Below are 54564 nucleotides of genomic sequence, written 5' to 3' on the forward strand. Positions count from 1 at the left end.
CTTGTCAGGCCATCAAATGCTAATTAGGTAGCCAATTGAAACATCCACAGCTACCTCCAACAGATAAGAGTTCTTTCTCCCACCCTGGACATCATTCCACAGATGTATAAACCCAATTTTCCTAGTTTCCAACAGACCTCACAACCTCTGAGGATGACTGCCACAGATGGAGGCAAACAGTCAGGAGAGAATGCTTCTAGAACATGGCCATACAGTTCGAAAAACCTACAACAACCCAAAGATTCCAGCCATGAAAGCCTTTGACAATAAATTATTCAATATTAATTTCACTGTATTTCTTTGCAATGTAAAGACCTGTATGGTCCAGCCCAAGTTGTTCTGTTTCCCATAAGCATTATTCACATCTTTTGTTAGTTCTCTGGGCCCTTTCACACAATCCTATATCCCAGAATATCAAGGCAGAAAATCACACATTATCTGCTTTGAATTGGAATATATGGTAGTGTGGACTCAATGACTCCGGCCATTAAAGCCTTCGACAACCCTAACCCATGGCTGGTTTATATCAATTCCATAAAGTTTGGTGGATCTGATCCTCAGTTTTCTGCTTTAAACCGGATTATATGAGTCCCCACTTCCAGATAATCTGGGATAAACAGAAGGCCTGGGATCCGATCCTGAGATATTGGGCCTATCTGGAAGGGCCCTAAGTTGTTAGTGGTGTTTACTTTTTTGTGGGAACACTATATATGTATGTGTGTGTTTGTAAAATGCTGTATTCTCCTTTCCTGGTGTGTCTATTTCCCTCAGAGGCCCCTCAGTTTCCCCTCTTCCCTTCCAGCTTCGCCCCTTGTGTGGATTCCTGAAGAGGAAACCCTCACAAAATGGCGGCGCCTCTTCCCTTCTTTCCCGCCAAAAGCAAAACAAAACAAGGCGTCGTTCCTGCCTTCCTTCCTTCGCGCGCTCGCGTCCCCGCCCCTCGCTCCTGCCGCCCAGCAAGCCCCGCCCCTTTTCTCTTCGCCCCGCCCCTCGCGCCGTTCGGGAAAAGGGAGGTTGCGCGCGGCCGTTGGGGGCGGCTGTGGGCGTGGCCTCTTTTTGAGCTGCTCCTGCTCAAAAGCCAGAGCGAGAGGGAGGTCTCTCTGCGCAGGCGCGGGTCGACCGGTACAGCAGTGGCCTCCTTGCTAGTATTTTGCTTTCTCTTGGGAGCCTGGAGGAGAGAGAGGCCTTCTTCCCCTTTGAGGTCTCACCCACCTTTCTGGTTTATTCCCACCTAATTATTATTATCAACAGGCAATTCTTCCCCCTTCCTGTAACATATTTGTTATCTCCCCTCCTTAGTATATATTTAAATCTCCTCCTTTCCAGCTTTTGCAACTACAGCCTCCATGATTTCTCCTCCCATTGCTGCCATTTCTTGGCCTCTTTTTCCTAACCTATGGCTGTTTATGACGGTTTAGAACTCCACCATTTCCTCCCTGTCCCCAATGACATGCAGCAAAAGCCACTTTCTATTCTTTCTATCCATGATCTCTTTCTTTTTCCTGTTTTACTAATAGGGGACAAGTCTTTCAAGGATTTATGTGCAACTGAATTTACTTTATCCTCATTGCATCTCCTTCTCAATATAAAGCCCTTCAGAAAAATCATAGAATCAAAGAGTTAGAAGAGACCTCATGGGCCATCCAGTCCAACCCCATTCTGCCAAGAAGCAGGAATATTGCATTCAAATCACCCCTGACAGATGGCCATCCAGCCTCTGCTTAAAAGCCTCCAAAGAAGGAGCCTCCACCACACTCCGGGGCAGAGAGTTCCACTGCTGAACGGCTCTCACAGTCAGGAAGGTCTTCCTCATGTTCAGATGGAATCTCCTCTCTTGTAGTTTGAAGCCATTGTTCCGTGTCCTAGTCTCCAAGGAAGCAGAAAACAAGCTTACTCCCTCCTCCCTGTGGCTTCCTCTCACATATTTATACATGGCTGTCATATCTCCTCTTAACCTTCTCTTCTTCAGGCTAAACATGCCCAGCACCTTAAGCCACTCCTCATAGGGCTTGTTCTCCAGACCCTTGATCATTTTAGTTGCTCTCCTCTGGACACATTCCAGCTTGTCAATATCTCTCTTGAATTGTGGTGCCCAGAATTGGACACAATATTCCAGGTGTGGTCTAACAAAAGCAGAATAGAGGGGTAGCATGACTTCCCTAGATCTGACCAGTAACCGGCCACTTGCAGTGCCTCTGGGGTCAATGTAAGGAGGACCTCCATTGTGCATTTGGCAGGGCTCAGACTGTATTATAGTAGGTGGTCTGTGGTTTGCTCTTTGCACTCGCATGTCATGGATTCCACTTTGTAGCCCCATTTCTTAAGGTTGGCTCTGCATCTCATGGTGTCAGAGCGCAGTCTGTTCAGCGCCTTTCAAGTCACCCAGTTTTCTGTGTGCCAGGGGAGAGTCTCTCATTTGATATCAGCCATTGATTGAGGTTCTGGGTTTTAGCCTGCCACTTTTGGACTCTCGCTTGCTGAGGTGTTCTTGCAAGTATCTCTGAAAACTATTTCTTGATTTAAGTCATTGGTGTGCTGGCTGAGATCCGAATAGGGGTGGGCCGGAGATGTTAATGCCTTGGTCCATTCACTATTGGTTGCTACTTCCCGACACATGTCAGGTGGTGCAATGCCGGCTTGACAGTGTAATTTCTCCAGTGGTGTAGGGCACAGACATGCTGTGATAATGTGGCATGTCTCATTAGAGCCACATAATAATAATAATAATAATAATAATATTTATACCCCGCTGCCATCTCCCCAAGGGGGACTCGGAACAGCTTACATGATGCCACGCTCATCAATACAGTCAGCATTAGTTAAACATGTGAAAAATCAAATTTGTTATATCTTATTATACCTTAACATTTCTTATCCCTCTAACCCCACACCCGTGAACCCAACCCCTATGATCTCCCGACACCCCTCAGTACAGATCACATAACTAACCCACAACTACTCATATGTCTTCTTTCACTAAATCCCCTTTATGGCAATCTTCAAATCTATCTTTGTCTTCTTTTCCAGATACTCAAGTGATTTTGTGAATTCTTCATTATTTTCTCCTCTGCTGCGATTTGTCAGCTTGGCCAGGGTGAGCGAAAGTTGGATAAGCAAGTCTCTAGTTTTTGGAGTTTTGTTTGTTTGTTTGTTTATTCATTTAGTCGCTTCCGACTTCGTGAGCTCCTGGACCAGCCCACGCCAGTGCTCCCTGTCGGCTGTCACCACCCTCAGCTCCTTCAAGGTCAAGCCAGTCACTTCAAGGATACCATCCATGTATCTTGCCCTTGGTCGGCCCCTCTTCCTTTTTCCTTCCATTTTCCCCAGCATCATTCACTCCATCAAGCTTTCCTGTTTTCTCTTTATGTGTCCAAAATACTTCATCTTTGCCTCTCATATTATTCCTTCCATTGAGCGGCTGGGTTTTATTTCCATGGCTTCTTCTTTTCACTCTTTTCCTCCCAGTTTAGTTTTGTCTCATGGTAAATAATTTATTTTTGCTATAATTTGAACACAGAATTTAAGATTCTTGACAAGTTTAATCATTATGTATATAGCATCCTCGTGAATGGTAACTTGATTGTTTCCAGCTAAAAGTAATGCGCTACTTGGTAAACACATTGAAATGATTTTGCTAATTAAAATATAAATGGTGTATTTTGACTGTGTGTGTGCACTGTGTTCTTTTTATGCTTTTAGGGCTCATCTTGGAGTTCCTTCCAAATCTGCATACTACTATCGAAGTGCGTTGGACTGTAGTATTTAGGACCACTGACACTTCTTTCATTATTGTGAAGACAAGAAGTGCTGATAAACTTTGCTTTATTCCCGGTGAAGCAGCATTGAGGAACAGAGCAGAATTTTAGACTGAATTTTAGATATTTATGAAATAACTACTGGTAAGTCTTAGTCTCCAAATGACCTGAATGTCCATGCATAATATTAATATTTTCTTGGTGTGTCTCCCCCTCCTCCAAATTTAGGATAACATTAAAATGATATTTTTTGTATTTCGTACAAGAAAATACATTTTTTAAAATGGTTTCCAGTTTACCTTCTCAGATTTCTTTTTCATGATAGTAGTCCATGCTTTAGTCACATCCCGTTTGGATTACTGCAATGCTCTCTACGTGGGGTTGCCTTTAAAGATATTTTGGAAGCTTCAATTGATTTAATATTTTCATTTTTATTTTTAGTGAGTTTTAACAGGATTTTGGTATTTTGTGATGCTTTTAGTTGTTATTTTGTTCATTAAGTTGAAATTAGGTTGTGGGATATTGTTGAATGTGTTTATTTTGATGTAATTGTATGTATGGTTTTTTTTTCAGGCAGTTGAATGTTTGCCTTACATGTGGGAAACCTCCCTGAGTCCCTTTGGGGAGATAGAGCAGTATACAAATAAAGTTTTATTATTATACTAGCTGTAACCGCCATGCATTGCTGTGGCCAACCTTCCCTCCCTCTTTCTCTCTGCCTTTCTTTCTTTCTTTCTTTCTTTCTTTCTTTCTTTCTTTCTCTCCTTCCTTCCTTCCTTCCTTCCCTCCTTCCCTTTCTTTCCTTCTCTCCTTCCTTCTCTTCCTCTTCCTCTTCCTCATCTCTTCCTTCCTCCCTTTTCTTTTCCTTCCCCTTTCTCCCCTTTCTTCCTTCTCTACCTATTCTTGGACTGCAACTTCCAACAGTCCTCCTAATCGATCTGTCTACCTACCTACCTACCTCCATCTAATCTAACTATCTGGAGGATTGCTGGGAGTTACAGTCCAAAAATAGGAAATATGCAGGGATTGAGATGCTCTCAAAGAAATCCAAGGACAAGCAAGCTTGCATATTGGAAGCAATGCATTTGGATCATCCTCCTTCTCCTAAAGGGCCTGCTCTAGGGGATACTGGGAGCTGTCATCTGGATATGCCATTGTGTGATTTGTTTGCTGGGGGAGTCATTTTTGCACATGCGCTGTAGCATCTTTGTGCTTTATTGGATTTTTAAGCCCCTTCCACTGTGTTTTTCAGTGTTTTTATGAGTGATGGTCACTCGTTGGGCTGTTAGGAGTGTAGTGTCCAAATCTCATGTCAATTCGTCCAGTGGTTTTTCAGTTATGTTAATCCCACAAACGAACATTACATTTTTATTTATATAGATTATTATTATTATTCCGAGATTGGCAGCCATGTTACTTATGAGAGCCATACAGGGAGCGAACAACTCCCATGTTACGTCAGCTTTGCGGTTGCCAATCTGCTTCCAGGCTAAATACAAAGTGCTGCATCCCTGTTTACAAACCTGTTCGGACTTTGTGATCATCGGAGGGGGCCCTCCTCTCGGTCCCACCCTTGTCTCAAGCGCAACTGGTGGGAACAAGAGAGGGAGCCTTCTCTGTGGTTGCCCCTTCCCTCTGGAACTCCTTCCCCAAAGAAATTAGAACAGCCCTACACTCCTCTCCTTTAAGAAAGAGCTAAAAACCCACCTTTGCTTGCTTGCATACAAAGAGGAGGATGAGTAACATCATTGACTTTCAATGGAAGAAGCTGACGATGACTATTTTATTGTAATTTATTGAAGAGCTATATTTTTATATCTTATACAGTTTAAATTGTTTGACCATATGCTCTATGATGCTTGACAGTTTAATTTCTATTACCACCCAATGTATTTTAATTTGTTTTAATGTATAAGTGTCTTAATGTTGAGTTGATGGCATTTAATGTTTGCCAATTTTAAGTTTTATATCTGGAAGCTGTCCTGAGGGAAGAGAGGGTGGGTTAAAAATTAACTATTATTATTAGTAGTATTAGTATTGTGATGAGATGAGTTGTGAGATTGATTAGTTAATGTTCTCAAGCATAATGGTGACTTTATATATCTTTCCTAATATAATAATTGGGCTTCAGCTTCCTGTATATCATAAAGATTTACAATAGTTTTAGCAATTTTTAAAGAATGTTTATGTTTTCTCCTCAGTCGAAACACTCCACAAGAGAGTGTAGTATGCATTTTTATTTTGTATTATTACTTTAAGAACATATTTTCAGTTTATCCTGTGGAAGACACTTGATGTTTCATAAATAATGGGAATTTGAAGAAATGTATAACTTTTTTTCAAATACTTCATTTTGTGATAAGCAAAAAGATCTGATGCAGAGGGAGAAGTCTATAGTTGACTCTAGATTTGATTATTCACAGATTTGATTAATAATAATAATAATAGTAATAATAACTTTATTTGTATTCCGCTCTATCTCGTTGAAGGGACTCCGGACGGATTCCAACAGATCAAAGGCAAACATTCAATGCCTTGATAAAACCATAAATACAAATACAATAAAACAAATAAACTAATATCTAAAACCAAAGCAGTTCAATACATGGTAACGTTAGGTAATAATTGCTGTATTTGCAAATTTAGCACCAAAACATCACAATGTATTGAAACAGCTGTGGATCCGGACGGGCGGCAGGCTGCGTTCTATAATACAGAATGTTGGATGAGCGAAGGTTGGATAAGTGAGACTACTGTAATGGGAATTTGAAGAAATGTATAACTTGCTTCAAATTTTGTGATAAACAAAAAGATCTGTCGCAGAGGGAAAAGGCTATAGTTGGCACTCCACATTTGCAGATTGGATTATTCACAGATTTGATTAATAATAATAATAAACTTTATTTGTATTCCGCCCTATCTCCCCGAAGGGACTCAGGGCAGATTCCAGCAGATAAAAGGCAAACATTCAGTGCCTTGATAAAACCATAAATACAAATACAATAAAACAAATAAACTAATATCTAAAAACTATTTATGTATTTATTTATTTACTGTATTTGTATACCGTCTTTCTCAGCCCATAGGCGACTCAAGGCAGTTAAAAAGATAAAATTCAATACTTAAAATATTATAAATACAATTAAAAACAACATATAATAAAAGCTAAACAAATCAATAAAATATAAATTCATAGTGTCTCCTTGTTAAAAACGTTGTCCGGTCTCATTGTCGTCATTCCATTTTCCTACGTCAGTTACTCTGCATTTGGAAACGCTTGTTCAAAAAACCACGTTGTTGTGGCTCAATCTGAGCCTGAGCCTGAGTCTGAACTGTTTGGGCCTTATGCTGGGCCTGCACGGCCTTCTGAGCCTGAGTTTCTGCAGGATGATGAGGAAGCTGATGGGTTAAAGATTTCTGTACATGTTCCAGACGGGGCTGATAGTGTGGCTTCTGAGGAAGAAACAGCAAGTCTGTTCCCCGGAGAAAGGAATGTGCCTTTAAATAAGTGGTTCTCAACCTGGGGTCCCCAGATGTTTTGGGCCTTCAACTCCCAGAAATCCTTGCACCTGATAAACTGGCTGGGATTTCTGGGAGTTGTAGGCCAAAAACATCTGGAGACCCCAGGTTGAGAACCACTGCTTTAGATAAAGATAGTGAAACTCCACAACTGCAGGTGGAGACTCCTTTTGGTTCCCAGGGCGATCAGGCCCAGCTGGGCTGAGATAATGAGTTGTCTAGCCTTGAAGATAATAGTGAATTAATGAGTAGACAGGATTGTTTACAATTAATTCGCAGAAGCACATGCCTTGCTAGCAAGCGTGAAAGCCAAAGGTCAACGTAATGCTTTCATGTCAGGTAAACTTATTTAATGATGTAACCGATAGGCATTTTCTGTCAGTCCAATGTTGCTCTTTCCTTGGTTAACTTCTGTGGAATTACCTTGGCTTTTACGGAACGGTTCTGGCTTCTTTGAGACTTGGATTTTGATCTTGATGTTACCTGTCTACCATGGATTCTTGTTTGACCATTGCTAAGGGATTATGCTTCATGTTATTTGCCTTTGGATCTTGGGGAACTTTGCCTTTGCATTTAAGGCTCTGTTTTGCCTATTGAACTTTTGCATCTTTATTTCTCTGTTTTGATTTTGCTTTTTCTCAATAAACTACAAAACCTACAGCCTTGGTTTGTGATGGTGTCTTGAGCAAGGTGAAAACTACCCTGAGTTGCGACACATGTCGACTTTTTTCTGGAATGTTAAAAGGGAGGTAGCCGATCTAATATCTATTGGGATGGCATTTCATAGCCAAGGGGCCACCACCGAGAAGTCTCTGTCTCTTGTCTCCGACAAACGTACTTGTGACAAAGGCAGTAACGAGAGCAGGGCCTTCCCAGATGATCTTAAGGTCCTAGATGGTTCATAAGGGGAGATGCGTTTGGACATGAAAGTTGAGCCAGAACCGTTTAGGGCTTTATAGGTAAAGCCAGCACTTTGAATTGTGTCCGGTATCAGACTGGCAGCCAATGGAGCTGGCACAACAGAGGAGTTGTACGCTCCCTCGGCGCCGCTCCTGTTAGCAATCTGGCTGCCGTTCGTTGCACCATTTGAAGCTTCTGGACAGTTTTCAAAGGCAACCCCACGAAGCTGACCGGATCTCCTCCTATGAACCTACATGAGCCCCAAGGTCATCAGGAGAGGCCCTTCTCTCAGTCCTACCATCGTCCCAAGTGTGATTGGTGAGAACTGTGCTCTCTCTAAGTCCTCATCACACTAGAGAAAAAATACACTTAAAATCCGGTTTCTGCAGAATTCTGGTGTTTGTAGTTTAGGGGGAAGCCTTTAACAGCCCCACTAAACTACTAACCCCAGATTTCTGCAGGAGGCAGAAACTGGATTTTAAGTGGATTTTTCTCTAGTGTGAGGAATCTCTAGGTGTCTTAGGCTTTTGCACTCTCTTCACTGCTCACATTTCTTCTCCATCTTTTGTTTATCAGACTTAAACCTGACTTGGAAACTCGGAAGGTGGGCAGACATGGAGCAGTATCCATGTGATGAAAACCCCCTCCAATCTGAGATGCAGCTTCCTGAGTTTTCGGGGAATCCAGTGTTGGACTGCAATGACACTTTCAGCCATGACTTATGCCCAGATATGAGGGACATGATTTATTCAGGCCTCAACAACGTGGATGTGGATCCTAGCCTTTCGGCTACAAGTGTCAATAATGACTCTCTGGAGGACAACCTGGACACGTTGTCTTTATATACCGTGAAGGACTGTGATTCGTCTAAACTCCTTGATGACTGTGACACAGACTCACGGCCTCTTTTGCCTGGTGAGTGGCCTTCAGTAGCTTATTTAATTATTGCATTGCATAAATAAATAAGTTTAAAACTGATAAAATAAAGGGATCACAAGCAGCTAAATACTGCATATTCTCGAGTATAAGCCTAGTTTTTCAGCCCCCTTTTTAGGCTGAAAAATCTCCCCTCGGCTTATACTCGAATAAAGGTTATTTACTATTTTACTCTGTTATTGGTATTATTTTTATTGCATTTATTATTTTACTCTTTATTATTACATTTATTATTTTACCCTATTTGTTTTTATTACATTTATTATTTTTCTCTATTATTGTTATTGCATTTCCAATATTTTACTCTAATATTATTTTTATTATATATATTATTTTGCTCCCTTTATTGGAAGGATATGTAAGCACATTTACATTGAAAAAGGTTACAATACTGGTTTAATCAGAGTTAGACAGTCTTATCTTAAATTACAGTTTTATGTATATATATATATATATATATATATATATAAACTATTTTTATACCCCACCTGCTCTCAACCCAAAGGGGCCTCAGAGCAGCTTACAAGTTATACGTATATACAATATATTATATTATTAACATAGAATAATATTATATATTATATTGTACTATATAACTATAAGGAAGAGGGGTCGACCAAGGGCAAGATGGATGGATGGCATCCTTGAAGTGACTGGACTGACCTTGAAGGAGCTGGGGGTGGTGACGGCCGACAGGGAGCTCTGGCGTGGGCTGGTCCATGAGGTCACAAAGAGTCGGAAACGACTGAACGAATGAACAACAACATATAACTATAATGCAATATTATTAGCAAGAAGCACTACAGTTGGCCAGATACTGGTTAAAGGACATTTAATCAACTACCAAGCTTGCAAACTTTGTGCTTTGTCTGTTTGTTTGTTTGTTTTGTTCTGTTAGAAATATTATATAATTGTCTGGTTGCCCCTGACACGATAAATAAATAAATTAGCAATACTACATGTAATGTATAACATGCAATTATTATTATATTGTATTATTATTAGTATTATATTGTATTACATTAAAATATTATGATTAATATTATATGTACATACATTATATCATTAGCATAGCACAATATTCGTATTATATATTACTATATTATACTATACCACTATACTGCAATATTATTGGTAATATTACATGTCATATATAATATACAATTATTATATTGTATTATTATTAAATTGTATTACGTTATAATATTATCAATATGATATGTATGTTAAAAATTCAAAAACATTTAACCTACTGATGCCTCAATTAATGTAATTTTATTGGTATCTATTTCTATTTTGAAACTTACCAGTAGCTGCTGCATTTCCCACCCTCGGCTTATATTCGAGTCAATACATTTTCCCAGTTTTGTGTGGTAAAATTAGGTGCCTCGGCTTATATTCGGGTCGGCTTATACACGAGTATATACGTTAATTGAAACTGAAGGATGGATCAGGGTTCAAGGCATCATAAAATTCCATTCCAATTGGAAAGGTATTGTTACTGATACGATTATGTTCTGTGGAAAGGAAATGCAAGCACTAAAACTACTAAATCGTCAGAAGGAATCCTGGGAATGAGAGGGTAATTCGCATTAAACTACAGCTATGTCAGTAAAGTAGTTTTCATCCATTTAAGAACTAGGGCTTCCCGCTCCTTCCGCACCAAAAGAAGTGGAGCAAGGAGGACGATCCAGTTCTGGCAGTGGAAAGAAAGGGAAGATCCACCAAAACTCCCCACAAGCGTCTTTCCTGGATTGCAGCGTCTGTGGGAAGGCTTTCAGTAGCACCAGCTCACTCAGCAAGCATTATCTGACTCACAGCCAGGAGCGGAAGCACGTCTGTAAGATCTGCAGCAAAGCATTTAAGCGGCAGGACCACCTGTAGGTATCTGCCAATAAAACTGATTTAAGTGCGTGAAGATAATTTTTGCTGTAGTGGAAATATGGCTCGTTTCAATTTGCAATTGTGTCTGGCAAATAACCAAATGTAGTTAATATTCCTTAGTCATCATATATGATATAATCTGCCTCCAATTTAAGTAAATTGCAAAAATCGAGCTGCTTTGCAATGATACTCTGAGCGCACGGAGTAGTACATAGAACTAGTCTAGGGAGAATCCCAGCGATGAATAGGAAGCTAGCGTTTTGGAAACACTGGCTTTCTAATATTTCTTTGCCATATGTGAAATAATGTAAGGCCCCCAGATAATTGGCGGGGTGGGTGGGGAGAGTGTTGAGGAATTCTCTGAAGGGATATTTTTTTTATAATGTTAATATTGATTTAGGATTGTTTGCGCATCCTCATCTTTCTCTGAAAACCCCTATCCTAGTTTATCCTACCTTGCTCATGCCCAACATTTTAAATTTTAATTATTACATTTGGCCCGGCCATAGATTTTAAATGCTGTATGTTATTGTTATTGTTTATTGCTTATTGTGTATTTTTGTTTTTGAGTTTATTTTAACTGTTTTGTATTGACTATTCGTTATCGCCTTTGTTTATTGATGTGCTGTGGGCTTGGCCTCATGTAAGCCGCACCGAGTCCCTTGTAACGGGGTACAAATAAAGTATTATTATTATTATTAGTGAGGTTTTCAGAATATACATAAAAAATAGAAAGAAGGAGAAATAACAAAATATATATATAGTGATTACATCGAAAGTGGGAGAACATTTTATGGATAGGAAAGTAGTAGGAAAAAAAGAAAAACAAGGGGAAGGAGAAGAAAGAATAAAAAGGTAAAAAAAAAAGATTTAAAAAATAAAAAGTGTCCAAAAACAGGGGGAAAAAGAAAAAATGTGTTGACTTCAATCTGATCTTTCTTGGTCTTTTGTGTTTTTATCCATATTTATCAGAAGGGATATTGATGTAACGATTTTATACAAAAATTTTCTTCAACTAAAATGAAATGGAAGTATTATGGGGAGTTATTCAGCCTTTTTTTTTTGGAAAAAAATATCTGACGTTCTGCTACCGTTTGTAGCTTTCCAATAGTTATATTATCTTGTTATTGTAATGGGAAAGCAGATACCGTATATATTTGAGTATAAACTGAGTTTTTCAGCCTTTTATTAGGCTGAAAAGGCCCCCCTCGACTTATATTCGAGTCAGGTTTATTTATTATTTTACTCTGTTATTACTATTATTTTATTACATTTATTATTTTACTTTATTTATTACTATTTTATTACATTTATTATTTTTCTCTATTTATTATTGTTATTATTACATTTATTTTACTCTACTGTTATTATTATATTTATTGTTTTTCTCAATTTATTATTGTTATTACATTTATTATTTTGCTCCTATATTACTACAGTTATTATTTTAATAATAATAGTAATAATAATAATAATAATAATAATAATAATAATCTTTATTTATACCCTGCCACCATCTCCCTGAAGGGGACTCGGGGCGGCTAACACGAGGCCAAGCCCAAAGATACAATACAGATAACAATAAAATACAAAATGCAGACAACAAAAATTGCATCAGAATAAAATACATATGGTAGCAAAATAAAATAAATAAAGCAAATTGACATAATGTATTTTACTCTATTTATTGTTATTATTTTACTTTTTTACTTATTTATTTTACTTATTTATTATTTTACTTATTTATTATTTTACTTTTATTTATTATTATTACATGAAGTCACGAGTCAGAAACGACTGAACGAATGAACAACAACAATTATTATTACATTTATCGTTTTACCCTATTGTTATAACATTTATTATTTTACTCTCCTATTATTACATTTATTATTTTTCTCTATTTATTATTGTTATTATTACATTTATTGTTTTACTCAATTTATTATTGTTATAACATATTATTATTATTATTATTATTATTATTATTATTATAACTTTATTTGTACCCCACTAGCATCTCCCGAAGGACTCGATGCGGCTTACACAGGCCAAGGCCTCAAAACACAATACAACAATACAATACATAAATACATTTATTATTTTACTCTCCTATTATCACATTTATTATTTTTCTCTATTTATTATGGTTATTATTACATTTATTATACTCTACTGTTATTATTACATTTATTGTTTTACTCAATTTATTATTGTTATAACATTTATTATTTTGCTTTTATTTTTATTATTATAGTTATAATTTTACTCTATTTTTATTATTATTATTACATTTATTATTTTACTCTATTTTTATTTTTACTTTTATCCAAATCTTTAGGAGTGGTCACATGCTAACGCACCAAAAAACAAAGCCATTTGTTTGCACAGAACAAGGTTGCAATAAGAGTTACTCCGACCACCGGTCTCTCCGTCGGCATTATGAAATGCACCATGGTTTGAAGTTGTTAAAGGATGATGAGATTATCGAAGGCTCCCCTTCTCCACGTGAACCACGTGCCCAGGTGGGGCCCAGCGGCATGAGAAGTGCAGAGAAGCAGTCTGTTGTCCACCCCGAACCTCAAGCCCCGAATGAGTTCCTCTTGGCCAACAGAGACCTCCTCAAGTGTATTGTCAGTAACTTTGTGGGCCAGAAGTTTCCACCTGCAGCTTCACCCTCGGTGGGACAGAACGAACCAAGTCCCAGAAGTTCCTTGCAACCTTGCACCTCTCTTTGTGGCCAGATTTCTTGTGTCCCCACAAGTTCTGAAACCGTTGGAGATAAAGACATGAAGGAGCTTTATTCTTCTCAAAAGAATACAGCTTCTTCCAGTGTATACACCATCATAAATCCTGCAAGTTTATCCGTACTTGGACCGACCGAGAACATAACAAATGTACAAGATGGACAAACACCTCCAGAACCTCACTTACCTTTAGAAACCACTCCTGCGGAGTATTGGTCAAACAGTGGCATCCCTGGTTTCTCGTTACTCCGAGGCCAAAAGATCCCTGCTACTCCTCTCCAGCCAAGTGGCAGCTTCCAGTTGGTTAGAAGTGTGCCGCCAGCGTCCACCAAAAGCAAAGGAAGTGGTGTCTATGTCACCCAGGTGTCACCCACTTCAAGTCAAGATGTTTTACAAGGAGTTGGGGGTCCTTCCCCTGCTTTGGATTCTTCGTCTCATAACGTTGATCATTCTGGTGTTTTGTCGTTCACGCCCCTCTTAAATACGCAAGAGGAAGTACCCAGAGAGCCCAAATTCAGTGGCTTTGAAGAGACTTTCACGCCGGTAACAAGGCTTCCCGATGCTCTGCAGCGCAACATCCTGCAGAAGAGCGAAACAGGACCAGTCTTTAGGCAGCTATTTGTCAAATCCCAAGGATCTTCTGCGAACCAGGACCAGATACAAGTCCAGAGCCACCTCTTCCAGAGGATCACCAAATCTCAGCACATTGTGTCTCACGCCCAGATTTCCGCTTCCTCGCAACTAATAGCTGGGGAGCCGGAGCCGGTTGCGGCGAAACCGCTGCAAAGCATGTTTCAGCAGCAGGCTGGTATGCTTAACCCGATTCCAGAACCGACAAAAAGGGAGATGTCTCCTTTATGTGTGAAGAAGGCCCCAGGGCCATTTCAGAAGGACCTCTCCTCTGAAAATGGAAAAGAAGGGCCTCGGTCTGCAACTCTTCTGCAGCCCTTTCAGTCATTCCCTGTACCTTCTCTGAGTTCAGATGCTATTCCTCATGTAACGCAAGCCAGAACCTTGAAAACAGGATGCTTGGGATTCAAAGATTTCTCCAGCTCCGGCCAATCGGTCATGTATGAAACCGCCCCAGGAAACCACACTTATGGGAAGCTGAGCCACCTAGAGAATAGCTCTCCCGGAGCAAAGAAGAAAGAGAAGAGCAAGGCTGGCTCCAAACAATCAGGTGGCAAAGGGCCTTCTCGAGGGGGCCGACCCCGTCGGAAAGAGAAGCCAAAGCTTGATCTGTCTTCCATCGTGTCTCCTAGTGAAGTGGCCATGGCGTCTTTTTCCATGCCCAGCACCTCATTCGATGGTTTGGCCAGAGAGAAGTCAAAGCTGCCCATTTTCAACAGAATTCAGGTACATACAAATAATTATTTTTATTTTTATTGCATTTATTATTTTACTCTATTATTATTGGAAGGATGTCCAATATATTTTTATTTATATAGATTTACATTATTTTACTCTATTATTATTTTATTACATTTATTATTTTACTCTATTATTAAGGGATTTATTATTTTTCCCTATTGTTATTACATTTATTATATTACTATATTATTAAATGTAATAACAATGGGGAAAAATAATAAATCCCTTAATAATAGAGTAAAATAATGTAAATAATAATAATAATGTAAATAATAATAATAATGTATTACATTTATTATATTACTATATTATTAGGAGCCCCCGGTGGTGCAGTGGGTTGAACCCTTGTGCCGGCAGGACTGAAGACCGACAGGTCACAGGTTCGAATCCGGGGAGAGGCGGATGAGCTCCCTCTATCAGCTCCAGCTCCTCATGTGGGGAAATGAGAGAAGCCTCCCACAAGGATGATAAAAACATCAAAATCATCCAGGCGTCCCCTGGGCAACGTCCTTGCAGACGGCCAATTCTCTCACACCAGAAGCGACTTGCAGTTTCTCAAGTCACTCCTGACACTACAAAAAAACCCGACTATATTATTATTATTATTATTAAATTTACATTATTTTATTCTATTATTATTTTATTACATTTATTATTTTACTCTATTTTTATGAGATTTATTATTTTTCCCTATTGTTATTACATTTATTATACTACTCTATTATTATTATTATTATTATTATTACATTTACATTATTTGCTCTATTATTATTTTATTTCATTTATTATTTTACTCTATTATTATGAAATTTATTATTTTTCCCTATTGTTATTACATTTATTATAGTACTCTATTATTATTGATATTATTATTATTACATTTACATTATTTTACTCTATTATTATTTTATTACATTTATTATTTTACTCTATTATTATGAGATTTATTATTTTCCTCTATTGTTGTTATTACAATTATTATATTACTCTATTATTATTATTATTATTATTATTATTACATTTACATTATCTTACTCTATTTAATTATTTTATTACATTTATTATTTTACTCTATTATTATGAGAATTATTATTTTTCCCTATTGTTGTTATATTACTCTATTATTATTATTATTACATTTACAGTATGCCACTCTATTATTTTTATTGCATTTATTATTTTACTCTATTGAAAGGATATCAAAGCACATTTACATTGAAGAAGGTTAGAGTAATGGTTTAATCAGAGTGGACGGTCCTATCTAAAATTACAGTTTTATGTAAATATTCAGAAACATTGAACCTACCGATGCCACAATTAATGTAATTTTATTGGTATCTATTTTTATTTTGAAATTCACCAGTAGCTGCTGCATTTCCCACCCTCGGCTTATACTCGAGTCAATACGTTTTCCCAGTTTTTTGAGGTAAAATTAAGTGTCTCGGCTTATATTCTGGTCAGTTTATACTCAGTAATTCATCAGCTATAGAAATCACCTGTCTGGAAAAGTATGAAAGGCTCATGCCATTTGTCGAGGTTTTTGTGGGCTTCCGAAGAATTCAGAGCTTATTTTGGAGAAGAATAAAAGTTTTATTTTGTGAAAAATTAAGTGCATGTACCTTTTTTCCCTTCCAACACAGGGTGGAAATATCTACAGTTTTACTAATTCAGTAAGGGAAGAACACATTTCCCCTGGATGGTAAGTGAGTAAGGAATTGTTGTTTTTTTAACAGTACTTAAAATAGATGGAGCATGCATTTTTATTTGCTAGGAATCCATTTACGTAGTGGCAACGAGAGTCAAGAGTTGTATACATTTCGAGTTTATGTTTCTTCATTTGGTTAGGCGTTTGCTAGGATCGATGCTCGTCACTGGAATAATTGGTGCAGTAAAAGGCATTGCCTTGTTTATATTGCTGTGCTATTTGGCACAAAATATGGAGATTGTTGTGTTTAGATTTGGGATCAAAATGATAATTTTTAACACACTTCCCCTCGCCCTCCAAACCCTGACAATCCCTAGCATTTCCTTGATAAAACTGAAAGATTGTAACAAGGCAGCTGTTTGTCCCTCCAAATTGCACCTTTTAGTCCTCCAGACATTATAGATATCTCAAATTCCCGAGTTAGTTTTTTTTATTTTAATGGTAAGTGCCACTTGTATGTAATACTCTGGAGCATTTAGGTGAAATAAGGACATTAAGATCTTCTGGGGAAGCCCTGCTCTCGCTCCCGCCTTCTTCGCAGATGTGTCTGGCGGGGTCGAGAGACAGGGCCTTCTCCTCGGTGGCCCCTCGACTGTGGTACACCCTTGCCTAGAGATATAAGATTGGCTCCCTCCCTCCTTACTTTTCGAATAAAGGTGAAAACCTGGCTTTTTGAGCAGGCCTTCCCAAATACGGCATAGCTAAACGGAATTATGGAACTACTTGATGACGCAATGGAATAACGATTTGACATGGAGATGCTCACGATAATGTTTTAAGGCTGTGTACGGTTTTTATATATTTTTATATCATATGCTATTGTTTTTAACAGAATTTCTTGATTGTTTTTACTTGTTATAATTGCTGAGGCATTGAATTGTTGCCAATTTGTGAACCGCTCTGAGTCGCCTCTGAGCTAGCTAACAAAGGACCCACCCCCCCCCAAGCAGCAAGCAGCCAGACTTTGAAGCTGCAAGGCTAATCAAGGTGGCCAATTGCAACATTTATACCTGCCTCCAACAGACAAGAGTTCTTTCTCCCACCCTGGATATGATTCCACCGATACATAAACTTCACTTGCCTAGTTTCCAACAGACCCCTCAAACCCTGAGGATGCTTGCCATAGAAGCAGGCAAAATGTCAGGAGGGAATGCTTCTAGAACATGGTCATATAGCCCGAAAAACCTACAACCCAGTGATTCCAGCCATGGAAAGCCTTTGTCAACTCATATGAGGTTGTGTTTGCAAATACTAACAAAAGCTGAGTTGGAGAACTATCCCTCCGCCTTTAATAATACATATACAGAGAGAGCTTTAGCGCTGTCAGGGAAAGAAGGCAAAGCAACATATTTAGAGAGTGTCAAAAGTGGTTTGTGATATGGTACTCGGCTGAAGCTGTTCGAATAATGTAAGTACAAGTGTTCAATTAGGCTGACGGGTGCCCCCGAGTCACACTTTGGCTTCCAGCCATGGCCTCTTCTATGAGGCTTCCCTTTGGGCTTTTCTTCTGTAGTTAAAACAGTTTGCAGGTAAATGAACTGCAGAAATTCATTTCCAGAGAGATACAGAAATGCACCCTCCAGCTGAAAATATAAATGCGCATAGAATAAGGCTGAGTGTATAGTACAAAACAGAAATTCAGATATTCATAATATAATGTTCAACTTTTGCCATCAGTAGTAAGACTGCAGACAGGAGTGAGCACGGAAACAGCTTTGTTTGCAAGACCTGCAACCAGCTTTTTTATACAGAGAGAGGCCTGAGCAGTCATATGTGTTTCTATAGTGACCAATGGCAGTCTCCATCAGGGAAGCGAAAACAGCAGGTAAAATAGAAATCAGACTCTGGTAAATGAACATATATTATTTCAATGTTTATTAATGTATAGTTTGTACAACAAGGGAATGTGATTGCATAATACAACGGAGTGCCATGTCCAGTTGGTCTTGATAAGGGAAACCTGGTTTGCATCTGCTGCAAGGCACATTCCCAGGATGACCAAATTGAGGCTGTTGTACTTTGGCTATATCATGAGATGAGATGATTTCCTGGAAAAGGTGATAATGATTGGTGAGAAACTGCAAGTCACTTCTGGTGTGAGAGAATTGGTCGTCTGCAAGACGTTGCCCAGAGGACGCCCTGATGTTTTGATGTTGTACCGACCTTATGGGAGGCTTCTCTCATGTCTCCGCATGGGGAATTAGAGCTGAGGGAGCTCATCCGTGCTCTCCCCAGATTCATACCTCAGACCTGTCGACCTTCAATCCTGCCGGCACAAGGGTTTAACCCATTGCACCACCATACAGAGGTCCTATTTCTCACTTATGAACCTATTTAGCTGGATGTTTTGATATTTTACCATCCTTGGGGGAGGCTTCTCTCATGTCCCCGCATGGGGAGCTGGAGCTGACAGAGGGAGCTCATCCGCGCTCTCTCCGGATTCAAACCTCTGACCTGTTGATCTTCAATCCTGCCAGCACAAGGGTTTAACCCATTGCACTACCATACAGAGGTCTTATTTCTCACTTATGAACCTATTTAGGTTTTTTTGGCATCCTTAGGGTCACCATAAATTGAAGCTGGATTGATGTCAAATAATAAGTTGGTTTAGCCCTCCTTATAAAGAAACAGCGCAGATTGTGCCCTGGCTTTCTCTTACCTATGATAAAGACAACTGCCATGTGTGCTTTCCTCCAGTTCACACAGATTGTACACCTAACTACACTTAATTCACTCTAACTGTATATACTTGAGTATAAGCTGAGTTTTTCAGCCCTTTTTTTAGGCTGAAAAAGCCCCTCTCGGCTTATACTTGAATCAAAGTTATTTATTATTTTACTCTGTTATTATTGTTGTATTTATTCTTTTACTCTATTATTATTACATTTTTTACTCTATTTATTATTATTACACTTATTTTTACTTTATTATTCTTACAGTTATTATTTTACTATTTATTATTGTTCTTATTACATTTATTTTATTCTATTTGTTATTATTACATTTATTATTTTACTCTATTTATTATTGTTGTTATTACATCTATTATTTTACTTTATTATTATTACATTTATTATTTTACTCTATTGTTATTATTACATTGTTTTTTACTCTATTATTGCATTTATTATTTTACTCTTTATTATTGTTACTATTACATTTCTTATTTTACTCTTTAATATTATTACATTTATTATTTTACTCGTGTTATTACATTTATTATTTTACTCTATTATTGGATGTATTATTTCACTCTATTATTACATTTATTTTATTCTATTTGTTGTTATTACACTTATTATTTTACTCTTTTATTGTTATTATTACATTTATTAATGTACTCTATTTTTATTATTACATTTATTATTTTACTCTATTATTGGATGTATTATTTTACTCTATTTATTATTATTACACTTATAATAATTTATTTATTATTTTTCTTACCATTATTATTTTACTATTTATTGTTATTATTACATTTATTTTCTTCTATTTGTTGTTATTATTACATTTATTATTTTACTCTATTATTATTATTATTATTATTACATTTCTTATTTCAGTCTATTATTACATTTACTATTTTGCTCTATTATTATTACATTTATTATTTCACTCTATTGTTATTATTACATTTATTATTTTGCTCCCTTTATTATTATTGGTAGGATACATAAACACATTTACATTGAAGAAAGTTAGAATAATGGTTAATCAGAATTGGACAGTCTTATTTTAAATTACAGTTTTATGTAAATTTTCAAAAACTTTTAACCTATGGTTGCCTCAATTAATGTAATTTTATTGGTATCTATTTTTATTCTGAAATTTATCAGTAGCTGCTGCATTTCCCAAACTCAACTTATACTTGAGTCAATACATTTTCCCAGTTTTTGCATTATCTTTTCATTTAAGGTACTGTAAATACATAATTAAATACGTAAATACGTAATAGGTTCCTGTCCCTACTCTGTATTATACTTATTATAATTAATTTAAGATACTGTAAATACGTAATTAAATACGTAATAAATAAAAAATATTTAAAAACCCTACCCCACATAATTCTTGAGGTTCCTGTCCCTACTCTGTATTATACTTATTATAATTAATTATAATTAATTAGGTACTTATTATACCTGTCCTGTGTCTAGGTTTCATGTTTTGGTTTGTGGTGGAGAGGCACACTTTTTCATTCGATACTATTTTTGAAAAAAATCATAAATTGGTATTATTTGTCCCAAGCACTTTGGAAGAGGCAGAGTTCAACATTAGATAGGATAAAATAATTAGTGTCAGTATAGTATAATTGTCAGAATGCACAATTTTACAGCTATGCATATTTTTTCCTCCTTTAAGGCATCAGAGGCAGAAAATACTCAAGCTCAAAAACTGTCCTTGGAGGTAGCAAGGGATGGAGACACTCCTCCAGAAATCAAGAGGCCTTCAGAGGATGTAGGGATCACACCTTTTGTCCTTCCAGTCTCCGTTCCTGTCACAACAGCCAATCAGCAGCAAGAGGGCAAAGTGGGTGGCAATTTCTGTTATTATTATACTCCAGATGTATAGGAAGATATATTAAATGCTCTGAATATTGGGAGTTCATATTTAGCTGTATAGTGTGAATCTGTGCAAGTTGTACAAGTGCCTTTATTGTCCTTGTTTGTTTCACATGTATATAGTGATTGTAAAACCTTTAAAACAGTGTTTCTCAACCTTCCCAATATCGCGACCCCTTAATACAGTTCCTTATGTTGTGGTGACCCCCAACCATAACATTATTTTTGTTGTTACTTCATAACTAATTTTGCTACTGTTATGAATCATAATGTAAATATCTGATATGCAGGATGTATTTTCGTTCACTGGACCAAATTTGGCACAAATACCCGATACGCCCAAATTTGAAAAATAGTGGGATTGTGGGGGGAGGAATTGATTTTGTCATTTGGGAGTTGAGTTGTTGGGATGTATAGTTCACCTATAATCCAAGCTCATTCTGCTCCACCAACGATGGAATTGAATCAAACTTGGTACACAGAACTCCCATCACCAACAAGAAATACTGGAAGGGTTTGGTGGGCATTGACCTTGAGTTTTAGAGTTGTAGTTCACTTACATCCAGAGAGCACAATGACGGATCTGGACCAAACTTGGCATGAATGCTCCATATGACTAAATTTGAACCCTAATGGAATTTCAGGAAAATAGACCTTGACATTTGGGAGTTGTTGCTGCTGGGAATCATCGTTCACCTACAATCAAAGAGCATTCTGAACTCCACCAAAGATGGAATTGAACCAAACTTAGCACACAGAACTCCCACGACCAAAAGAAGAAAAAAAACTGAAAGGGTTTGACCTTGAGTTTTGGAGTTGTAGTTCACCTACATCCAGAGAGCACTATTTATTTATTTATTTATTTACATTATTTCTATCCGCCCATATCAGCCCGAAGGGTTGTGGGGGGGGGGGGTGATTTTGTCATTTGGGACTTGTAGTTGCTGGGATTTATAGTTCACCTATAAACCAAGAGCATTCTGAACTCCACCAAAGATGGAATTGAACCAAACTTGGCACACAGAACTCCCATGACCAACAGAAAATGCTGGAAGGGTTTGGTGGGCATTGACCTTGAGTTTTGGAGTTGTAGTTCACCTATATCCAGAGAGCACTGTGGACTCACATAATGATGGATCTGGACCAAACTTGGCACAAATCCTCAATATTCCCAAATGTGAACACTTGTGGAGTTTGGGGAAAATAGACCTTGACATTTGGGAGTTGTAGTTGCTGGGATTTATAGTTCACCTACAATCAAAGAGCACTCTGAACCCCACCAATGATAGAATTGGGCCAAACTTCCCACACAGAACCCCTATGACCAACAGAAATTTCTGATGGTCTTTGGCAACCCCTCTGACACCCCCTCACAACCGCCCCAGGGGTCCCGACCCCCAAGTTGAGAAACATTGCTCTAAAGCCATGACTTTATTGTAAATCAGAGTGAAAGCCATACAGCCCTCCAGATAATGCTGAACTGCAGGGCAGTGATGTCATAATCCTGTCAGCCTGATGGGTCGTAGGGAGGGAGAAAACCCAAGTCCTCTGAGGTACAGCTGAAAGAACTTGGGTATGTTTAGTCTGAAGAAGAGAGAGGGATATGTAATATCTACTTTTCAAAAACCTGAAGGGCCATCAAATAGAAAGATGGAGCAGGCGAACAGTAGTTGTAGAACAATAGGTGGACATTTCAAGGAATGGAGTTTCACATCAACATTAGGAGAAACTTCTGAAGATGGGATCTGTTCCGCAAGGGCCTTGCAGGAACTAAAACTCCAAAACCAAAGGACACTGCCCACCAAACCCTTCCAGTATTTTCTGTTGTTCATGGGAGAACTGTGTGCCAAGTTGGTTCAATTCCATCATTGGTGGTGTTCAGAATGCTCTTTGATTGTATGTGAACTATAAATCCCAGCAACTACAACTTCTAAATAACAAAATCAATGTTTTTGAGTGAAGGACATACATTGGGTTGTTAGGTGTCTTGTGTCCACATTTAGTGTCAATTCGTCTAGTGGTTTTTGAGTTATGTTAATCCCACAAACGAACATTACATTTTTATTCATATAGATTAGTGTTTCAGTGGGAAATGTGGATCTGCTTTTGGGTGATGAGATAAGATTCTTGTTGTTGTTGTGTGCTTTCAAGTTGTTTCAGGCTTAGGTTGACCCTGAGCGAGGGCTGGGTAAATGACCTTGGAGGGCCATATCCGGCCCTCGGGCCTTAGTTTGAGGTCCCCTGCTGTAGTTGCAAGATCTCTGCACTGTGGAAGGTGTTGAAGTAGTGTCCCAGCTCTGTCATACTTGGTAGACTCTCAGGTGAGAACCATCCTTGAGGATTGGACACACCAGGCAGGCCACACTGATTTTCATTTTCCCAGCTTAGAAGTTTTAAGGCCCCACAAGCTGTGTCTGTCTTCTCAGGTTGGCGAGAAGGAAAGCCAGGATGAGAGGGATCTCCAGGAAGGCATGCCTCCAAAGAAGAAGAAGAGACGGACCTGTCCAAAGTCACTTTTCATCCCTCCACCACCACCGCCGCCACCGCCTCCACCACCACCTCCAGTCTGCAATGACAATCAGCCTGGCCCTAGCGGATTCTACCAGAGTAATCTTCGCTCCCCTGTCTTCCTCATGGATTACTTTCTGCAGGGCTTAATCCAGTGCTCACCGTATACACCTCCACCAATGCTCAGCCCAATCCGAGAGGGTTCAGGGCTGTATTTCAACACTCTTTGGTCTGCCTCGGCAAACACTGCCCCGCCCAAGTTGTACTGTCCAGCTTTTGGTAAGTAAAATAACCACCTTATGCGAAACCGTCTTTGTTTTGAGCTAGGTTATGAATCCATTTGGTTTAATGGTCTATTCTGACTTGCAGTGCCTCTTCTAGGATTTGTGAAGACAGAGATATTTCCAGTTTCACCATTCTATGGCTTTTTTGTTATATATATTTTTATTAAGGGTAAGGGAAAAGGGAGGAAAAAGAATAGTATTTTGTTTTTACATTTAAAGTGGTGGAACAATAATATGAGGAGAAAGTAGGAAGTAATAGAAGAGAAAAATATTTTAAAAAAGAGTAAAAAAATAAAGAAAAAAAAGGTCCTGGTGACTTCCATCTAAACCAGCCAGTTTCTTCCAACCTAGCATTTTGAAAACATACAAATGTGAGTAGAGCAATAGGTACCGTTCCATTGGGAAGGTAATGGTGCTCCATGCAGTCATGCTGGCCACATTAACTTGGAAGTGTCTACGGTCAAAGCCGGCTCTTCAGCTTAGATATGGAGATGAGCACCAACCCCCAGAGTCGTACATGATTAGGCTTAATATCAGAGGAAAACCTTTACCTTTACTTCCCGGGGGGTTCTGCATATTTGTGATGTTGTGTTGACTGTTTATTGTCTATATTTTGTTTTGTACTTGTTGTATTTTGCATTCACCACCTTCAGTGACCTGTGAGCCGTCCCGAGTCCCCCTGGGAGATAGTGGTGGGATAGAAATAAATTATTATTATTATTATTATTATTATTATTATTATTATTATTATTATTAGAAGCACAACAAGATGAGTCCACAGCAGACTTTCTGCTGGCTGTTATATTGGATCACACGTCAGACACTTCCCAAGTGTCTAGGACTTTGTGATGTATCGGCGAATAATGCGTGCAGATGCCAGCAGGGTGGCCTTCTGCAGCTGGCAGATGGTAATTTTGTCAACGCCGATTGTGTTTAAGTGCAGGCCAAGGTCTTTAGGCACTGCACCCAGTGGGCGGATCACCACTGGGACCACCTTGACTGGCTTGTGCCAGAGTCTTTGCAGTTTGATCTTTAAATCCTCATATCGTGTCAGCTTTTCCAGTTGTTTTTCTTCAATCCTGCTGTCACCTGGAATTGCAACATCGACAATCCATACTTTGGGTTGTTGTAGGTTTTTTCGGGCTATATGGCCATGGTCTAGAGGGAATCCATACTTCGTTACACGATCATGAGGTCAGGAGTCTTGTGCTCCAAAACTCTGTCTGTCTGAATCCGGAAGTCCCAGAATAGTTTGATGTGTTCATTCTCTGTAACTTTTTCAGGTGGTATTTGTGGCATAAGTTCCAATGAATCATCTGAGCAATGGTGTTGTGCCTCTGCTTGTAGTCTGTGCGCACGATCTTCTTGCAGCAGCTGAGGATATGATCTATTGTTTCATCTGCTTCCTTGCAGAATCTATATTTGGGATCTGTCATCGACTTTTCAATTCTGGCTTTGATGGCATTTGTTCTAATGGCTTGTTCTTTGGCTGCCAGAATCAGCCCCTCCTTTGTCTCCTTTGTGAGCCACAGCCATGTTTTTTCTTTGTCAATTTGGCTCTAATTTTTCCCCAGGAACTGTCCATGGAGAGAGAGCCTTCTTTTGCCAGTTTTCTCTTCTGCTCTGGATTGTGTTTTTACAGTATTCCCTCTTTGTCTTTTGCACTTTAAGCAGTTTACTACTATTGACTTCCCTCAATGTTGGTTCTTGATTTATTATTATTATTATTATTATTATTATTAATTATTATTATTTATTACAGCTATATTGAGTACAATATACTGTAGCTGTCATACTTATTAATAGTATTGAAAAGATAGTGGAAGCCAAAATGCTCCCATAGTGCTGACCTTTTGCGTGCAGACGGTCAGGAGGAAGAATGGACGAAGGAGGATGTCTTCATTGCATTTCTCTCTTTTGTTTTCGAATCTAGATGGAAGAGATGGCATTTTGTTTGCCTATGTGAACGACCCCACCAAAATCGCCGTAAAACCGTAAGTAAGGGGATGAGAATACTGATTTATTTATCGTGTCAGAAGCGAATTGAGAGTACAGTTAAAATGTATTTAAAACACAAACAAAGTTAAAAAGTTGGCATTATACTAACTGTCCTTTGACCAGAAGCTGTCCACTTGAATTGCCTCTGGTGTCACTGAGAGAAGGTCTTCCATTTTCACGCTGCATTGTAATAGGTAGTCTGTGCTTTGCTTTTCTCCACACTTGCATGTTATGGACTCCACTTTGTGACGGCATTTCTTAAGGTTGGCTCTGCATCTTGTAGTGCCGGAGCGCAGTCTGTTCAGCGCCTTCGAAGTCACCCAGGAGGGAATGCTGGTCATAACATTTCTGCTCATTTATCACTTTTTCACCTCTGTCCTGGATGTCTAGACTGAAGAAAGATACTGTCTCTTTTGTCCCTCATTTGTAGGTATTCTATCATTTAAAATGTCTTACATCCAAAAGGCCAGAATAAGTAAACAGTTGTTTTAATTCAGGCATCATGCGAAATTTTGGAACACCTGGAGACCTTGCTTTTAAATTTTGTTCTTTGTTTGATGTACGAGGGTTGAATGAAAAGTAATGCCTCCACCTTCGTAACTCCTCAACAGATGGCAGTACTGGTATGCGGCAGGTACTGGCTTGTTCAGTAGACTTTCCTCTACAGTTCCATTTTGGCAGAAAACCTTAGCATTGAACAGTTGTGTTGTTGAAGTATGGAACCCTACACAGATGGTCGGTCAATGTGACTTAAGCAATGTGCAGTCATTTAATTCTTGATAGCAGAAGGTGTCACCCCAAATAAATAATAATAATAATAATAATAATAATAATAATAATAAACTTTATTTATACCCCGCCACCATTTCCCCAATGGGGACTCGGAGTGGCTTACATGGGGCCAGGCCCGAACAACAATTACAATAAAGAAAATCAAAACACAACCGAAAATGCAAACAATAAACAACATCATAATTACATAAAAGATATGAATACATAACAATATAAGAATTACATTAGACACAGGCACAGAGATTCATCAGAGAATGCAAGCTGTTTATGGTGATTGTGTTGATGTGAGTACTGTGTGTCGTTGGGCGAGTAACTTTAAAGATGTTGAGGTGGGAACATCTGACTTGCTTGACAAACAAAGAGTTGGACGTCCTGTGACAGCAACCACGGAGTTTCACAAGCAAAAGGTTGACAGATTGATTCAGGGCGATCGACGTATCACTCAGAGAGAAATTTCAAGCATAATTGGCATTTCAGAAGAACGTGTGGGTTACATTATTGCTTTGCTTGGCTATCAGAAGATCTGTGCATGGTGGGTACCCAGGATGCTGATGCCTGAAATGAAAGTGCACAGACTTTAAACTTCAGAGACTGGATTTCACCACCGTACGACATCCTCCATACAGTCCAGATTTAGCACTGTCTGACTTCTATCTGTTTCCGATAATGAAAGAATATCTGCGGGGACATCATTATGCTTCTGATGAAGACGTTGAGAGAACTGTGAGACACTGGTTGCGGAAACAGAGTGTCGACTTCTTCCGTGACAGCTTCAGGAAACTTGTTCATCGTTGGCAGAAATGTATCCAATTGTCTGGTGATTATGTGGAAAAGTGAATAGTGATAGCTAAAGAGCACATTCTCCATTTGATTTATTAAAATATTCCCATCCAAACCCAAGTAACGAAGGTGGAGGCATGACTTTTCATTCAACCCTCGTAATTTTAAACCTGTCCCCTGGTTCACAGAGTTTATCCTTGACTTCTTCTGTCATTCCAGCCACATTAATATTGGAAGTCGGTTTCAGGCAGAAATCCCTGAGCTCCGGGATCGGTCATCAATGGAAAACTATGAGCACCCTGCTTCACTAATGTGGAAACCGTGGGGTGATATCACAACTAACACGGAAACACAGAACAAAGGTGGGGTGGTCATTTCCCCCCCTCCAAAACCAAAATTTCCCCCCATAATCCTCAAACTCAGAATGTAATAATTGAAACAATGTTTTGCAGTGGCAGACCTATTGAAATTGGCCTGCTCCAGCGCAATGCCAGGAGGAGGGACCAACACAGAGCTAGCTATCCATTGTCTGCATGAAACCCAAGGAAACATTTTGGTGAGATGATGTACATTCACTGTGTCATTGAGAATGTCAGGTCATTGGGTTGTAAAGTGTTGCACTTCAGAACAGGAGTAGCCCTCTGATTTTAAAACACCACACATTGAGTAGGAAAAACTAGCCATCCCCTGCCACACATTGCTGTGTCCCACTCTGGTGGTCATGGGGGTTCTGTGTGGGAGGTTTGGCCCAATTCTATCTTTGGTGGGGTTCAGAATGCTCTGATTGTAGGTGAACTATAAATCCCAGCAACTACAACTCCCAAATATTCTCAGAGGCTTGAAGAGCCATGTCTTCAAATCCCTACGAAAGTAGGACAGTGTGGGGGCCTTCCTGATCTCCCTGGGGAGTGTTCCAGAGGCGGGGGGCCACCACTGAGAAGGCCCTCTTCCTCGTCCCCACCAACTGCGGTTGTGACAGTGTCGGGACCGAGAGGAGGGCCTCCCTGGCAGATCTTAGAGCCCGCGTCGGTTCATGGGGGGGGGGGGGATGTAGTCACAAAGATTACTGTTTGGTGAAAGTTTCTGAGTTTCTTTCCAACAATTCCCAGGAAGCACTGAAGATGCTGTTACTCAAAGGACCACAGAAGCCACCTTCTCACCCTCTTGCCAACTATCATTACTCAGGTAAAAAGGATTTGCCTAAATTTGATCAAGGCTTAGCCATAGCATTCCTAAAACCCATAGAACAGTGTTTCTCAACCTGGGGGTTGGGACTCCTGGGGAGGTCACGAGGGGGTTTCAGAGGGGTCACCAAAGACCATCAGAAAACATCAGAACCCCCTTGGCTGAGAAGGCTGAAGATCTCTCTTGCCTGCAATTCACTTCAAAGCATAGGGGTTCTGTGTGGGAAATTTGCCCAATTCTATCATTGATGGAGTTCAGAATGCTCTGATTGTAGGTGAACTATAAATCCAAGCAACTACAACTCCCAAATGTCAAGGTCTATTTTTCCCCAAACTCCACCACATTTGGTATTTTGAGTATTTGTGTCAAATTTGGTCTAATCCATCATTATTTGAGCCCATGGTGCTCTCTGGATGTAGGTGAACTACAATTCCAAAACTCAAGGTCTATGCCCACCAAACCCTTCGGCATCCCTATGACTTCCTCTCACATATTTATACATGGCTATCATGTCTCCTCTCAGCCTTCTCTTCTTCAGGCTAAACATGCTCAGCTCTTTAAGCCACTCCTCATAGGGCTTGTTCTCCAGACCCTTGATCATTTTAGTCGCCCTCAGTCACACTTAAACTTAGAAGTCAACACACTTCTTCTAGTTCTCAAATGTATTGATAGACCTATTACTATGATTCCAAAGGAAGTCAACAGACAAAAACAGGGCAGCAAAGATTTTAATGTTATGAGTATGATAAACCATCAAGCAGAATGTCTGTGCTTATAATTTGTCTCTTGTTGATACTCCAGGTTCACAACTGTGGACTACAGCGGAGAAGCAGTTGTTTAAGAAGGCTTTTGCCACACACAGAAAGGATTTTAATCTCATACAGAAGAAGGTAAAATACGAGTGGCGAGTTCATTACAAAGTAGTCATGTGAGGTCCCATACTGATACCAAATGAGAGAAGCAAGCCATTTTCCAGACTATTTCCTGTCACAAATTGAAAGGGTTTTATTTGTTTTATCTGAACGCTTTTCTGCATGTTGTGTTTTAAAAATACCGTATATACTTGAGTATAAGCCTAGCTTTTCAGCCCTTTTTTAGGCTGAAAAGGACCCCCTCAGCTTATACTCGAGTCAAATTTGTTTATTATTTTACTCTGTTATTATTATTTTATTATTATATTTATTATTTTACTCTATTATTATATTTACTATTTTACTCTATTATTACTGTTATTACATTTCCATTATTTTACTCTATTATTATTTTATTACATTTATTATTCTACTCTATTATTATTATTATTACATTTATTATGTTACTGTATTATTATTATTGCATTTATTATTTTACTCTATTATTACTGTTATTATAATTTCATTATTTTACTATATTATTTTTATTCCATTTATTATTTTACTCTCATTATTATTGGATACGTAAGCACATTTACATTGAAAAAGGTTAGAAGATTGGTTTAATCAGTTAGACAGTCTTATCTTAAATTACTGTTTTATGTAAATATTCCAAAATATTTATTTATTTATTTATTTGCTATTTTTATACCTCACCTGCTTTCACCCCCGAAGGGGACTCAGAGCAGCTTACAAGTTATCCATATATACAATATATTATATTATTAACATAGAACAATATTAGTATTGTATATTATATTGTACTATACCACTATAACGCAATATTATTAGTAATACTTACATGTAATATATAATATACAATTATTATATTGTATTATTATTAGTATTATATTGTATTACATTATAATATTAAGATCAATATTATAGGTATATACAATATTATATTATTAGCATAGCATGATATTTGTATTATATATTAATATAATATCCGATGCCACTATACTGCAATATTATTAGTAATATTACATGTCATTTATAATATACAATTATTATATTGCATTATTATATTGTACTAGCCGTCCCCTGCTAGTGTTGCTGTGTCCCAGTCTGTGTATATGTGTTTTGTGTGTGTATATATATGTGTGTATATATATTGGTATATATGTGGTTTTGCGCATGTGTTGTAATGTATTTTTTGTTTTTTGGCTATTTAAGTGTCTTCTGCTGTATTTTTATGAGTGATGGTCACTTGTTGACATTTTTATTTATATAGATTATGTTACAATATTATTATCAATATGATATGTATGTTAAATATTCAAAAGCATTTAACCGACTGATGCCTCAATTAATGTAATTTTATTGGTATCTGTTTTTATTTTGAAATGTACCTGTAGCTGCTGCATTTCCCACCTTCGGCTTATACTCAAATCAATACGTTTCCCCATTTTTTGTTGCAAAATTAGGTGCCTCGTCTTATATTTGGGTCAGCTTATACTTGAGTATATACGGGTACTCATCCAGTGAGCTTTCATGGCAGATTTGGAGATTGAATCCAAGTCTGTAGAGCCATAATCCAACACTCATCCACTGCACTAGACTGGATCTCCACAACTTGTCTGCTGTATATAGGAAACTAAGTTAGTTGTTCCTTCTATGCTCACTTCGAATATTTATTTTTCCCCTTTTCTCCTTTGATAGATACAAACTAAGACCGTTTCCCAATGTGTTGAATACTACTATAACTGGAAAAAAGTATTAAAATTTAACTCTGGCCGAGCATACATGGCAGAAAAGAGGAAGAGAGAGCAGGATGAGGTAGAAAAGGATGAAGAAAAGGTAGAGAAAGACGGCTGGGGGTCTGGCCGGTGCTTAAAGAATAGATATAAGTTCTCCCCTTTCATATACAATGTTCCTTCTATTTCACATAACTTTGCAAGGATTTTTTTTTTACTGGTTGGTTGTGTCCTTTGAAATGAATACTTAGCCACATTTTTTGTGTGTGTCAAAGTGACTTGAGAAACTACAAGTTGCCGGGCCAGATGTAATAGTTAAAATTTTATGTAAATGTATGTTGTTTATATGCAAATATGTGTTGTTTTATGTATTTTTTGTGTCTGTCAGGAGCAACTTGAGAAACTATTAGTTGCTTCTGGTGTGAGAGAATTGGCCGTCTGCAAGGACGTTGCCCAGGGGGCGCTCGGATGTTTTGATGTTTTACCATCCTTGTGGGAGGCTACTCTCTTGTCCCCGCATGGGGAGCTGGAGCTGACAGAGGGAGCTCATCCAAACTCTACCCAGATTCGAACCTCCAACCTGTGTCCTGCCGGCACAAGGGTTTAACCCATTATGCCACTGAGTAGTGAGCCAAGTTTGGTGCAGATCCATTGTGGGCTGAGTTTAGAATGCTCTTTGATTGTAGTTCAACTATAAATCCCACAAATTATAACTCCCAAATGTCAAAGTCTGTTTTCCCCAAACTCCACCACATTTGGGCATATTGAGTATTTGTACCAAAATTGTTCTAATCCATAGTTATTTGAGTTCATGGTGCTCTCTGGATGTGGGTGAACTACAACTCCAAAACTCAAGGCCCACCAGACCCTTCCAGTATTTTCTCTTCGTCATGGGAGTTCTGTGTGCCAAGTTTGGTTCGATTCCATCTTTGGTGGAGTTCAGAATGCTCTTTGATTGGAGGTGAACTATAAATCCCAGCAACTACAACTCCCAAATGACAGAATCAATACCCCCAACCCCACTAGTATTCAAATTTGGGCGTTTTGAGTATTTGTGCCAAATTTGGTCCAGTGAATGAAAATACATCCTGCATATCAGATATTTACATTACGATTCATAACAGTAGCAAAATCACAGTTATGAAGTAGCAATGAAAATAACTTTATGGTTGAGAAGCTGTATTAAGGGGTTGCAGTTTTAGGGTTGAGAACTACTGCCCAATATATATATATATGATTGTTTTTAAGGGTTTTTAGTGCTGTTTCGTGTAAAATTGTGATGGATGTTGTGAATCTTTCTAAGCGCCCTTCCACATAGCCCTATATCCCAGGATATCAAGGCAGAAAATCCCACATTATCTGAGTGTGGACTCAGATAACCCAGTTCAAATCAGATATTGTGGGATTTTCTGCCTTGATATTCTGGGATTTAGGGTTGTGTGGACGGGCCCTAATTTGTTTGGTTCTTTCTGCATCTTGCCCAGAGAAACTATTGTTCCTGGATCATCATCGCAGGTGGAGTACATTTAGTTGGAGAATTGGAATGAGTTCAGTGAGTTCGTAAACAAACAAAAGCATTTCATGACTTTGATGAATTTCAGATTATGTGCAGCCCAAAGAAAAGGCACTGCCCGCTGCCTAAGCAGGAGAATAAAGTAAAGGCAAGGAGTTACAAAAAGCCAGCGCAGAGCACCGTCAGCCCAACCTGCAGCCAGAAGGAAACTCTAGATAGGTCCAGAAGCGCAGGCAGTCAGGGTGTGTTCCCATGCAAAGAGTGCGCAAGGTAGTTCAGCTGATTTATTGTGCGTCTTTTGACAAGTCTAGTTTTGTGCATCAGTTTGCCTGTCTTCTTTTTTCCTTGGGGTGGCTCACTGTGACAGTTTGATTAACTCCGTCATAGTTCAACATATTGTTTCTGCTCTGTCTGTCAATAAACCTTCTCTTTTAAAAAGCTTGAGGAGAAAAGGAAAGACTCTCTAAGATGGGATTTTGTATATTTATTTATTTACAGTATTTATATTCTGCTTTTCTCACCCTGCAGGTGACTCAGGGTGGATTACAATGCACATATACATGGCAAACATTCATAAGTCATGCTGAGGATATTATTTTACTCTGGCTAGAGAGTACTGTGGCACAGCTGGCTAGGAGTCAGCTGCATTAAGGTCACTACTGACCGAAAAGTCATGATTTCAAAGCCAGCCTGAGTCGGAGTGAGCTTCCGACCAATTTGTGTAGCTTGTTGTTGACCTTTGCAGCCCAAAAGACAGTAGGAAATTTAGGTACCACTTATGTGGCTAATTTAACTAATTTACGACGCCATAAAAATTTCTAGCAAGCATGCAAAGAATGAGGAAGTACTTCATCAGGGTCACAAACGGACGGTGAAGCGACAGCTCCCCTGGTGGCCAGAAGCTGGAATGTTAAATAGCCCCTAAGTGTCTGTCTGTATATGTTGTGTGTCTATGGCATTGAAGGTTTGCCATGTATATGTACATTGTAGTCTGCCCTGAGTCCCCTGCGGCGTGAGAAGGGCAGAATATAAATACTGTAAATAAATAAATTAATTAAAAAATATGATTTTACTAAATAGACAGACCCAGAGGCAATTTAACATTCCAGCTTTCCGGCTTCATGAGGGTATGCTTGATTCCGGCCACAAGGGGCGCTGTTGCTTCACTGTCCACTTGTGACACCGAGTCCTTGATGGAGTACTGCCTCATTCTTCTACAAGCTGTTGGAAGGTTTTTTAAATGGTTTTATTTTATTTTTTGACGCAAAAGCATTGCATAAATTAGTATAAAACTGATAAAAATAGAGGGAGCGGGGTGGTTAAATATCTTTTGACCAAAAACGGGCAACAGCAATGGCATTCCCTGTAGCCTCCAACAACTCTTCCTCTGTGCATGAGGCAGGGCACAGTGGACAAGCATACAGATGCGGAGATGTCTCTTCTGCTCCACAGTCACACAAGGTGTGGGATACTTCTAGGTCGTGCCATTCTGCCAGGCTTTCTTTTGATCTGCTCATTCAATTTCTGAGTCTGTTCAGGGACTTCCACATTGCCCATTCTTGGTTTGCCCCTGGAGGACAAAATTGTAAACATTTTTATGGTGTCATAAATTAGTTAAATTAGCTTCCCTGGCATAAATTTCCTACTTGACAGATGCAAGTGTCTTTCAGACTGCTGTCATGATGCCAGGGCTCTGCCTTATTCAGGTAGAGATGAACGAAACAAATACCCAGTTTGTATCCAGCAGTTTAATTAAAATAGCACTTTCTGGCTGTTTTATTAGTCCAAAATATAAAACAAGGACTGCACTCAGCTACAGAATATAAAACAAAAACAACAAACACTGTTGCAAGTTCAAGATAACTCCGTAGTCAAAAGGTCCCGTCCAGTGGTCAAACACCGAAAGTTCAATAAACAAAATCCAGGGATCAAGAGTCTATACCAGGGATCCTCAGACTTTTCAAACAGAGGGCCAGGTCACAGTTCCTCAAACTGTTGGAGGGCCCGATTATAATTTGAAAAAAACATGAATGAGTTCCTATGCATACTGCACATATCTTATTTGTAGTGCAAAAACACTTAAAACAATACAATAATTAAAATGAAGAACAATTCTAACAAATATAAACTTGTTAGTATTTCAGTGGGAAGTGTGGGCCTGCTTTTGGCTGATGAGATAGGATTGTTGTTGTTGTTTGCTTTCAAGACTTAGGTTGACCCTGAGCAAGGGCCGGGTAAATGACCTTGGAGGGTCGTATTCGGCCCTTGGGCCTTAGTTTGGGGACCCCTGGTCTATACCATAGTCAAAAGCCAGTCCAAAGGTTCAAGGTTTCCAGATTCCAAAGGTTGAGGAGACAGGTCAGGACACCGAAAATCCACAAACCTGGGGGGAAACCAGCAGCATCTACCACCAAGATAAAACAAATACTTTTCTCCTGAAGATCAGTCCCAAGGCTAGCTCCTTAAATCCAGAAACACCCAGCTGTAATCTATCTCTTGTATACCTCCACCCTTAATTGCTTTCACCCATGAACTCTTACTTACAGACTACTCAACCTTTTAGAACTAAGACTTACATTAACCCTTCCATCACCAACTGCTAGGCCTGCCACCACCAACCACCATCAACTGCAGAATATGATACATGACAACTGCATAGGTCAACAGCAAGTTAGACTATTCATGGTCGAGAGCTCACTCCGACCTGGGCTGGCTTCGAACTCATGACCTCTCGGTCAGTAGTGATTTAATGCTGCTGGCTACTAATTGGGCCACAGCCTGGTATATATTATGTCCTAGCACTGTAAGACTGCTGAAAAATCTTGGCCTTTATCCTTCTGCCTGCATCTAGAGTTTTTGACAAGATAAAGAGCCGGAACGCTCACATGAAGCGCCATCGCCTCCAGGAACAGATGGAGCCCACGATAAAGATTAAGTGGCCCATAAAGCATCCGAAAAACGAGCCAAAGAAGGAAGAGAGAAATTTGGGTGCTGACTTCATACAGTGGTAACTGGGGAAGCACCATTCCAGGGTAAGTATGTTGGTAAACCTGTCCAACCCAAGGAACAAAATCAGAAGGATGTATTAGGGTTTGTTTTGGTTTTTTAAATCATGTAGTATCTGTTTATTTGTGTGTATATAGCAGTAGTTCCCAACCTGTGGTCCATGGGCCATCTGTGGTCCGCAAGAACTAAAATATGGTCAACGACCTTACCGTTGCAATGAGAGCTCAATTGCCTAGTTTCCAACATACATCCCAAACTTTGAGGATGCCTGCCATAGATGTGGGTGAAATGTCAGGAGAGAATGCTTCTGAAATATGGCCATACAGCCCGTAAAACTCACAACTCAGTAGTCTTGTTTCAACATTATTACAGTATTTTGAATAAGGCAGTGTTACCGTTTGACGAACGTATATGGCAAAGATGCTAGCAAGGTTAAATAACAATAAAAATTGTGGGTCAGTATACTTGAGGCCTCTGTAGGTACTGTTTGCTATTTGGAGAACCCATTTTTAAAAATAGGAACCTAGACTTGCGAATCCTGGGGGCTACATGCAATCTGTGGCATTCAGTACATTACTTAAACCTGACATAGAAAAGACAGTGTATAAAGCCTGCTTTAATTTCTAATTATGGAGTTAAAAGAATTCTGTATAATTATCAGTAACTAAAATAGCTTTTGATCCATTGTTGGGATAGTTGTTCAAAAAATAATGTATCCAATGCGATTGTATGAGTAACCCTCATTCTCTTCCCTTTCTCTGCTCTTTTGTCTTTCAGGGTTCTGGTATGTATGTATATATATATATAGGAAGGAATAGATCAATCACTGAGAAATCACCTTTGTATTTAGTATCTTTTTTGGGACTGATGTTTGCACAGCTGCTTTTTTTAATTCACTACATAGTATTTTGGTTATTGTTGTTTTGTATGCACTCACAGTGTTGTTTATTAAATTGAGTTCCTCACTGAAAGTTGTTAATCTAGAATATGTCTTTATTGTAAGTCACATCAAAAATAAATAAAATTTTCAACCTTTTGTGCTGTTTGCCTCATTGTAATGGAGTGGGGACCAGACATCTGAGTGTATGGATTTCTCCTTTCTGGAGCAACTGTGTGATATTCGAAGATATAAATAGGTTGCACAATCAAAACATGGAGTATAGAGTTTGCACAGTTAACACCCTCGGGATATTAACATGATTTTGTCTTTGGTATAGCAGTCTTGTATGAATAAACCTTTCAAAGTTGCAGTGGGGAAAGGAAAAACCAAATATTTGTATGTGCCCCCAATGATTGGCTGTCAGTTAGATGTACCCTGTGAATCTGTTGAGGTCAATAGAATCAGAGTTGGAAGAGATCACAGGACCATCAAGCACAAAGCCCTCCCGACAGATGGCCATCCAGAGTAGCGTTTCTCAACCTGGGGGTCACAAAGGGGCTTCTGAGGGGTCGCCAAAGACCATCAGAAAACATATATTTCTGATGGTCTTAGGAACCCCTTTGGCTGAGAAGGCTGAAGATCTCTCCACCTATCCTTCTCTTCCTTTTCGGAAACAGATGGTGAATCCTTCCACCAAAAGCCCTCCTCTGCTGTGATTGGCCAGCCTCTCAGCCAAGGGGATGACTGTTTCTGAGACTGAGGGGAGAGCAGGCGTGCTTGGCTCATGGCAGCATGGTGTTGCCGCAAGAAGGTCCTCCATTCATCATATGGCAGGGCTCAGGTTACATTGCAGCAGGTGGTCAGTGGTTTGCTCTTCTCCACACTCGCATGTCGTGGATTCCACGTTGTGGCCCCATTTCTTAAGGTTGGCTCTGCATCTCGTGGTGCCAGAGCGTAGTCTGTTCAGCGCCTTCCAAGTCACCCAGTTTTCTGTGTGCCCAAGGGGGAGTCTCTCATTTGGTATCAGCCATTGATTGAGGTTCTGGGTTTGAGCCTGCCACTTTTGGACTCTCGCTTGCTGAGGTCTTGCAGCAAGTGTCTCTGTAGATCTTAGAAAACTATTTCTTGATTTAAGTCGTTGACGTGCTGGTTGATACCCAAACATTACCAGCATTCTGGCCTGCCTCAGGGGAGCGTGCTTGCTCCATCAATGTTCAACATTGCTAGAAGGGACGGAGAGCTTCATCTATGCTGATGATCATGCCATTACTGCTCAAGCAGGGAGCTTTGAGATGGTTGAACAGAAACTCTCCGAATCTCTAGGTGCTCTTACTGCCTATTACAGAGAAAAAAGCTGATTCCTAATCCATCTAAAACACAGACATGTGCTTTTCACCTTAAGAACAGACAAGCATCCCGAGCTCTGAGGATTACCTGGGAAGGAATCCCACTGGAGCACTGCAGCACACCCAAATACCTGGAAGTTTCCCATTGTGATCCCTGTGAATCACACATATAGTAGTTTCTGCACCTGAGTTGACAGCTTCGGAATCTTCTAGATAGATTTGAAAAACTTTGGCAATTGGCCCCACCCACTCTCCCCTTGTGAGTATATGTAGCAGGTGGGCGGCACCACTGCCTCAGTTCCTCTTATCCGCCACTATTGCAGCAGCCTAGGAATCTCTTACTCTTTAGACTAGCTTAATTTTACATCATTTATAGACTAGGACTAGTTTTGACTATTGTTTTTTTTTTTAATTTTCATTGGCTATATAATTTTACCTCAGGTAAGTACGTCTTCTCCCCCTATTTGTTAAGTACCACGTCTGTGAGGGGAAGTTGCTTAATATGGATGACTGCTTGTTGCCCAGTTTTGCTAAGAAGGCCACGTGGTACAATCCGCAGTGTAGGCCTTCCTTCACTCTCCATAACTCTCAGCTCTTAGCTGCTTTATGATCGAGCCTTCCCCAACAAACAAGGAAACAAACGCTAGAAACAATATCATATGAAAGCTGACTGGCACAACCTGGGGATCACAACCAGACACAGTGAAGACATCTGCCCTTGCGCTATGCTAATCTGCTGCTGAGTACGCAGGCCCAGTGTGGAACACATCTCACCACGCTAAAACAGTAGATGTGGCTCTTAATGAGATGTGTCGCATTATCACGGGGTGTCTGCACCCCACACCACTGGAGAAATTACACTGCTTAGCCGGTATTGCACTACCTGAAATCCACCCGGAAGTAGCAACCAATAGTGAAAGGACCAAGGCAGTGACATCTCCGGCCCATCCTCTGGCCCTCATGCTGAGGTATGATTCCAGTTCCCATTAGCCCTAGACATCAGAGTGCCAAGAGATAACAGAAACTGCAGCGTGACAATACAGGGAAGGGTAAAAGTCACACAACCTTGCAATAAAATGCCACTCAACGGTGTTGTTATTATTTGTTTTATATACTTTGCAACAGCAGTCCATGGATTGTATCCTCATACATTCACAAATACTCACATTGTCATTCATAGTATATTTGGAGCTGGGTTGTGGATTTCCTAACCAAGTCCGGCTCCATTTATCACGCCTGACCTTTCTTCACATTTGTAAAAAGCTGCAGGGTGGGTTAGGTACACACACAGCCAGGGATGATTATAGTTTTCCATGTAAACACATACTTGTGTTGCAAAGGTCTGTGAGCACTTTTAACTCCAGCAAAACAATCTGCAAACAGGTTTTTCTCCTACCTTCGATGATCTGCCTATGTAGACTAGTCACTCTTTTTCTGTTGCTAGACAGAAATAGCAGCTTTCAAAACAAAAACATTTAGATGTTTAGCAGTTGATAAACAATAGTATTTTTAGAAAATTCTCACAATTTTTACCACTGCAGTGGGGCACTACAGCAGGACTCCCAACAGTTAACTAACACTGTTTTTGTTATGAATTCCCTTTAAAATCATGTTTTTTTAATCTTTAACTAACTGACACTGCTGGCAAGAGGAGTCAATTTGGTACAATGAAGGATTGTTGGACCAGGGCTTTGGGAAATCGGGGTTTGAATCTCTGCTCAGTCATGAAAGCCACTTAACGAACATAACGATAGTTTAAAGCAATGGCGAAGCTCTTCTGCAGAAATCATGCCATGAAAACCCTAAAGCAAGATCGCTACAAGTCGAAATTGACTTGAAGACACACAACACATAAAATGCTGCATATAGCCTCTTAATTCTACAAACATCCCAGGGTTTTGATTTGCTTACAAAGGTCTGGGTATCTTAAGTAATAAGCACCACTCATTCATGGGATCAGTATATGTTAACCATATAAAACAGTGTTTCTCAACCTGGGGGTCGAGGGATTGCAAGGGGGTGTCAGAGGGGTCACCAAAGACCATGAAAACACAGTATTTTCTGTTGGTCATGGGGGTTCTGTGTGAGAAGTTTGGCTCAATTCCATCGTCTGTAGGGATCAGAATGCTCTTTGATTGTAGGTGAACTATCAATCCCAGCAACGACAACTCCCAAATGTCAAGGTCTACTTCCCCCAAACTCCACCAGTGTTCACATTTGGGCATATTGAGTATTTGTGCCAAGTTAGGTCGAGACCTATCATTGTTTGAATCCACAGTGCTCTCTGGATGTAGGTAAACTACAACTCCCAAACTCAAGGCCAATGCCCACCAAACCCTTCCAGTATTTTCTGTTGGTCGTGGGAGTCCTGCGTGCCAAGTTTGGTTCAATTCCACTGTTTGTGGAGTTCAGTATTTATTTATTTATGTATTAATTAATTAATTAATTAATTTATGGTATTTATATTCTGCCCTTCCTAGTTCCAACAGACCTCACTGCTTCTGAAGATGCTAGCCATAGATGCAGGCGAAACGTCAGGAGAGAATGCCTCTAGACCATAGCCATACAGCCCGAAAAAACCTACAACCCAATATATTATATTATTAGCATAGTACAATATCAGTATTATATATTACTATATTGCACTATACCATTATATTGTAATATTAGTAATATTTGTTGTTGTTCATTCGTTCAGTTGTTTCCGACTCTTTGTTACTTCATGGACCACGCCAAAGCTCCCTGTCGGTAGTCACCACCCCCAGCTCCTTCAAGGTCAATCCAATCACTTCAAGGATACCATCCATCCATCCATCTTGCCCTTGGGTGGCCCCTCTTCCATTTTCCTTCCATTTTCCCCAGTATCATACTCTTCTCTAAGCCTTCTTTTCCTTAGTAATATTACATGTGATGTAAATATATAAATATAATTATAATATTGTATTGTTATTACTAGTCTTTGATTGTAGTTGAACTATAAATCCCAAATGAATTATGACTCAAACGATTATGACTATGGACCAAAATTGGCATGAATACTCAATATGGGGGAAACAGACCTTGACATTTGGGAGTTGTAGTTGCTGGGATTTATAGTTCACCTACAATCAAAGAGCATTCTGGACCCCACCAACGATAGAATTGGGCCAAACTTCCCACACAGAATCCCCAAAACCAAGAGAAAATACTGTTTTCTGATGGTCTTTGGCGACCCCTCTGGCACCCCCTCATGACCCTCACAGGGGTCCCAACCCCCAGGTTGAGAAGTGCTACTCTACTGTGATTAAGACAATATCTGGGTTGGTATATGGGCACCATTTTCTTCCTCCTCTCTAGGACTGCATGGGTGAGAAAGCAGAATGCCACAGTACTTGCATTTGTTTCACACCAAGGTGTCCCCAAGCTATGACCCCAGAAACATTGACCTCACCAGCTCCAATCAACTACCAGCATAATCAGCCATCAGAAGTGCGTAAAGCTTTATTCAAACATCTAGATGATTGCAGTACTACCACCTCAGTTTCAAACAGAAGACATGAAGAATACTTAGGTTCCCCCATTGGAAAGGCATCACAGAAATTCATTGTAAAGCCAGGGTGGACAACTGAGAAAGGCTAAAGGGCTCTACCACATGCTCCTCCACATGCCTCTAAACATTGTCAAAATCAGTGATTCCCAAATTCTAGCCCACTAGTTATTTTAGACTTCATCTCCCAGGATCCCTGAACAGGCTGCTGAGAGTTGACGTTTAAAACACTTGGAGACCAGTGTTTGGAAGCCACAGGTTGAGATGCTTGGGTGGCATGTACCGTATATTCTGGCATATAAGACTACTTTTTAACCCAAGAACATCTCCTCAAAAGTCAGGAGTCATCTTATACACGGGGGTTGTCTTATACACGGGGGTAGCCTTATGCATAGGAGTCATCTTATGGAGCAGGTGTTGAAATTTGGAGAATCTGTGGTTGCTGCATATTGTGGGGAGGAGCTCAAAAATGGCAGTGGCCGCGTCCCTGCCGAATGGAGTAACTGTATGAAAGCATTAAGGGTGACGCTGCACAAATACGGTAGAAGAAAATCCATTCATCAGGATTCATGGACTTAATGTGGTCCTGATAGTGAGGTGAAGGGGCACCTCACTGGGAAGGTATAAGTGAAGGGTGGAGCAAGCTGCAGGCGTCCGGGGCGCCTGGGGTATGGAAAAAACACAACTTTTTTACCTGTCTGGCCCGCCCTTGTATCCTATTACTGTACCTCCTTCTCTGCCTCACAGATCACCCGCCCTCCCCTCTACGTCATGCCTCAGGACTTCTGACTGCTTTTGTGGCGGAAGAACTGACCGTTAGCCCCGCGTTGGGCTATTTATGATGACGGAGGGTGGGCGGGGCTACGGTAACGGTCCTTTTTAGTCTCGAGATTTTCGAAGCTGCCTGCGCGTGCGCAGGAATATACCAAATGTGCAAATCACAGGCGGTCACGAGGGGAAACTGAGAGGCAGAGGAGGTACAGTAATAGGATACAAGGGCGGGCCAGACAGGTAAAAGAGCTGTGTTTTTTTCCATATCCCGGGTGCCCCAGATGCCTGCAGCTTGCTCCACCCTTCACTTACACCTTCCCGGTGAGGCGCCCCTTCACCTCACCATCGGAACCACATTAAGTCCACGAATCCTGATGCAAATTACCATATTGAAATCAAATCTGATGCTTTTAAAAATTTTATTTAGTGTCTGTTGGAAGAGGAGTAGTCTTATATAGCGAGTATATCCCAAACTCTATGTTTAAACTGGAAAAGTTGGGGGTTGTCTTATACACCCAGTCGTCTTATATGCCGGAATATATGGGTATTTAGCCCAGGAGAAGCCTTTTTAAACAACAGAAAGTGAATGGATGCCTGATTTAGGATGCAAAAACCAGTGGCAGAGGTAGTGGTGAAGTGGAAATACCCCCCGTGCCCCATAAGAAAGTATTTTAGGGTTAATTTTTCAATACCGGAGTTAGAACAGGTCTGGCCTAAAGGATGCTTTTTGCATAACCTATCTTAAAGTAACTGATACACACACAGGAGCATGCATGGACCCACAGAGCACTGTAACATACTTATCTGAGCTCTGGGATCATGTCTACATTCTTCTGTCTTCTCGAACATAGCTAAGGGCATAATTTGAGTTCCCCAGGTATGCTTTCATGGATCTGCAGGATCTGCCCTCCAGGAATGCACTGTTGCATGTGGGCCTTTGTTCTGCTTCAGCCTAGAGAAGTGGTTCTCAACCTGTGAGTCACCACATTTTGGCCTTCAACTCTCAGAAATCCTGACAGCTGGTAAACTAGCTGGGATTTCTGGGAGTTGTAGGCCAAAACACCTGGAGACCCACAAGTTGAGAACTACTGGCCTTTGTTGTTGTTCATTCGTTCAGTCGTTTCCAACTCTTCGTGACTTCATGGACCAGCCCACGCCAGAGCTCCATGTCAGTCATCACCACCCCCAGCTCCTTTAAGGTCAATCCAGTCATTTCAAGGATACCATCCATCCATCTTGCCCTTGGTCGGCCCCTCTTCCTTTTTCCTTCCATTTTCCCCAGCATCATACTCTTCTCTAAGCTTTCCTTTCTTTTCATGATGTGGCCAAAGGACTTCATCTTGGCCTCTACGATCCTTCCCTCCAATGAGCAATCAGGCTTTATTTCTTGAAGTATGGACTGGTTGGATCTTCTCGCTGTCTACTGGCCTAGAAAATGGCTTTTCAAGAACATGGCTCTTACTTTTATTTAGGGAACAACCTACTTCTACTAGAAAAACATGAATAAGCTTAGACAGCAGGCTAATTTGTCAACTACGAGGCTGAGTCTAGCTCGGACCTCTTGAGTATTTTAAAGTGACCTGAAGGCAAATACGTCCTTTCCAATACTACAGCCTCCTTCCATTTCCCAGTGTACTGACCACATACTTATTGGGTTGTTACAAGTTTTTCGAGTTGTATGTCCATGTTCCAGAAGCATTCTCTCCTGATGTTTCGCCTGCATCTATGGCAGGCATCCTCAGAGGTTGTGAGGTCTGTTGGAAACTACGCAAGTGAGGTTTATATATCTGTGGATTAATGTCCAGGGTGGGAGAAAGAACTCTTCTCTGTTCGAGGTAGGTGTGAATGTTGCAATGGGGTTTATATATCTGTGGAATGTCCAATTGCTATATTCACACCTACCTCAAACAGACAAGAGTTCATTTTCCCACCCTGGTCATTCCAGAGATATATATAATATGCTGTGTCCAGGTTGCTCTGCTATTGCTCTATACCACTCTCTATAGCCATAGCAGAGCACCTGATGAACCAACATAAAATCATAGAATCCTAGAGTTGGAAGATACCTCCTGGGCCATCCAGTCCAACCCCATGCCTAGAAGCAGGAATATTGCATTCAAAGAACCCTTGACAGATGGCCATCCAGCCTCTGTTTAAAAGCTTCCAAAGAGGGAGCCTCCACCACACTCCGGGGCAGAGAGTCCCACTGCTGAACAGTTCTCACAGTCAGGAAGATCTTCCTAATGTTCAGATGGAATCTCCTTTCTTGTAGTTTGAAGCCATTGTTCCGTGGCCTAGTCTCCAAGGAAGCAGAGAACAAGCTTGCTCCCTCCTCCCTGTTACTTCCTCTCACATATTTATACATGGCTATCATATCTCCTCTCAGCCTTCTCTTCTTCAGGCTAAACATGCCCAGCTCTTTAAGCCACTCTTCATAGGGCTTGTTCTCCAGACCCTCGATCATTTTAGTCGCCCTCCTCTGGACACATTCCAACTTGTCAATATCTCTCTTCAATTGTGGTGCTCAGAATTGGACACAATATTCCATGGACACAGCATATTATTGTTGAACACAGAAATGTTGGACCACTCTCACAACCACCATGTCAGGTCTCAAAGAGGAGCCACTGAAATCTACAAGCATGTGGACAATTTCAACAGAAAGGAAGAAACCATGAACATGAACAAAATCTGGCTACCAGTATTAAAAAAACCCTCTAAAATCAGGACAGCAAATAAAGTGCAACACTCACAAAACAGGAAAATTCCAGACAAGAAACAACCAGGACCAGGAAATACCTCCCAACAAAGGATTCCCCCAAGTAGGAAGCAGCCAGGCTTTGAAGCTACAAGGCTATTCAATGCTAATCAACATTTACACTTGCCTCAAGCAGACAAGAGTTCTTTCTCCCACCCTGGACATTCCACAGATATATGAGCGCCCATTGTCATTGTGTTTGTGCTTATTGTAATTTTATATTATGTATTAACATGTTTTATGTAATTATGATGTTGTTATTATTGTTCGCATTTTCGGTTTGCGTTTTCGGTTTTTCTTTATTGTAATTGTTGTTCGGGCTTGGCCTCATGTAAGCCACTCCAGTCCCCATTGGGGAGATGGTGGGTCTGGAGAACAAGGGTCTGGAGAACAAGCCCTATGAGGAGCTGCTTAAGGAGCTGGGCATGTTTAGCCTGAAGAAGAGAAGGCTGAGAGGAGATATGATAGCCATGTATAAATGTGTGAGAGGAAGCCACAGGGAGAAGGGAGCAAACTTGTTTTCTGCTTCCCTGGAGACTAGGATGCAGAACAATGGCTTCAAACTACAAGAAAGGAGATTCCATCTGAACATGAGGAAGACCTTCCTGACTGTGAGAGCCGTTCAGCAGTGGAACTCTCTGCCCCGGAGTGTGGTGGAGGCTCCTTCTTTGGAAGCCTTTAAACAGAGGCTGGATGGCCATCTGTCGGGGGTGATTTGAATGCAATATTCCTGCTTCTTGGCAGAATGGGGTTGGACTGGATGGCCCATGAGGTCTCTTCCAACTCTTTGATTCTATGATTCTATAAATAAAGTTTATTTTTATATTATTAAATTTTCCTAGTTTCCAACAGACCTCAAAACCTCTGAGGATGCCTGCCATAGATGTGGGCGAAACGTCAGGAGAGAATGCTTCTGGAACATGGCTATACAGCCCGAAAAACTTACAACAACCCTGTGATTCTGGCCACGAAAGCCTTCGACAATACATCACACACTAATTCTCTGGGTAGCTTCTGTGCTTTTTCCACACCCAACTTTCAGAACTGGTTCTGTACGGTCTTATTCGGATTCTCAGCACTATTTCTCATAGATTCCAAAAAATCGAAATTTTGATGCAAGAAGAGAATCTGGTCCAGATTTTCGGGGGCAAGCACGCCCCTCCTGTGCTCCAGGGTACTTTCACTGGCAGCAAAGGCCTGATCTGGTGGCACAACCGTTGCTGGTATGGCCAGGTATTGCCGGGCTAATCTGGCAACAGAAGGGAAACGGTGCTCATTGTTCTTCCACCAGTCCAAGGGGTTCGTGCTGCGCTTGCAGAGGGGCTCCACAATGTAGTTCTCCAGCTGCTGGTGGATCTCAGGCATGCTCTCCGTTGGGTCTTTCCCTAAGAGGATGTCGTACATACTCTGGGACTGTCCGCTTGGACCTCTTTCCTTATGAGCAGAGAGCTGGCTGGTGGCTTCACTCACCTCTGCTTTATAGTCAGAGCTTGGAACCCAGAACTGGGTTGAGACTGGGGATTGGTGATTAAAGAACTGGGACAGCATGTTCTTGATTTTTTTGTGGAGCTCACTCCGCAGACTGGGACTGAGGAACCTCATTTCTTTGAAACGCGGGTCTAAGAAGGATGCAACCACGGCTGGGCTCTCCAGCAGCTTCTCATCATCTGAGATGCCCCAACGTTGTGTGAGTTCCGACCTTATATTGTTCACCACAGTCTTAATGGTGCCGCTTGCCTCTTCCGACTGCTGTCCAATGGCGGTGACAATGCCGTGGATGCATGGCATCAAGGAAGATATGGAGAAGTTCTGCTCCTCCCTCAAGAAGGACGTGGCGATCTTTAGGGTCCTCATGACAGGCATTAGGTCCTGCAAGAGTTTCCACTGATGGTCTGCCAAATTCTGGACCACTGTCGTTCCCTTGGGATGTTCCTCCAACACGGACATGATGGCCCACTTGAGATCCAGCAGGCACTCGCACATCTCAATGGTGGTTATCCACCGAGCTCCAGTGTCCATCACCAGCTTCAGTTTGGTCTTGTTGATGGCTTCCAGTTTGCTATTCAGTGAGCAGGTGGCTTTAGCATCCTGCTGGAAGTAGCAGACGATGCTGCGAGCGGCACTCAGGGCCTCTTGTACCTGCTCCACCTCAAGACCTGCCTGGACGCAGAGGTGCAGCAGGTGAGCAGCACAGCACATGCTAGTCCAGCCATAGATGCATTTGAGTTGGGAGGAGTTCACCTCCATATCCTGGAGGCTGTCATGCATCACACAGAAAACAGACTTGCTGGGCATCCCAAAGTCCGTCAAGACCGAGTACAGCCTGTCTCCCAAATTGCTCTCCATTTTATTCTCATGCACCTGTTGGGTCTCCAAGATGCATCTTGCCCGTCGCCATTCCCCATCGATGAAGTTAGCCATGATTGTCAGGTACGTCTGGTTGGGTTGGGAGACCCAGAACTCAGCACAGATCACCACAGACTGGGCGGTTTGTAGGTAATGTTCCAGGTGTTGCTTGACGACGTTGTATCGGTGCCACAACATGCTAGAGAGCTGCATAGGAGATGGAAGGATAAAACTGGGTTCTAGGTAGCCAATCAGAAGACCAAAGCCTTTGTCCTTCACTACTGAGAGGGGGTGGAGGTCCCGAAAAATCATTTCTAGCACAAGCTCCAGAATTACGTCAGTTCTAGGTTCTGTGCAGGGCACAGCGTGGTACTGATTGTTGTTTTCAGGTGTTAGCTGGCGAGCCCTTTTGATTGCGTTCTCCTGAGCTATGTAGTCAGGATCTGAAATCTGGTCATCCTTTAACTGAGAGAGCAAAGTGTCACGGATGCTATGTTTCCTCACCAGATGTTCCCTCATGGTTGTGGTGCTGTTGTGGAAGGACAACTGCTTCTTGCAGACATTGCACTCAACGTAGGCATCCCCCAGCTTGGTGTAGTAGTTCCACACCTTGGATTTGCGCCGGTCGACGTAGAGAGACGTGCTTGTGCCATCATGGCCGGTGCCCTTTTCACGCCTCCTTCTGGTGCACGGGCCCAAGTTGGCTGGCATTGCACAGGTGTTGAAGACCATTGATATTTCTTCTGTTGAATGGGAAAGAGAGAAGAGAGATCTAATGAACTTGCTCATAGTACAGTGTAGAGCAGCATTTCTCAACCTTCCTAATGCCGTGACCCCTTAATACAATTCCTCATGTGGTGGTGACCCCCAACCATTAAATTATTTTAATTGCTACTTCATAACTGTAGTTTTGCTACTGTTATGAATCGTCATATAAACATCTGATATGCAGGATGCATTTTCATTCACTGGACCACATTTGGCACTGAATATTTGGTTGAAAGAAAATAAAGTACTTCTATTATTAGAACAGAAACAACAATAAGAACAAAACTCACTTATACAGACTCACTACCAAGAAAATGAAGAAAGTTGAGAAATATTTACTGTAATTACCTATATGGAGAGAGAAGGAAGAAACACCCCCCCCCATGTGTCTCCCCTATCCCTGACTCCCTCCCCACCCCCTTCACTTTTCCCGTACCCTAACTCACCCCTTCCCATCAAAGTTGTTTTTATTGTCAATGAAAAATCATGAATAACAATGATTAAAACTAAACATGATGATGAACTGTGCTATGGGAAGACAGCTTTGTAGATGCATGTTTCCTAAAGGAAGAAGAAGTTGGTGGTGAGGGAAAAGAAAGAAATTCTCATACCTTGAACTGTCTGAGGGTAGGATGGTGCGAGGATAGGGAGAGATTGCACTTCTAGGATCTCCTCTTTGGGCTGAGCATTCCTGTCGTGATCCTCAAGTTTGACACATTTCTGCAAGAATTCACTGACCCTTTTGGAGCTCACATCTTCCATGTCGATCTAAAGGGCCGTCAAGGGGAAACAAAGCAAGAATGATCAAAAACCAAGGCATGATCACAATAGTCTCTCTGCTATACAAAGAGCAATGAGTTTTATTTTTGCTTCACAATAACTTGCAAAAGGGATTGAAACAGAGCTAGAGAATCACAATATTCACTGCTTAAAATACATTCATTTGTATTGGGAGTCCAAAAACCAGAGTAGGGTAGCCATGTAGGCAAAGAACTATTGATTACTTGCCCTCACCTTCCAAGCATCTTATTATTTACTAGCCGTCCCCTGCCATGCGTTGCTGTGGCCCAGATGGGGGTTCTGTGTGGGAGGTTTGGCCCAATTCTATCGTTGGTGAGGTTCAGAATGCTCTGTGATTGTAGGTGAACTATAAATCCCAGCAACTAAAACTCACAAATGTCAAGATTCTATTTTCCCCAAACTCCACCAGTGTTCACATTTGGGCATATTGAGTATTTGTGTAGAATTTGGTCCAGATCCATCATTGTTTGAGTCCACAGTGATCTCTGGATATAGGTGAACTACAACTCCCAAACCAAAGGACACTGCCCATCAAATCCTTCTAGTATTTTCTGTTGGTCATGGGAGAACTGTGTGCCAAGTTTGGTTCAATTCCATCGTTGGTGGGGTTCAGAATGATCTTTGATTGTAGGTGAACTATAAATCCCAGTAACTACAACTCCCAAATGGCAAAATCAATTTTTTTGAGTGAAGGACATACATTGGGTTGTTAGGTGTCTTGTGTCCAAATTTGCTGTCAATTTGTTCAGTGGTTTTTGAGTTCTGTTAATCCCACAAATGAACATTATATTTTTATTTATATAGATTTACTAGCCCTCCCCTGCCACACGTTGCTGTGGCCCAGTCTCGTGAGCTGGAAAATAAAGTAATGAGAAAGTGTTGGTTTCTAATATATGTTATGTCTTGATGCTTGTGGGTTAAAAGTATTTCTTGCTGTCTCTTTGTCAGTGTTGATGTGGAGAGTGTCTCGTTTGCCTACTCTGGAACATGCAATATAGAATTGTCCTTCTTTAGGGGTCCCGTTCAAATCTATATCTGTGTGTGAAGCATATATATCTATATCTGTGGCTGGATGGTTCTTTGTCAGGAGGGCTTTGATTACGTTTTCTTGCCCTGGTGAAGAGAGTTGGACGCGATGGCCATAAGTATTTTCTGTTGGTCATGGGGGTTCTCTGTAGGAAGTTTGCCCCAATTCTCTCGTTCGTGGGGTTCAGAATGCTCTTTGATTGTAGGTGAACTATAAATCCCAGTAATTACAACTCCCAAATGTCAAGGTCTATTTCCCCCAAACTCCATCTGTGTTCATATTTGGGCATATGGAATATCCGTGCCAAGTTTGGTCCAGATCTATCAGAGTTTGAATCCACAGTGCTCTCTGGATGTAGGTGAACTACAACTCCCAAACTCGAGGTCAATGTCCACCAAACCCTTCCAGTATTCTCTGTTTGTCATTGGAGTTCTGTGTGCCAAGATTGGTTCAATTCCATAATTGGTGGAGTTCGGAATGCGCTTTGATTGTAGGTGAACTATAAATTCCAGCAACTACAACTTCCAAATGACAAAATTCTTTTTTTTAGTAATGGTCACTCCTTGGTTTAGTAGGTGTCTTGTGGCCAAATTTGGCGGCAATTCGTCCAGTGGTTTTTGAGTTATGTTAATGCCACAAAAGAACATTACATTTTTATTTATATAGATGTATTTATTTATACACTTTTCTCCAGTGGGTGGGATTCAAGGTGGCATATAGTGTTAAAAGCAAAAGAAATTACAAACATAAAATTCAATAAGAACAACACAAACTAAATAAACAAACTGCACATTTCATAACCTGTTGCACTTCAGGCCTGGGAACACCTATGGCCACAATACCACACAAGAGTCCAGAATATAAGCAAGCAGTTTATTGTAGACGCACACACCAAAAGCATAGGAAAAAAAATCAGGAATAAGTAAAGTAAACGTACTACCCAAAAAGGTTTAGCAACAGATGATAATCCAACAGTAGTCCAAATGTCTCATGCTGTTCCCAAGGAACACAGTCCAGAAACAGCCAAAAAGTCACAAGTACAGCATTAAGTCCACAAGCAAAAGGCACACTTACTAAAACTTGAGCAGGAATACAAAAACAAGAACATAGAATACTTCCAGGAAACTTAAATCCAAAACCAAATTGACTTGAAAGCAGAACCAGAGAACTCAGGCCCAGCTTCACACTTGAACGCTACGTTGCCTGAACTAACTCTTAGGCAAACAACTTGCTAACAATCAGGGACATCTAATCACCTCTCAACAAAAGATTGCTCCAGCCACTTCCAGGCTATCAAATGCTAATCAAGGTGGTCATTGAAACATTCACACCTAGCTCCAGCAGACAAGAGTCCTTTGTCCAGATATATAAACCAATTTTCCTAGTTCCAATAGACCTCACTACCTCTGAGGATGCTTTCCATAGATACAGGCGAAACATCAGGAGAGAATGCCTCTAGAACATGGCCATATAGCCCCAAAAAACCTACAACAACCCACTTGCTAATTGATAGGTACCCATGAAGACATGTTTTTCCCCACAAAATCTCTCCCCAACTTTCCCACGAAAGCGCTCTGACCTATGATGCCTATTTTCTGCTCTGATGTGTAAACAAAGACCTTTGTAGATCTCCATAGATCCAGGTGTGTTTTCCTGAGAGTCTTCTATATCACTTATCTCGTCACATGACTCCTTGTCTAATGTTGCAGTTTCTGGCTCCTCTGACTGACCCTGAAGCCTTGTACTTTCCAAGTCAGATTTTTCACAGAGAGAAAAATCATTCCCCTGGTTCGAACCTTCATCACTTTGAGTTCTAGGAAATCCCACAGTAAATCCCACAATCCTCTCTAAATAATCACTGAACCCATCAGCCTCCAACATAACCCATATAAAACAAATTAACAATTTTCAACACATACTATTACAAATTCCCTGAACCTCAAGGCAGTGAGGATATCCATACCAACCGTTGTGTTAAGATCCTAGAAACTTCCTTTTCTTTAGGAAGTAAAAACATTGCTCGGTCCTTTTTGATCTTCTGACATTAGCCTTTTAGGTGGTGTTAAAAAAAACAACAACATCTAGCAGCTTGGCATTGCAGACACCATGAGACAAAACTGCAAGTCATCCTTAGAGGCTGGTTTTGGAGAAACCACTCCAACTGCATGTCTTTCAAACGTCTCCAGTGTCTGACTTCCTGAAGGAAGAGGTCTTGAGCCTGCTGCTGCAAAACCAACAAGACGTCCCATGGCACCTTAACGTTCAATACCTTAATTGCGACATACGGGACGTTTGTCCCTTGCTCAATGACAAGGGCGATCTCTGATGCAGCTATTTTTCTCAGCGATTGCGCCCCATCCCTCTCCAAACGATTCCTTCAGTCTATCACCATCTGTCCTTGTTTTTTTCTGGATTGCCCTTCTGCTTTGTGTTTCTGCCCACCTTGCAATGCTTGGCTTGGCAAGCTGCTCCCACCACTGTTTCAAGTTGGATGGTTCTGACTCAGCAATGTGTTGCCACATTCATATCCTCCGCCTGCTCCACTTTGGCAAGGACAGTCCAAACTCATCCTGTGTCCTCCCATTCCTTTCCAGCTGCTTTAAAAACATCCCTATTTCTCTCGTTTCCTCCCACTTTCCTGTGCTGTCCTCGGCTTACTTCAATTGCTGCAAATTGAGTACAAGGGACAAAAGTAGTTTGCACACAATTAACTCATTATAGGGGAGAGGAAGGGGCAAAATCTTGCCCTTCCCAGAAGACTCAGGAAAAAGGAAACTGCTGCAGACTTTTCCTGCTTATCTGTTTTTCCTCATTAAAAATATTTAGTATTTATTTTATTTATTTATCACGTCAGGGGCAACCAGACAATTGTATGACATTTCTAACAGAAAAAAACAAACAGACAGACATGAGAGAAGCCTCCTCGCAGGATTGCAAGACATCCGGGCGTCCCCTGGGCAACGTCTTCGTAGATGGCTGATTCTCTCACTCCAGAAGCAACCACAAGCAAAATCTTTGGTATTTTGGCCACACTCTGATGTTATTTGTGCGTCCTGGTTTTGAGCTCTGAATGTTTGAGGGCAAGCAGGTTATCAGTATATATGTAGTGTGTGTGTGTGTGTATGAATATATATACATATATATGTAGTATATAGTATATATGTGGGTTATATGTAGGAATCTATACAAATAAAAATGTAATGTTTGTTTGTGGGATCAAAAGAACTCAAAAACCACTGGACAAATTGACACCAAATTTGGACACAAGACACCTAACAACTCAATGTATGTCCTTCACTCAAAAAAATTGATTTTGTCATTTGGGAGTTGTAGTTGCTGGAATTTATAGCTCACCTACAATCAAAGAGCATTCTGAACCCCACCAATGATGGAATTGAGCCAGACTTGGCACACAGTTCTCCCATGACTGGAAGGGTTTGGTGGGCAGTGTCTTTTGGTTTTGGAGCTGTAGTTCACCTACATTCAGAGATCACTGCGGATTCAAACAATGATGGATCTGGACCAAACTCTACAAGAATACTCAATATGTCCAAATGTGAACACTGGTGGAGTTTGGGGGAAATAGAATCTTGACATTTGGGAGTTGTAGTTGCTGGGATTTATAGTTCACCTACAATCACAGAGCATTCTGAACCCCACCAACGATAGAATTGGGCTAAACCTTCCACACAGAACCCCCATGTGGGCCACAGCAAGGCGTAGCAGCGGACGGCTAATATTTACATAAAACTGTAATTTAAGATAGGATTGCTCAACACTGATAAAACTATTATTCTAACCTTCTCCAATGTGAATGTGCTTATGTAATAATAAAGAGAGAAAAGTAATAAATGTAATAACAATAATGATGGAGTAAAATAATAAATGTAATAATAATAATTAAGTAAAATAATAAATGTAAGAATAATAATTAGAGTAAAATAATAAATGAAATAATATCAATAATAAAGAGAGTAAAATAATAAATATAATAATAGAGTAAAATAATTTTACTGATTTTTCCCAACCACACCTGGAGTGTTTCTGCATGCAAATCTATATAAATAAAAAGTGTAATGTTCGTTTGTGGGATTGACATAACTCAGAAACCACTGGATGAACTGACATGAAATTTGGACACAAGACACCTATCAGGCCAACAAGTGACCATCAATCATAAAAACACTGAAAAACACAGTGGAAAAGACTTAAAAATCCAAAAAGCAAAAGGTGGTATAGCGCATGTACAAAATGACTCCCTCTGGCAAACAAAACACACAATAGCATA

The 54564-nt window shown here is 40.3% G+C and overlaps 2 protein-coding genes across 2 annotated transcripts in view; one reads left to right on the forward strand and one right to left on the reverse strand.

Moving 5' to 3' along the window:
- The first annotated feature begins 1073 nt into the window (after positions 1 to 1073).
- Positions 1074 to 37122, forward strand: LOC132780195 (zinc finger protein 541). The gene is made up of 18 exons (XM_067462245.1): positions 1074 to 1201; positions 3700 to 3899; positions 8751 to 9089; positions 10747 to 10990; positions 13336 to 15097; positions 16753 to 16811; positions 18495 to 18642; positions 21180 to 21347; positions 23806 to 24166; positions 26105 to 26165; positions 27961 to 28103; positions 28194 to 28297; positions 28851 to 28926; positions 29728 to 29816; positions 31500 to 31637; positions 33136 to 33317; positions 35899 to 36079; positions 36831 to 37122. The coding sequence occupies exons 3-17, from the start codon at positions 8789 to 8791 to the stop codon at positions 36056 to 36058; spliced, it is 3996 nt and encodes a 1331-aa protein (XP_067318346.1). The 5' UTR covers positions 1074 to 1201; positions 3700 to 3899; positions 8751 to 8788; the 3' UTR covers positions 36059 to 36079; positions 36831 to 37122.
- Positions 37123 to 45921: 8799 nt separating this feature from the next.
- Positions 45922 to 54564, reverse strand: part of LOC137095399 (E3 SUMO-protein ligase ZBED1-like) — a 12958-nt gene continuing 4315 nt past the window's right edge. Inside the window, exons 2-3 of the mRNA XM_067462021.1 lie at positions 49060 to 49216; positions 45922 to 48423 (exon numbers count right to left, since the gene is read on the reverse strand). Of these exons, the coding sequence (XP_067318122.1) occupies positions 46373 to 48423; positions 49060 to 49216 (2208 nt within the window). The 3' untranslated portion in view covers positions 45922 to 46372. The remainder of the gene's footprint in view (positions 48424 to 49059; positions 49217 to 54564) is intronic.

This window comes from Anolis sagrei, chromosome Y (genome assembly GCF_037176765.1).
Source record: "Anolis sagrei isolate rAnoSag1 chromosome Y, rAnoSag1.mat, whole genome shotgun sequence".
In the NCBI taxonomy this organism is placed as follows: Eukaryota; Metazoa; Chordata; class Lepidosauria; order Squamata; family Dactyloidae; genus Anolis; species Anolis sagrei.

Coding starts and splice junctions, on each gene's coding strand:
- LOC132780195 (XM_067462245.1), top strand. CDS start 8,789: ATGGAGCAGTATCCATGTGATGAAAACCCCCTCCAATCTGAGATGCAG. Junction 9,090..10,746: donor CTCACGGCCTCTTTTGCCTG/GTGAGTGGCCTT, acceptor CATCCATTTAAG/AACTAGGGCTTCCCGCTCCT. Junction 31,638..33,135: donor TAGAAAAGGATGAAGAAAAG/GTAGAGAAAGAC, acceptor GATGAATTTCAG/ATTATGTGCAGCCCAAAGAA.